We start from the raw sequence: 72,089 nt of genomic DNA on the forward strand, positions 1-72,089 counted from the left end.
GTATACGAGTCGCCGCCTCCACCTGTTGCTGTCCAGCCCAATTAAACTTCACTTTGAAGCTAAGAGTCGCAGCCTTCGCGTGGAGGGTTTGGGTCATGGGCACTTGAAGTACCTCCCGGAGGTCTCGGACAACTTGCATTGACTCAGTAAAAATGTTGAAAGGTTGTGATTGGTCTGGCCTCATCAGCTCTACAGTCGTCAAGGTGTCGCAAATCGCTTTGAGCTCAGCAAGTGTTGACGGGGGCCTCTGAGGGGCGTGGTAAAGGTAGGTTTGACAAAATTGCAAGGCTGGGTTTACGACGGCTCTGATAATAATGCTTCCTGAAATACTGGCGTCGACGTAAAAGGTATCTTGGCCAGCATTGGATAAGAATTGCGGCGCAACACGGCTTGACCGACCCATAGGCTTGCAGTCAGTAATTAATATACGGGTCCCAGAAGGGGGTTCTGTAGAGGCATCTCCCGGCGTGTTCATTTGGAGGCCCATATACCACCTTAAAGCAGCCACAGATGTGTACACCTGTGGTTTAATAGATCATCCCTGCCGCCCCTGGTGAACCAACTCATCTATCGTGTTAAAACCACCTTTTTCCTTTAGTTAGAGATGGGCTGGTAATAGTCTTCATCGCTTCTCTATTGATGGCCAATAGACGATCCAACTCCGCCTTGTCATGTATTGAAACTAAGTTGCTGCAGGATTGCACGTACGAGAAGCCGAGCCATCTTTTTGTGAGCTCCTCCCGATTTCATGGAAATCCGGAGAACTAGATATAGCCGTTGAAGGGTGCGCCGGCGAGCTTCCCGGAGCCATGCCGTAGCTGAGCCGGAGGCCGCAACGTCCAGGCCAATGATGCGGTGACAAGTAACTTCCGTTACTGACTCGCCATCAAGGCTTAGTAAAATGGGTCGGTTTTGCAGTTATTGTTGAGCCCTTCGATTGCCAACGATAAGTAACGCGGTCTTTTCTCGGGGTAGCATGAGCCCCACGCGTTTGTCCCACGTGTCAACCGTATTTAAAACACTCTGAAGAGCGTGTTCTCGATCTGCAATGTGTGGAAGTTTCGACTAGAGCGTGATGTCATCCGCATAGATGAGTCATTTTAGATCTTTCAATGCCCCTACTAAACGCCTGATGGCTGTGGTGGGGGTGGAGATGATGTTTATTAACGGATGGATCTAGCCTTGCGTAATATGTCGGCAATTGCTCCCCCAATCAACACCTTATGTATTGCACCAAGATGGCAAGCTGGGCGAGTTGGTATTGGTTCATGGTGATAGAAAATAGCCAGCGCAAGAAAGACGAGGACGAGGAAGCCGCGCTGTGTCTGTTACCTTCCTCGTCCTCGCTTCCTTGCGCTGGCTATTTTCTATCAACACCTTATGGCCGCTATGTGCGGGAAATCACCGGGAGTCACTTGATCAGCCCCTTTTTGCCGCTATGCGCGGAAGAGCAGCTGGAGCCACTGAGGCATGTGTCACCTAAAAACAGGAGGATCAGGCTCAAAATGTCTCTCCTGGGGATCCGATGGCCTATAGGAAAAATTATATCATCGAAAGCGGTATACGGAGCGGCCCTCCTTCAAAGTTCTTTGAACAAAACTAACCTCTCCGTCGCATGCTCTCGGAATTCCATAAGACAATGCCCGATGTCACGTATTACACAACACGTTGCGCACAGAGGGGAGGAGATAAGGTTCAACTTATGAAGCCACGCCGGTGTCCGCGCCGAGTTGGTCCGGATGCGGATCAGTAAGGGTACCTCTCTACTCTTCATTCCTTTCGTAACACAACGTTCATGTTGTCGTCGCCAAAAAGATCTGTAGTGTTTTTTAATGATGTTTTTTTTTTCATTTCGACGTTTGTCTGGAGCCACTTTCACAAGACGAGTACAAGGTGTCACTTCACGGGCAACTTGCCCGTGGCTTTATTTCCCAGCACGGCGACAGGGGAAGGAACCCACTCGAAGCGAACGCTATGCCCGTTTTCATTTAGCTGCTGAAGGTGACGTAGGGAGCGTTGACAACATTTATCTTCCCAAAATACACGCTGTAAAAGTGGTGGGGCTGGCTTGGAATCCATAAGAATTACCGCATGCCTCACCCGAAGCAATTTGATTTTTTATAAGGCCGCCCTAATTGCTATACACTCCGCCGTTGTAGGTGATGTCAAATGGTCAGTGCGAGCCACCCAGGGAACGTTTATGTCGGGAGTCACAAAGGCCGCTGCGGTGGTGTTTAATTCTCTGTTGACAGATCCATCCGTAAACACCTGAACACAATCTCCGCAGAACCGGTCCAAGCATATCTAATAGCTCAATTGGAAACCCTACAAAACCGTGTTCACGTCACACCAGTATAACAGAATTAAAAAATCGCGCCGAGCTTGAAGCCTTATCTCATCGTTGTTGTGTATCTTAACACTATTTCAGAAACTTTACTATCATGCGTCTCTTCATAATGATTTAATGAGTCAACCTTCGGCCATCTTCCCGCGCCGTGATCATACACACAAACTCAAACACATCACGTGTCGTTCCCTCGCATTTACTCAAGCATTAATAATCTGCCATCCCCCGTTGTCATCGAACCAAATGTCTCGATATTTACAGATGGTCTAAACAGACATATGCAAACCTAACACCATTCCACTGCCGCATTTGTAAATTTGTAACTTTCATTTTCTTATTACTGCTAATCTTCCTTTCCTTACGCTAGTGAACTTCTCTGTGACGTCTTAATTTTGACATTAATAAATAAATAAATAAAAATAAAATATATAAAAATAGGTAAATAAATAAATAGATAGATAAATTAAAGTTCCCAAGTGGTAACATTCTCGCTCCAGCCACCACTGTAAATCTCTTCGATCGAATGCCCGGAATGCCGAGCTGACACTCCAAACTCTCGAAATACCACGGCGGGTCCAAGTGATGTTGATTCTTCCGCCATTGCGGATAGAGAACGCTAAGAGTGTTGAGTGTTTTGTGTATGCGACACTCCACCCTTAACGGAGACGCCTGAGAAATGTCTTCCCGGCATCGGACTCTCCCAGCCGGACGAGCTGCAAGAGCAGCTGCTGAGACGCCATCAAGCGGAGTGCTGAAAAATTGGATTCGTCAAGGACCTTTTAAGTGCGAATGCACTTCTTAAGCGACCCTGAATCACGCGTCCACCGCCGTCCGTCCGTCCGCACCACATACCCACTTAGGGCGATTGGCCAAGAAGAGTTCCTAATTTCTTTAGCACATACCCACTTAGGGCGATTGGCCAAGTAATCTGAATCACGCGTCCACCGCCGTCCGTCCGTCCGCACCACATACCCACTTAGGGCGATTGGCCAAGAAGAGTTCCTAATTTCTTTAGCACATACCCATTTAGGGCGATTGGCCAAGAATCGGGCGTGAGAAGGGCTAATGCACCCGCTTAAAGGAGTACTGACACGAAATTTCAAAGCTGAGATCCGCTCTAGCAATAAAGTACAACGACAACACAAATAGGTGTCTGTGCATGGCACATACCCACGTGGGGGATTGGCCAGGAATCGGGCGTGAGAAGGGCTAATGCACCCGCTTAAAGGAGTACTGACACGAAATTTCAAAGCTGAGATCCGCTCTAGCAATCAAGTACAACGACAACACAAATAGGTGTCTGTGAATAAATGCATCTTTCTTTCTTTGTAGTTGTGTGTGTGTGTGTGATCTCTCTTTCGCGAACATTACCGAACCGCGCAAATTCAACTCCTGCATTCGCACTTTCACATTCTTCCCCTCGGGGAAATGCGGGGAAATTTTTTCTTTGCCGCCGCCTGGGGAACTTTTAGGGATATCTTAATGCTCTGTCGGTGCTGTGCTTCCGAGAGAGAGAAAACAGGTAGTTGAGAGAGGAACGTCAAGATGAGCGCCGAGTGGAGCCGAAGCATAGATGACGGGTGATTCCCACAGTCGGTTCCACCTATTCGTCGAAGCACATTTAAGCGGAGTATCAAGGACGTGGCAAGAGACTCCACGGCCTGCCTTAAGAATAACTTATGGTCGATCGTGACGCCGAGAAACTTCACGCGATTAGCCAGCCAGATTGGCAAGCCACCTAAGGTTAACTTGAGGCGCGTAGTTTTCCGTTACCTTCCTGGAAACAAAATAAAGCAAGATTTTTTCGCGGACATCGTTAGTTTCACTGAAGAACATGGGCTCTGACGGAATGAATTAGTGCTAGAAATTTCATAGGCAACCGCTTGTGTTCATATCCGAGATCCAGATACATAAGTCGTCTGCATATATTGCTAAGTGCACTGACTTGCAATCGTTTTATAAGGAAGCCATGAAGACAAAACACGTTTGTGTTTAATTAATTTATGTTAAATTAACTAATTACTTAAGTTCAAAAATTTTATTTTCCCGCTAAATCGTGCGGTTTCGTCTTCTGCAATGGCATCACAGGGCCTCGTTTACCGTTAGTGAACCTGGATGGCGCCACCACACCGCGGCAAGCCATTTTCTGCCTTTGGTTTGTTTGCGAACGTATTTGTACCTGGCTTGTTTTGTTCATGGAGACAATCGTTTCTTGAAAAATGGTGCTCGCTCTACAAATACGGTCACGTAAGGCATCGTCGCTTCTGCCAATCGGCCAGTGTCGTCTGAAACAACGGCAAATACCCGCAGTCCTCTGGAACTAAACCAAGCATAGTGCGCGCAGTACCAATAGCAGTATACGCATCGGTACTTCTATGTTTACGTGTGCTTTCGTAACTTCCACTCTTTGTCCCACCAATCTTAACGCTTTAAAAAGAATGTGCTCTAAAATTAAGCGCAAATAACTCTTTCGGCAAGCTTATAAGGTCTGCCTAATTTGCGTTTGCTTTTGCCACCTTCGGACGATCGCCGAGCTGTCTGGTATGACATCATAGGTTCTGTTGCGGGAAATGAGGTAGTGGGTCGCGTGGCCATTCCCTTTTTCCTAATTATGTAGCTTATTTGAGCGAAGTTTACGTTAAAAGTGGTGTCAGTATGATTCGAACGAGGCAATCTTTTGGATGAACCAAACTTGTGTTTTCTCTTCATGGCTCCTGTTAAAGCTGGAAGGAGGGCCGCCATCGCCACATTGAAAAATGTAGGGGACAGACCGCTTCCCTGCGGCACCCCTCGCGAGACTCTTCTAGTGCTACTGATAACGTCTTCAAATCGGACCTGCATGCAGCGACCCGTGAAGAAAGCATACGCGAAGCGGAGAATATTTCCGGTCACTCCCATTTCTTGCAGCTTTGTTATGATGCCGCTTTGTAAGACACTGTCGTAGGCTTTGACGCGTCAAAAAACAAAGCCAGTGTTGAGAGTCTAGGAGACCTCTGGTGCTCGACATGGCTGACAAGGGGAGAACGCTGTCTTTTCGCTGTCTTGTGCTTACAAACGTTGCTGGAAGCCACTCATGCATGCTGGAAGCTTTTTATTACTTTCGAGCCACCACATCAGCCTAGCATTCACAAGCTTTTTCATGAGCTTAGCCACACACGATGTGAGTGAAACGGGCTGGTATGAGGCAATGTTCGCCTTATCCTTTGCGTGCTTTGGAAGCGGTTCTACCCGTGCAAGGTTCCACAAAGTGTGAATATTTGCAGTATATCGAACAAAGGTAAAATACAGGAGCAAGTTCATTTTGTGGTGTCAAGCCAAATTGACAAGCATTTGATTGCTTAACCTATCAGGACCCGCTGCGCATCGTCGGCTCAAACTCTTCAGTGCGGTCAGCAGCTTCCGGAAAGGGCAGGGAACATTCATGACAGACACACGCAATTAATGTAAATAAATGACAGGACAGGCTCCTTGAATCCACAGAAAAGGTGTTAGCAAAATCCTCATCCAAGGCATGAAGTGTCCTGTTTTTCTGTAGGGCTAGAGCGATTAACGGCTTGTGCAACCAGCGGTTTCCGGAGATCCCATTGACAACGCGCTAAATGCCTGTTGCCGGAGTAAAGACGCTTAGAGGATTGCAAAACGCAATCCCTTGCAATCTCAATAATTTATTTGTGCAACGCCTAATCGGCGAATTTAACTGGTGAAAACAAGTCTTAAGGGAAGCGTCACCTTTGTGTCGTGCTAACTGATGTTCAACCTTTTGCCGTGCGGGACACAAGTTCCTAAGCTTGAGGTCCGGTGCGGGGAAGTGGGCCGGTAGCTTGAGCAAAGTAGATGCTGCTGCTTTTCTAGCGAGCATGGCCTCGAAAATATCACAATCAAAAATGCTCACTTTGTCTCTATATCGGTCCCAGTTGAAGACACTTCCGATCCTGCGCTCACTTTGTTGAAAACCAGTCGCACCAATAAAAAGAGGGAAATGTTCGCTACCCATTTTATCTGGCGCAGTGTTACGCTGTATTGATAATCTGAGAAGGGCTGAAACTGCATCAGCTGTGGTTCCGTGTTTTCTAAAACAATTTTAAAGTAAATACAGTCGAGTCCACTTATAACGATACCGTTTATAACAATATATCAGATATAACGATGAACAGCTCTGGCACCGTCAACATTTGTATTCTTTCCATGGTAAAATAAACCGTTTATGACAATGCTCCAGTGCCACGATATCGGATATAACGATTGAATCCGGTTATATTGTGCACCAAAAATGGAACAGTGATGACTCTAATGACGCGGTTGCGCAGCCTACTCAGGTAGTGTCAGCGTTGTACGGAACGGCGTTACAAGGAACGGCGTTCCTGGAACTAGTTCCTTTTTGGAGGAACGGAGGAACGCCACCGTTCCATTAAGGGTTGGTGTAACTGTAACGGTAACTCGTTACGTTTTTGAAGGAACGGCAGGAACGGCGTTCCTGCCGTTACATCGCTTGGATTTGGCTGATTTTGATGCCAAGGCTCGAGTACAAAAATCCACAAAGCGGTACTGCGTTTCTATTCCAATAAGACGGTCAGTTTGCCCGCCCTTCAGCCGTACGTGCTTCCCCGAAGGTCAAAGGCAGAAGAATAACCACGGAGCAGGCCGCAGCTTGTGCTTGCTTTCATGCTGGTTGCTTACGTGGCGTTCGACGGGTGAATAGCGTAGCCGCGAGAATGCTTTTCACCCTTCATAGTTTGTTTGGGGGGGGGGGGGGGTGCAGAATGTGCGTCTGGCCGGCAGAATTGTTCCCTGGCGGGGAAAGAATACAGAGTTTTAGCAGTCCGTCCGTTCTGTCGTATGCGTTGTTACTGGGTTGACCGGGACCCGGCTGGGCACTTGGGCATTCGTCGCGGTAGGGGGATTGGTTCCGCGGGCCTGCCTTCGCCATGTCCGTGCCTCCGCACCCTTCCTACTCGCCCTTCCGCGCGCTCAAGAGCAGACCGGGCCCGGCCAACCCTGTAACAACGTAGCCAACGAAACGGACGGACTGCTAAACGGGATCCGGACATTTCGGTGTCAGACATTTCGGTCAAGGACGTTTCGGTGTGGACATTTCTGTGCACGGACATTTTGGTGCACGACGTCTTGGCCCAGACATTTTGAGTGAGTGGATGTCCCAGGCATTCTTTGAACATTTTAGTTTTAATATTGTAGTTTCGTGACTTGATATGATTTTACGTTCGAGAGTTGTGCTTGCGGCGCCGTTCGTGGAAACGAACGCTAAACCGTGGCGGAGCATTGCCACGTGAAACCCAATTTCTGTAGCAGATGGTAAAAATTAACGTTGTTAATTTGGATCCGTTCAACCATTTTTTGTTATTTTAACATTCATTTGAACAACTCTAATACTTTAAGTGTTACCAAAGTGCTTTGCTTTCACTTCACCCAACGGTGCAAGACGCTGCTGCTTTTAGTCTATTCCTCCACCCCCCCCCCCCCCCCCAGCAAAACTTCCGCGAAAAAACAACAGAAAAACGAGGTCGATTAGGCGCGTGTGCATTTCGTTTGAATTATTCTCTCAATCCATCTCGCCTTCGTTGCATTCGGTGTCAGTTCTACTTAAAACTAACAAACCAACGATCGCACTTACGGTGGCGTTACTTAGGGGAGGGGAAAGCTGAGCCCCGCCGGCAATCATCCCCCTAAGTAGAGAGAGAGGGGTGTCACTTGTGCTTCACTATTGCGTCGACTGGACTTCGAAAACTTCAAGACGGCTGTTGCTGCTCTCGTCACACTAGCCCATTCATTTTTTTTGCTCCTTATAATGGGAGGAAGCGATGTATACCTGGGGTGTCCATGATATGCGCGACTTGATGAGTTAGTTCCCAAGGGGGTGACTGAAGGTGCAGAAAGAGCGATTCCTGGAGTGGGGGCACCGTCAATATGACCGCGACGCGCGGAAGGGCGTAGCCAGCAAACAATAGTGGCCATTGTGTTCTCAGCGGCTTTTTGGGTGGCTTTTTGTGTCACATTATAGAGGTTTCGTGCGCCCATGGTGAATGTAAAGCTTTTTCTCTGTTTTAAACGCGAAGTGAGCTATGTCATTGTTCTGAATGTATCACCCAATTCCTCCACTAAGCCTCCACTAAGCAAAAGCCTCCACTAAGAGGCTAGCACTATGTTCTAAATAAAAAATAAAAAATCACTGCGGTGACGCTTCGGAGACCGTGAACTCCACCACGCCGGTAGGATTTTCAGAGAAAACCGAAAATAATATGGCTGAAAAAGAAATCTGGTCGAGATTCGAGCGTACAGGCGGGAGGTGGGAAGGGGGGGAAGTGGGGTGGGGGGGGGGGGGGCGCTAGAACGAAGGAATAAAATGTGGTAAACGTGGGCTTGTAAACATTAAACGAAGGTTGGTTGTCCCGAACACAATGGGCGGAATTTGTATGCACAACCGGTACACGCTTTATCAGCATTTAGGACATTAGAACCTGCGGCTGTTTGCCAAGAGGCCCGTTTTTCCTCCCCGACAATATCCTAGACCAGTGTTCGCGAGTACATTTTAGCAAGGCATCCAAGCCTACGTAATACTCTTCATAAGGTTTTCTTTTTTCGGGGGGGGGGGGGGGGGGGGGGGGCTAGTTAATGTTTGTTACTTTTTGTATATTGAGAGTGTGCATGTAATTTATGTAATTTGAGGGTGTGTAATTTAAAAAAAAATACAAGAGAGGCGGGAGACCATCGTAATCACGGGTAATTGTCTTTGCTAAAAAAGAGCGAATATAAATTAACAACCTGTCATAAATGAAAAACAAAACGTGTGCTAAAGAATTCAATCGGCTGCATAACAGGTGTCCCCAGGAAGAGGTATTAAACAAAAATGTATAAATGTAGAATTTCTCAAAATACCTGGCGAAGATCGAACATGGCATCAATCAAAAAAATAAATTCACTGCTCCAGATTGTGGTCCATAAACCACGTTAAGCGGAAATAAAAATATGACGGCTGTCGCAAACAGGCAAGAACCGCATCATTTGATCGCCGAAATGTCCGTACACCGAAATGTCCGTACACCGAAATGTGCGTGCACCAAAACGCTCGTACACCGATATGTCCGTACACAGATATGTCCGTACACCGAAATTTCAGCACCGAAATATCCTCCACCGAAATGTCCTCGAGCTGTCTGGAGTTTCTCCGGTGCTCCCTGAAAAAATTCGCCTAGGAGCGTTTCTTTTGATTATCTTTATCTCCAGATAATCTGCTGCCGGTGCTGTTAATATTCGTAGAATATACGTAGTTCGGTGTGAGTTTTAAATGTCTCACTTAATTTTGACCCAGGATTATCCTACACTATATTTTAATTTAAAAACCTAATTGTAACGTTAATGTAACGACACGTTCCAATTTTCGAAGTGGAACTGGAACGCGTTCCTTCCGCAATAAAGGAACTTGTAACGAGAACTCGTTTCAAAATTGGCAAGGAACGAGGAACGAGCTTTCGTTCCTATTTTGAAGGAACGTGTACAACACTGGGTAGTGTCTTCCTAGGAGGCCCATTGCGTGACACAGGCCCTTGGGGTACTTTGTCGCGAAGGACATTTACCTCAGCTAGGTGAAGCACCTATAGATGCTCTCGGAAAAGATTTGCGCTAGCGTCACACGCGGCATACAAAGGTGACCTACTGTGGCTTCTTTTCCGCCAATTAGTTGTAGTACGACCTTGCTGGCATGCGAATAAAATGTTTGAGCCCTGTTCCGTCTTTTTATTTCGCAACCCGCTTATAACAATTATCGGTTATAACGATGGGATTTTCTTGGCACTTGGATATTGTTATGAGCGGACTGGACTGTAAATAAACAATCGTTCACAATCCTTTTTACCTGTATGCAGGTTACTTCTTCAAAAAAATTTAAATGGCACTCGGAACGAAAATCACCGTGTAGTTGTCTGAGTTTAATGTGACTCTACTCTATCAAGCAGAGCCACCTTAGCTGTATTAAGTTGATCAAGAAATGTGTAGCTTCTTTGGAGTGGATTCACGGGTACAAGATTTGAAGAGATAAGATATCGATAATATTTTTATTATTCCTGTAGGGACCGGGGGAAGTCTAGCGGCCTTCAGACATTAGGTGTTTTACAAACTGCACAAGGTGGCTAAAGTCCCTGTACCTCTTTATATAAGTATAACGGACACTAGTACACGGCCAAATGTGATCACACATTGGCCGAATGTGGTCCAATATTGGCAGAAACGTAATTGTCGGTAGGAAAAGCGGCCTTCTCTGCTTTATCAGGATGGGTGTGCGGGTTTGAATGGGGGCCATAGTGTCAATCCTTAAACAGCGCTTGGAGACGACAGCGATAGACAGGGGACACACGGCGGTGCGATGTGTCTGCTCTTGCGTGTCTCCTCTGCTATCGTCTTCATTTTCAAGCGCTCTTTAACGAACCACGTGCAGGCACCAACTAGCCCAACTGTCGATTCCACTGTGTCCACAGCGTCTTCCACATATTTGGAATTTTTTGTGGGCATTGTCATTGGGTTGGCAAATTACACAAGCGAATATTCTCTTTCTCGTTTCCTCAGTACAGAGCTGTGATGTTCTGAGAGATTTTGGTATGTAGACTTATACAATTTTCTCACTCAGCAAATCTAAGATGTACGCTCTCATCTATGAACAACTATTTGCTTGTATTTTATCGGTCTCGCGTATATAGAGGTGCCATTTCATTTTCCTTTGAAATAGTTACGAATTTGCCACACCGATATTAGCGTAGGTGCCACAAGCAAATAAAAATGGGTGTGTATGATTTGTGTGCGAGCTGCGACCTACGTTACATGTATGTGAACAACCATTCGAAAAGATCCTACATTTTGACAGTTCATTTGCTGAATCCACAAAAATCCGCTAATAAATTTGCAGAAGCACCCGCATTGCCGCAAGGGTAACGCCTTTTACAGGTGATCAAATACAGATCCAGTGGTGGTAGTTATACAAGTTGTTTCGTGTACCAACTTCCACCAATTAAAAGGTTTAAGGCGGTAAGTTGTTAGTGGGGATATATGGGAGCGTACCGAGATTGAAGTTACCTGCAATAACTACACGACCTTTATGCCCCTAATATACGAAAGTAGGCAGATCTAAAACTGATGAACACACTAAGGGAATGCCACGTTTGAAGGGCGGTAAACGGCACCAAATGCTCTTACACATCAAAATGCTACAGAGGTTGCTTCAATAGCACTGTCACTGACTACAACATGAAAACGATGTTTTCTTTCACAAATATTGCTAGCCTGCCTCCTGCGTCGTATTGAGAAAGTCTGTAGCCATATCTAAAAACTATTTTGTATTTTTTAAGCCATGTTTCACTGACCCCAATTAAATCAAAGACATACGGGTGTCGTAAGATTAGGCAAAATCTTGCATCTCAATTTTTTTGGGGGGGACGAGAGGCACGCGCCGCAGTGTATGACGTACACTAATGCTTTGTTAAACATTAAAACTGCATTGAATAAAGGGTGCTACTATGATGTTAGTCTGATACTTCAGCCGTGCTCTGAAAGTAACCTAGAGAGAGAGAGAGAGAACTTTTATTCTGTTGCGCCCCTTGGGGTAGGCCCAGCAGCCAAGGCGTTGGAGCTTCAGCGGTGGGCCTCAGCCGGTGCACCTTCACCTGGTTTCTTTCACATGGGGAGTGTACGATCATTGAATTCTCATCTTCTCGAATCAAGACGTTACCGTAGCTCAATTAGACAAATTTAGGGCTTTTCTTTGATTTAACCACGCCATTTTTATTCAACACTACCTTTGCAGCTACACAGCGATGCTCGTTAGCACAAACTGCATTGTTGGTGTGGGAGGCAGCGAGGGCGTTATGTAATTTTTTCTTCGTAGCGCCCGTGAGAGGTTGTTTGGAGCTGTCTTGAACATGAACGGATTACCATGATTGGCTCATGTTTACCTTGATATAATACATCGTGTAGAATATCAATGTCCTTGTCGAGGTCATCGCAATAACCACAGCCGCAGATGCCCCATCGTCTTGTAGAAGCACTCCTTGTAGACAACAGGAACGCAACTGACAACAACATTCATTCTTCGCTTGTACAGCTTGAGCTTTACAATCTCCCTTCTCGCCTACTAGGGATCCTAAGCGTGGATTTTCAAATAATTATTATCTGTCGGCTGAAAGCCTTCGTAGTTGTTTCTGTGTTGTTGTCATTCCTTTAGTGCATTAGCGCCACGTAGGCAATCGAATAGCGATAATAGTTGTGGTTATAAGTATAACTAAGTGCACGGTGCCATCTTTTATTTTTCCTTCTTTGCGTGTCGTCTTGCGTGAGCTAAATGTAACAAGCCCTACTTACTATTTCTTTGCAGTTCCTTTCGTGTTTATTCCGAATATTACGATTCAAAAATGAGCTCAGCCGGTTGCGATTGCGGTCATAAGGGAAGCTTTTTTACAAATAACAATGGTAGAGGTGCTCCAACCCTAATAAGATTAAAACCAGTTGATTTATTATTTGTTATTTTGTGGGTCTATATTTCGCCAAAATTTCAGCTACAAAAGACAATCAGAAGTAATAAAAATTTACATTATTACATTTTATTCATTCAATACTACTGGTGTGACGTTACCTGCCAACAAACGGTTGTCTCGTATTCAAGCACAGGCTAATTGTTATTTGCAATAACAATTAGCCTGTGCTTGAATACGAGACAACCGTTTGTTGGCATCAAAACACACATAATTGAAGAATGGACGTTACAATCAATGGTTTATATCAAGTGTTTTTCTTCAACGTTGAGATAACAGACAAAAACTAGCAGTTTAATTATCAATTTATTTGATGCAAGAGCTAAGCAAAAAAAATTGGTGCAGACATTCTTAGGGAATAGCAGTGTTGGCCCGCACAATTGTCGTGTTGAGCAACCACAGCTGGTGCAATTTTCATTTTCATTTGCGTAATGAGTACCTTAGTAGCAATTACGCAACAGATACAGTGTAGTTCTGCAACACGCTCATCTTGGGGACGTGCAGGATGTTTGTGGCATTGAAACCGAATACAAAATCTAGATGCGTAAACTTGGGGTCTGGCACTGTGTAGTCGGCCACCAGGACGTGCCTCAAGCGCTGCTTCAGGTCTTCGTAGTCCTTGGGGTGTGTAAAGATGTCGGCCAAGCCTCTGAAGAGCGCCACAGGAGCTCGGATCTTTTCCAGTGGGTAGACTGGAGGCTTTTCCTGAGTAGGCAAAAAACCGCATTTACTGTTTGATGATTTGGCGTCCACAGAAGTGCCCAAATTGATCTTTCCGGGCCCCATTCCCCGCCACATTATTGGCAAGCGACGAATTTGTCTTGTTTTGCAGACCGTGATATTCCAAACGTTTTTGCAGCCAGCAGGGCCTGAAAATTTATTTTTCATTTCAACTTAAACAGTGCCAGTTCACGAACTTCCGCCTCAAGTTTTTAGTTTGGCGTGCCATCCAGAAAATGAAGGAATGCCAGAAATAAAAAAACACGAATGCCACGTGGAGTGGTTAGAAGAAGCTTTACAGAAACATTATGTTACAGAACTAAGCGCTGCTGTTTACAGTTCAGGTCAACAGTGACATGAAGATCGAAGGCAGAATCGCCATTACTTTTAGGGGGCACAAAACTGCTCAAGAAACGAAGAGACGCAAGTATCGAAAACTCTTGGAGGTTTACAAGTAAATTACAGTGGAACCCCGCTGATACGTCCCCTGAACATAGGACGACCCTCTTCTTACGACGTATCGCCGCGGTCCCTGAAAGCTTCCTATAGAAACAATGCATTGAAAACCCCGATGATACGACGCTCGGGTATACGTGGCCCGCTTCATACGACGGACCCTGGGGTGGATAAACCGGCGTTTTCCCATATTTTACACCACTTCGCCGCCTCATCCCGACATTCTTTATTCTTAACTCCCGTTTGCGTTGCTTGATTTGTAAAGGTCCGGGGGCGGGCCGGATCACTTGCTGAAAAAACGGAAGCAAGCAGGCGGGTACTGGTGAGCGGGAGTTTACCTGCGACGGCCCCATGCGGCAGCAGTACGCACACGGGCCAATCGCGAAAAGTTGATGTTCAGGTGGCAGGCGGACCGTGAATTTGAAGCTCACGTCGAGCCGCCGACGAACGAGAATACATACGACGCAACCCCACGGTGATGGCTGAGCAGCCATTTTCCATGGCCGCTCGATTTAAGTTTGTTCCTTTCACGACGCTCTTTCTCCCTATATATCTGATCTCAGCTTATCAGGGTCTCTCAAAGCCTCGTTGTCACTCCGCTCCTTTCTAAAGTGTCTCAATCCACACTCTTCCACCGCAAGGGTGGAGACACGTGCACGTTGGAACCGCCATTCCGAATCACACGGCGCTTGCCGCAGCAAGTCAGGGTAGCAAGACTGGGCGCTGTAATTTTCGCCGCAACACGGTTGACTCGCGAAGCTTGAATCATATCTATTTTGCATTGCTGGGTCTTCTGGGAAACGAAAGCTGCTATGTGTTGAGCACTTTGACCCAACAGCGACGGCACGGGACCGTTCAAGGGGTGTCTCCGCCATGTACGGCAATGTCATTTTAAATGCAGAGCATTTCTTAGCCTCGCCTGTTCCTGCGTCGGACGGTGTCAACAGTTCCGCGTCCGCAGCAGGAGCGCCTCTCCTTCCCTCCTCTCTCTCAACAGCAGCTGGCGCGCGCATGCGTCATAGTCAGCCCGTTCGCTCCGTCGCGGTCTCGGCGTAACAGGTGCGTGATAGCAGCGCGGCGGGGCGTGGAAGGGCGCGCGCTGCTTGCGCATGCGTGCTCTCCCCCCCGTACTGCTCTCCCTCTACTGCGCGCGCTGCAAATATAGCGGCCAGCGGTCGCTCGTATTTCAGTCACTGCGTTGCTCCTTCCTTCCTTGGTTGACGCTCGTGCCCATGTATACTCGTGTCTGCTACTCCAGCATCACGGAAGAAGCGATGGAAGCAACACTGCCTTCAATCAGTACTGAGGCCCCAATGCTCTGCATTTACTCTTGTTCCCCTCGCGGGAAGGCGCGGGAATATTTTTTTTTCATCTCCGCCTTGTACTATCGTTCGTTTCGGTCGGCCTTAGTGGTTTCACACTCGTTTTTTCCCCTCTCCATTTGGTCAACCACGCCGGCCTTATCTCGGGCGCGCAATCGGCTGGCCGAGTGGGTTATAAATAGCGCCGGACGTGACGGGTGTCGCGTAGCGCGCGGCGCTTGGCTGGCGAGCTAGCTCGGACGCTACTGCGGGGAGGGGGGCGCAACATAGACGTTGCCTTTTTTAAAAGTTGGGATTTCAGCTAAAGGCTCACAAATTACGCGAGAACGCGCTATATATAGTACTTTTTTAAATACGTTTTAAATGCAGAGCATTTCTTAGCCTCGCCTCTTCCTGCGTCGGACGGTGTCAACAGCTCCGCGTCCGCAGCAGGTGCGCCTCTCCTCCTTCCCTCCTCTCTCTCAACAGCAGCTGGCGCGCGCATGCGTCGTAGTCAGCCCATTCGCTCCGTCGCGGTCTCGGCGTAACAGGTGCGTGATAGCAGCGCGGTTGGGCGTGAAAGGGCGCGCGCTGCTTGCGAATGCGCGCTCTCCCCACCGTACTGCTCTCCCTCTACTGCGCGCGCTGCAAAAATAAAGCGGCTAGCGGTCGCTCGTGCTTCAGTCACTGCGTTGCTCCTTCCTTCCTTGGTTGACGCTCGCTCCACCCTAACGCTACTTTACTCTCCTCTCTCTACCCCAAACCAACACCAACGCAACTACAACCCAACTACCCACCCTAACGCGACTTTACGCGGCGTTAACGACCCCCAATGCTCTGCATTTACTCGAGTTCCCCTCGCGGGAAGGCGCGGGAATTTTATTTAGCCTACCTCTTACGTGAGACCGTGTAGTATGCCGGCATTTACCCGCACCCCGGTCGTACGACGCTTTCTCGCGGTCCCTTGAAAGTCGTATTATCAAGGTTCCACTGTATAGAAAACGCAAAATGAGGGAACTAAAAACGATGTTGTCTGTTGGCAAAGAACAGTCACGACCAAAATTGGCAAAGGATTTCAAAAAAACTTTGAAAGATAAACTTACTATTCACAAAAAAAAAAACACTCCGAGCAGCTGCAACGTTTTTATGCTATTTTCTTTAGTGCAGTTGTTCTTGTTTGGAGAAACAAAGGCCTGAGGCTATGAAAGCATGCACAGCATAATGACGTCAGTCACGAAAAAAAAATGACGTTATTGCCCACAGTAGAGACCACGCCATAATCGTAGACATCATAAAAATCAACATAGGTCAGATTTGGTTGGCTACACTGCGATGTTCCAATCAGCCCATAGCTTCTTCACGCTGCTGTCTTCTCGACCGGCGTGAATAAAGAAAGATTTTATAATCATTTTAACAGGTACTCTTGTACCTTACCTTCATTTGGTTTTGTAAACTTGGTGCGTGCTGTTTACTTTTTGCGTTGCTTCGGATTTGTTATGCATGCTTATCCAATATTTCTTGTTCTTTACCGTCCATAATAAATGTTTTCAAGTGCTCATTGGCAAAAGCGAAATTTGCCTGGCGCAGCCAAACATTGTGCACATTTTTCTTGCTTGCATATTAAAAACATATTCTATACACTTTTTGGGTTGTATTATAGTAACAGATTTTGTTGTGGGCGAGTTTTGTGGCTTTCACGAGTCTCTACGTCGTTTCGTAACACAATCTAGATTTTCCTTTTTATACCAAGGTAAAACAGCACTTTTATAGATAAATTTTAGCATCACGTACGGCCTCCTGCTAATTACATTGCAATAGTTGAGTTACTGAAAGAGAGGCTACGAAGAGAAAAGTTGTCATAATTACTAAAGTTTGATTTTGTTTTTCACACACTAATAAAATTTAATTTGTCCTCCATAGGCACCATCCATGGGGGCTTCCATGATGGCTATCGTAGTGGGAACATTCTAGTACACTTACTGCACTTCGATCCTTGTATGCCTTAGAAGACGCCAAAGTTTGTGATTTAGACGACTCATTTGTGGTTTAACGCCACCAACTGCTTCGGCTTGCGAACGGCATGAAAGATTCACAAGCGGGCAGTGAGTGTCCCTGCGCCACCAAACCATTGGTACATCATCTCGGATAGCGGCTGGTGGCAAGATTGTTTCAGTTGCCGCGTTTACTGCTGAGCAGCTTCGTCTTCACGTAGAAGTTTCAATATAAGAAATCGGTATACAGGTGGTCTATGACTGCGTTGACGCACGTGAGAAAGGCGTGTTGGCGATGTTTTGGGTACTTGGCTTTCCAAGAAAAATAACTTCATGCGTATTGTGGAAGGCAGCGGCCCCCGGTCTGTACACGCCTGGGAATGGAGGTTGCTTGTACACTTTAGCAGCAACATGCGAAACGGCCAGAGATAAAACCTTTCTCTAATGCACTCCTGGAAGTTGTGCAACCTACGAAGTTGTGAGGGACCGAGGGAATGCCGAAGATACATTAACTGAACATACACCTAAGTAATTATGCAAGCCCTGGAGGAAACGTCATCGATGGCTGAATCACTGCTGGATGCTGCTCGGAGGCGGAAGCTTCTTTTACGTTTGCCGCCCCTAGGTCCCCTTCAATTTCTCGGCGCCTGTTGCTGGTGGAGCTTCGAAATATACCAAGGCTGCCCCGCGGGTTCAAGGGAGGCCGCAATCCAATCTTACCATCCCACGAATGAGGCTCCTCCCTAATTTCTTCCAAGATGCGAATCGTGCAAAGACCAACCGCTCCCAAAATTCCGGTGAATTGACGTGCATTAGGTTGGGCAGCGGTGCTAGATGTAATCGAATACCTTTCTCAGTTTTCAAATGGAGTGCCGGAAGGAGTGTGCTCGTTCCATTGGGTTATTTCTAGGCACTCAAATTTACTGAAGTTTCTCTAACAACTTCCCTTCTTGAGATTGCTTACAATGGGCCTGCAAATAACTCCCTTTTCAGTGTGCGTTCGCCCAATAAGTGTAGAGCTACGGCCAGCTTCTGATTTTTGAAAAGCCAGCTTTGTCGCTGTGGTCTGGCGGGGATATTTTGTAGAATCATTAACAATGCGTGCGACAGGCTGAAAAACCAAGACTTTCGTGAACTCTTCCCCGAAGTGCTGGAGTTTATAGTGCATTTCTAGCTAAATGTACATTTGGCGCTCAAGGTGTGCTTCTTTATCAGATAATCTCTTCACATTAGACTAGGCTACATTGTTTGCAAGGTTCTCTTCTGTAGTCTTCACGAACACATATCTTCTACAACTCGGCTACTCCTCCCATCTGTCCCTTCTCTTTCGCTTTGTTTTGGTCGCATGTCATTTCCTTCATTAATAGACGACTAAAACAACACTTGGTGAAGAGGTTATGTGCTCATAGCAAGCTTGTTCTTCACAGGTACATAGCGATGGGAATATTTGGGAGAAAACACCTCCATGGAATACGTGCGTGCTACGTCTTTGTCTACCCTCTCACACGGTGGTTAAAAACTCATGCCATTAGCCAAGTATCTGCATGTAGGAGAGCCAAGGTTGTGCACACGATGTTAACGTATCTGGCGTTACTCGGAGGCAGCATCTTCTCTTGCTACTTACATTTATATCTCCCTTCGCTATCCTGGTGGCCCTTCTGGCGGCAATATTAACAAAATTGCTTTCTGCAAAGTTGAAACTGCGGTTAGGAAAGCCTTTCAGGAAATCTTTGGGAGTACCGCTTAAGTCCACTCCAGGCGCCTTCCGAGTAATCTGTGCAAATAAGCGAGCGGTTCAACCCGAAGGACCTGGTCCACACTACTGCTCTCTGAGAGGCCCGACTTCACCGATGTCAGAGCCCGAATTCTCTCCTCTTAGCGCTCGCGGAAACCATGACGTAACGGGTAGTTTTAAAGCTTCACCACAATCAGATGCGCCGATTCCGCGGCTAACTGCTGCGACGTCCCTGTTTTTTTGCTCTCAGAGGAGCACCATACTGCGTGGTGTGGTTTGAATTCACTGTCCTGAAGAAGGCGGCCGTTTTCATGGTGGTATGGCAGTAAAAATGAAATAAATCAATCCGTGAAGTCGCTCTGAAACGACGATTGTGTTTAATATAAGAATAATCGCTTTGCAGCTAGGAACTACGGACGGAAAGAAACGTTTGCATGAAAGTCATTATATATCTTTTGAAAAGAACGTTTGATAAGATTGTTGTTTTTAAACAAGAACACCGAATGAGGAACGCATGTAGGACATACCTGTGAGTAGCGACGGAGGTTTTCAGTTTTGCCGTAATCAAACCTGACCAGGTTTTGCGCGTTGTGTATCTGCAAGAGGAAACCGAAATTTTTGAAAGAAAATGACTACAATCACAGTACTAGAAATTTCGGTGTTTTCGTAACTGAAGGCAACACAGGTGTAAACTAACACTTGCCAACTAAAAATGCAAGTTATGCAACACAATCTCTTTCTGTGTGCGAGATGTTCCACATACTGCTTTCAGAACTCAGAAATAATTACTTTGTGTGCATAAAAGTGGAAGCTATGTGAATTGTCCATTTGATCGGAGCAGCCCGATCGATTTCGTAAGCGTCCGGTGCGAATGTCAGGGCCGGCGTAATATCCTGCGACATCAATTTGACGGACATAGAAAGAAAACAACAAAAGGACCAGAAGGGTATGCTGACGGGCCAGTTGGTACATTGTTAAACTAAGAAAAACAGCGCAAACGACGGGACGAAGAAAGGTAAGACTAAACACAGGCGCTGCCTGTGTTTAGTCTTACCACACAAACACAGCGCCTGTGTTTAGTCTTACCTTTCTTCGTCCCGTCGTTTGCGCTGTTTTTCGTAGTTTAACAAAAGGACAGTGAGCTCCCGATGTTTGTTCGCCTTGCGAAAGTACTTCGAAACCAATGGCTTTGTATTTCTCTAGAACGGCGCGCTTTACCAACAATAGCGCCGATGTGGGGAGAGCCGGAAAGAAATATTCGTGGCTATTACTTCGTGACACTTAGGGGTACGGACAAGCAATTTGTAATAATTAAACAAACGTCACATACCTCCTCGCGGATACCAGGACAAACTTGTCAGAAGGTCTATCTCAAAGCAACGGTTCCAAGTTATGTACTTTTGTTACCAGTGCGTTGATTACCAACAGGCCCACCGCGAGCCCGCCACACAAAACTTGCCTGGGCCCAGTAGTGGCTATTGTTTCCCTGTTTTGTTATGTCGAATATTTTTGACATAGGCTTACGTTTTACAGCTGTAACGCTGATGTCGATATCTGCACGAGGCAGCGGTTCGTTCTACCACTTCAGCTTTCTAACTGCCTCTCCTCAAAGGAGCATAACAGTTTTCGAGATCCTTTTCTAGGTAAGCGCAGCCCTAACGGCTACGGATCTTTTCATGGCTTTTTGGTGTTAGGAACGACTAAGGAATGCAACCGGCAGCCATATTCGAACGTTCATCGATGATACATTTGGACAGCGTCGGCGAACATCGAAAGCTTGCACATTTGGGCATCCAAACTGTACATGGTAGTCTGGAAAGAACGGATACTGTGGTTGAAAGAAATTTGCTCCCACGTAATTATATCTCAGTGTGAAACTCTATAACAATTACAGTAATACCTCGTTAACTCTTACTCGCATATTTCGAAAAATCGGCTAAGTCGAAATTTTCCGCAGTACCGAACCATTTCCTATACATCCCATCCATTTGTTGCCCTTTATTTCGAAGTATTTTCGGGCCAAACGGCGGATATCTCGAAATGTTGACTTAGAAGGGAAAGAAAATTTCATCGCCAAGGACCGTTCACAAGATTCGCGCGATGCTGCCGCGCCTAGGTCCCTCAATTTTTTTTTCTCGTCTCCATTGTCTGGACCGCCGGCCACTCCGGCCTGGCAGGGAATGAGGCGGCCCACGCCGCAGCCCGCGCACTCATTACCCGGGCACTTCCCTCGCCTAGCCTCGACCAAATAACTCCTCCACCCCCAGACCCAGCAGCCCTGACACCTCTCGACCCCACGTACAACTCCATCCTCTCCCACCACACAAACTCCCGACGGCGATACCCGCCCCCCCCCCCCCCCTACCCTTCCCTCACCGCCCAACAGGCCTACATCCTCCGCCGACTACAGACCGAAACATACTTTAACCACATCATTCTATCCCACATTTCCCCTTCTCTCTTTCCACCCGACTGCCCACATTGTCACATCCCTCTCAACACCTACCACCTCGTCTTCTCCTTCCCCCAACACCCACATCCCCACCCCTTTCCTTCCCTTGAGCAGTGGAAGTCCGAGCTGACCAGCTCTGCACCGGAGCGCCAGGTCGCCCTGGTGCGGCGCGCACTGGAGGCAGCCCGGACAAGAGGCCTCCTGGACTTAGGAGGCTAACCACGCCCTTATACCCCTTCCCTTTAAGCTCAATAAACGTTTTGCCATCCATCCATTCAGACGAGCTTACCACAAAGCCGATGTTTTCTCCGAACGGGAGGTCTGAGATTAGAGGCATATCAACTGCATGAAGCAACCCTGTGGCAGGTCATGTCAGGGTAGAGACATGGGCCAAGCGGCAGACGTACAGCGCACTAGACGATAAAGGTGTGTCGTGCGGAGAAAAACCCAGTGGAGAGAGCGGGTCCCTTTCGAGATGAAAAAAATTTAATGGAGCGCAGGCTTCCCGCCAAGAACTCCTATTGCAGCCAGCATGACAGGTAAGTAAATAGCAGCGCCTTTTTTGCAGTAAACTTGACAGTTCATGGCAATTCGCGCTACTTTGCTTATTTTTAAAATCCTCTTATCTCGAAATATTTCTCGGTTTTTACTACTTTAAGTTAACGAGGTAATATTGTATTTACTGTACTCGTTAATGGGATGAAAAGAAGACGACTAGTCTCAAGCAGAAAAGTAGTTAAATTTCTGTAGCTTTACCTTGTCGTGTATTAATACAGTGTGTCGGAATGTCTTGAGCGGCAGCATTTAAATTCCTGGTGTACTCAGTCCACTACTGCTTTGAATGATTTTCCAGTGAACTTTGTTGTTTATTTCGAGATGAGAAGATATTGCTTAACCACCTATACAACATTTTACTGACGTAAACTCGAAGAAATGTTACCTGCATGATGAAATCATGGTGTACATCTCAGTTAGACTGAGAGTATTAACCACTTCCAGCTCCAGTATGCCCGACGACATAAATATTGTCGCTGGGTGGCCTCAGACGGTGGCCGTGTTTGCCATAGGTCAGCGGCGCTCCCAATACCGCCATACTGGTTCCTACATGTTTCTAGATACAGGGTTTTAGAAGCTTTCTGACCGTGCCCTTCTTTTCCTTATGGTAAATGCTTTGTGTTTCTATGTGAATATGTACCGAAGAATGACGCATACTAAAGAGCTGCACTCATCTGTATTAGGAGTCAGTAGGGTTTCTAGCACAAGTGCGGAATATTTATATTCAATCATTTTTCTTAAAACGCCGAAAGCACTTGTGTTGTGGTTGTTTCGCGAACGATACTTAAAATTGTAAGGCTTTATTTTGTTTTAGGCACTAGATAAGCACGTAGAACTACCTTAGAGGGGTCATAAAATTGAGTGGCTCGATATATTTGCAGAGCAAGATAAGTAGGGTTATTGTGACGGCAATTGCCTTAGGTGTGCTGATGACATAAGTACGGCAACGTTCTATATTGATACAGTAACCGAACAATTATCATATGAGGCCTCGTGCTTGAAAGTGAATAGTTCTTACCTGGGTGTAATGTAAGGTTGTCTGACTCGATGAACCAACTGGGAAATTGGCTTCGTATACCGGAATACGGGTCTGCAGTAAACGGACACATTATTATTTTTAAAAATTGACTAACTATGAGTCTTTGTTCTTGCATTGTCACTTACCGTGACGCTTACACAGCACCTCAAAAGCAATACCCACAGCCAATTCGTGCAGTATTTCCTCGCCATAATTTAAGCCGTTTTGAAAAGTACCGCAAAACGTGGCGCAGTTAGACCTTACGCCTATGAAAGTACTGAAAATTTTTTGGCTGAGGCGTAAACTCGTCTACACGCCATAGTTATTCCACTGGCTGTGAACGCAGGCCTGGCATCTCCACTGGCTCGAATACGAGTAAGCGAGGGCATCACGCTCTGATTGGCTCGGACGCGTCATGTGGCTGCGAACAAAATAGAGAGTTTTAGCTGACCGTTTCTGACGGCCCGCTCCGCTCCGATAGCAAGAGGGAGCGCCATTGCGTATGCGTGGCAAGCTAGCGCGGTACTGGCGATACCGGAGCGGGGCCCGCTCCGCTAATCGGGGCCTCTTAGCGGGTCGTCGCGGCAGCTTACGCTACCGTGGGGAATTTTAACATGGCTACCCCCGCGCTGCGAGCGCGCTACGACGAACTTTGTTTCTTCGATTGAAACACGACCGACGAAGCCGCGAAAGCGCCTCCGAATAGGCAATGGTGCCACACACCTTAAACATGTTTAGAACGGAAGCGAAAAACGTCGACCGAAGCACGGGGCTTCTTTTATGCAGCGCCGAGAAATACAGCCTTGGCTTGGCTATTCCAAAGCTTATCGGCTTGTTTATTGGTATTTAGAAATATTATACCATGTGAGCGACTACATTATACAAAAAAAAGGTTAAATGAGCCCAAGAAACACGGTATTTGGCTTTGTTTTGGCGACCAAATACAAATTCTTATGTTTCCTTTAGGGGGAAGTTTTGATTTACAGGCACACGCGAAACGACCAGTCACGCGAATCATTCCCCGCTGAGGGAGATACGGTTATCGCTTAGCTAAAAGCCTTTCGTCTTGACGCTCCGGTTGTACTGAGCGGGCCGTCAGGAGCATAACGGAGCGTCAAAAACAGTCAGCTAAAACTCTCTAATGATGCGGCGGCTTGCCATCCACGTTACGTGTGCAGCGGTCCGACGATAGGGCCGAAAGCGATTCCATTTAAATGTAAACATTCTTGCTACGCTGCACATTGAGGGCAACAGACCGTCCGTCCTTTTTGTGTGCTGTGGAACTGATGTGCAAATGACTGTACAGCTGTGAGACATTTCGTTTATTCGTTAACATCCAGTGTCATCCGATGTTTTCACTGTTTCCTGCTTTTTAACTATTGTGTATGCCCCACTTTCGCCCATCAACTTTCCGTACCGCTTGGTCAGCTGTCTGGTCTTCCGTCTCCACCGCGTGTCCCTGCTACTCATATATATGTACCTAAACACCCTCGCTGTCCATTTTGCGTTCTCCATGTTGTCCGAAGTCGTCCCTCACATTTTATGTTGCTTTGCGCCTTCATTGCCGGATAAGGCGCGCAGCCCATTTCATCTTGTACCACTTTGTTCGTAGTATTGCTGTAGATCCGTAGGAGCAGTCTGCCTACAGCCCTCTGATTTACCTCCAGGCCCGCTTCGGTCTCTGGTTACATGCACAGTGTCGAATTTCTGAAATTTAATGCTGGTACCATGACCCCTTGCCAAACTCCCCTTCCAATCTATAATTTGTAGCAGCCCCACTTTGATCTATGCTTCATTATAGCCGCGTTCCGTCTTCCTTTCATATTAAGGTGAGCCTCACGCGCATCCCCGTAATCTTCGCTGTCGGTACGCCACACTCATAAATATTTATAGTATTTCACCCCTCGTATTTCTACTTGTTGCACTGATACTGTTTTGTGCTCCGTGTCGTCATTAAAGACCACGACCCAGATTTTTCTCTGCTGAAGGATAGCCCTAGGTGCGTCACTTCACAGCATATATACACCAAGCCCTGCATACTGTGGTACCGGGGTTCTTGCACCCGGCCGCGGTTCCCCAGAAAGACACCGAGCCCCCTCGATCACACCTTTACTGGGAGTCCCGCTCCGCCAAGGTACACTGCTCAGCCGATCCGGCTGCACACACGTCGCCCAGCCGAGTCCGCCATGTTCCGCCCTAGCTCGTCCCGCGCCACCTCTTCATCCTCAGCCGGCACATGTCCATCCCGTGGGATTGTCCCCCGCCACTATTGCCGGATTACCACACTCTCCCCCCCTCCGAAGAAAAGGCCGACGCTGGCTGCCCTCGGCTGCAGTCGTCGGCACTCTCGAGGGACTCCAACGGCTCAGCCCGGATGGCAGTAGACCGGTGCCACAGGTGGCCCCCTAAGACCCGGGGGTCCTTGCAGAAGGTCCAAACGTGGCAAGGTCCTGTCCGCGGGCCATGCTCCACGGGTCGCGTCGGCACTCTCGAGGGACTCCCACGGCTCAGCCCGGATGGCAGTAGACCGGTGCCACAGGTGGCCTCCTAAGACCCGGGGGTCCTTGCAGAAGGTCTAAACGTGGCAAGGTCCTGTCCGCGGGCCATGCTCCGCGGGTCGCGTCGGCACTCTCGAGGGACTCCCACGGCTCAGCCCGGATGGCATTAGACCGGTGCCACAGGTGACCTCCTAAGACCCGGGGGTCCTTGCAGAAGGTCTAAACGTGGCAAGGTCCTGTCCGCGGGCCTTGCTCCGCGGGGGTGGTGTCCGGCGCAGTCGTCAGCAGCTGTCCGCCTCGAGCTCCTGCCTCATCTTGGCGAACTCCTCCTTGGTCATGGAGCCATCGCCCTCGCCGAGCTTCTGGAGCTTCTCCCGCGAGGCGTCGAAGTCCGGCCGCGGAGGGGCCGGGGGAATGATCATCCCGGCGTAGTCCTCGCTCTCCTCCAGGGCGTCATGGAGCCAGATGAACTCCTCGTGCTGCCGAAGCACAGAGAACTCCGGCCTCTGGAAGTCCGACAGCGTCGTCTTGGTGTGGACAATGAACTTGACCTTGTCCCTCTAGCTGAGGGCATCCGAGATGTCCACCACCAGAGACTGGTCCGCCAGGTCGATCGTGTCTGACCACATCTTCAGCGAGCTGTCGGTCACATTTGCCGCGGAACACCAAAACGAGGAAGAAGACCACAATGCCCTTCCTAGGAACCACGGCCGGCCCCACGTTCAGGGCGCCAAATGTGGTACCGGGGTTCTTGCACCCGGCCGCGGTTCCCCAGAAAGACACCGAGCCCCCTCGATCACACCTTTACTGGGAGTCCCGCTCCGCCAAGGTACACTGCTCAGCCGATCCGGCTGCACACACGTCGCCCAGCCGAGTCCGCCATGTTCCGCCCTAGCTCGTCCCGCGCCACCTCTTCATCCTCAGCCGGCACATGTCCATCCCGTGGGATTGTCCCCCGCCACTATTGCCGGATTACCACAATACATATCCGGTTGTACGCCATAAACAGTGTGTCGCCTGCATACATTAATCCTAGAACCCGTTGCTCCACCACCTGCCCATTTTTAATGTATGATAAGTCGAACCCCAGCGTACCGCTCTCTGGATATTTTTCTAGCCAGAGAGAAAGAGAGAGAGGAAATCATAGGTTTCGAACCATTGTAGGTGTATGCAGGCCTACTGCATGTTATCCCGCCCCACGCTATTTGCACTTGGTTCTCCAGGTATTGCTCCTTCAGTAAGTTAAGAAATTGTGCCCCCAGTCCCTCGCCCACCAGGATATTGCGTAGCCGCTCCCTGTCTTCATTATCATACGCCGCTTTAATGTCCAGAAAATCTAACCACAAAGACCGGTGTTGCATCTTCACCACCTCTATGCTTTGGCTCATTACAAATAAATTGTCATCTAGTCATTTGTCGTTTCAAAACTCATTTTGGAGTTCCCTTAGTATCCTATTTTCTTATAACCACTGCTGTAGTTAAAACTTCAATGCCGGCATGCCTAACCTGTACAACACTGACGTAACGGTGACTGGCGTGTGCACACTCGGCTTAGTGCGGTCTCCGTCGCTCTTGTGCATTACGTTCGTCATGCTCATTTGCCACGTGTCCGGTATTGCCTTCTTTTCTATCCCAGTGCTGATGGCTTGCAGTAGCTGTCCCTTGCTTTTTCGCGCTAATTAGTTAATCAACTCCATCGGTATCCCATCTGTGCCTACGGCGGTACTTTTGTGGACCTTTGTTTTATGAACGTTTATTTTGCCACAGGGCATATATATGGGATTATGAGGTGATAATGATTAGATGAAAATGAAAATGTTCGCTTCGCAGATGAAGTCAAGGAGTGAACGATGATGGCGCCCATGTATCCATGCGGCGTATGCGGAGGCGTCGTCTACGCGTAGGCCCGTCACCGCAAGGTGTCGCAGTCTCGTCGGCCTCAAGGCGAGGCAGGACCACAGCAAGTGGTGAAGGTCGGCAATCACGTCGCTGCGGTGGCACACTGGGCAACCAGGGTTTGTAAAGGAGCCTCGGTATTGAGGCCAGTGGCGGGTCACGGCGGGAGTTAAGGCCACCCCCCCCCCCCCACCCGAATCCTCCTGAGCGCAACCTCCTCTGCACGGGTAAGACCCGGGGGGAGGGTGGCAGCACACGGTGGAATGAGAGCACGTGTGCGGCGCCGGAGGTGTTCTTTTCTCGTCACCAGGAGAGTAGCATCATCCAGCTCTAACGGGGAAGTCGGAGATGGAACGGATGCTGCCAGTCGGGCTGCTACGTCTGCCTTGCAGTGTTCTGTGAGTAGGTCACGTGGAACCCATTCAATCAGGATCTTGTGAGCAATTCCTGCCGCAAGTTGATGAATACTCTGAGCCAGCACAGGGCTACGACTAACTACCCGTAGTAGGCGGACTGCTTGTAGAGCATCGGTGCGAACTACGATGCGCGCCCCAGGCTGCAAAGTGATTCCGGTTACAGCAATCATAGCCTCTCTAATGGCTACAAGTTCTGCACAGAACGATGATGGAGGTTCCGGGACCTTAAATCTGGACATCTTGCTGAGGGCTGGATGGCTAGTGCAATGAAGGGCAGTTGAAATCACAGTCTCTTGTATACTGGCGTCAGTGTATAATATGATAGAGCCGGGTGGAAGGAGGCTATCCGTGTCGGCGATGCGTTGTCGGCGAAGTGTATGTCTCACTCCCCCGGTTTTCATTCCGCTAAAGCAAAGAGGCGCTCCTCCGGGGCTCCTCTTTGCCACTTCGGACCCCTCTTTCACAACGATTATTCCAACTGTTATTCCCCTCGCCATCACCGACGCCTCTCTCACGAGTTGCGCAGTCGGCTGACAGCGGCCGTAGCGCCATTGTCGGATGATTGCAGGGAATCAACAGCAGCGCGAATGGGTGTAAAAAAGCCGAAAGTTGCCGCCGCCGCCGCCGCCGCCGCCGCCGAGGATGTAGCCGCGGCCGTTGCCGTCTCGAATGCCTCCCCTCCCACGAACTGTTGGTCCCTGCCGGTTGAAAGGAGCTTGCCCCGTTGTAATGCCGGCGTGAGCATAAACATTTTTTTTTACTTGACAGCCATTCTGAGCGACACTTACGCGTCAGCAGTCCTTGTTGACCAGCTGGTCATAGTTCGTGTGGTGGAAGAACAATAATACATCTTATTCTGGACGCATATGAAGTCTTTCTATCTCTCTTCGCCGGGGTATTTCACGTTTAATTATACGCCCACGCCCGGTTGCTGGCTTAGGCGTCCACGGGTTGGGGGTGGAGCGAGGGGAACGCACGCACAGCAGGCCGTGATGCCGCTACCGATGGCGTACCCGTTGCAGAGGTGGCAGAATTAACCGTGGAAATCATAGGCCTCGCAGCATCCTGTCAGCTTTCCAGCGCAATCGAGCGGTTTAGGTCAGGGTTGGTGTTTTGTAAAGACAATAAGATGAATACGACATCGCAGCGAATAGGTCACCGACGTGTGTGTCTGCCAGAATAAAGGTCCTGGTCTTCGAGGTGTTACCTCACTATGGGATGGACGTATGTCGTTCGCTTGGAGGAAGAAGAGCGGAAACTGAAGCTGCGCCAGCCCAAAGAGAAGCGTAAATGGGCGCGATAACAACGGAAAGGCGGTGTCACCGCCATTGCCACCTCAAGCTTTAGCTGGCTTAGTAGCGGCGAAGCCCTCCCGGATGAACAGCAACTGGCCCGCTTGAAACGCAGACGTGGGCCAACGTCATTTGTTCAGCGTAAAGGGATTTCAGAGCGACATGTTCGCAACTGCCTTTCACTGTTAAGAAACCGCTGATGACCGGTTGCCAGTTTATGTGTTTACTCGTTTAGGGAGATAGGAGGGGGAGATTTTAGTGAGATGGAAGTTCATGCGCAGCTAAAGGTTTCATGCCGTTACCGTTGACATGCCCGTTGGGTTTGCGTGAGATTGAAACGAGGCCATCAAAAAACCCATTGGGCCCATCCTGTGTCCTCAGTGGTAGAGCGGATTGCGTTGGAGTGTAACACAAACAGTAAGGTGCCTACGACGCCGGAGGGAGAGACACAGGTCTCCGTTTGTCTACAAGGATAAAGCTCGTGTCTTTCCAAATCGCGTTCATGTAATTGGCTAGGAAGAATGATCAGTCGTAACTTACAAATAAACGTGCTGTGTTTTGTGAACTCCGTGGAGGACGTGCAGCTTTGCAGGACGTCCTTCTTCACAGAGTGCCCGGAACTAATTTTTTTCATTTTGTTCTTTGCTCTCCTTACCCACCCATAGGTACGACACTCCTAAAGCAACCTACCCCCAACTATCTCTTTTGCGCACACATGTTCTTTACAATCTTCTTTCACTCTTCTCCAATTAGCCCCCTGCCGTATAAGCATACCAACTCCTTCGCCTTTCCTCCACCCAGCCTCTACTCTAATTACTCTACTCTACTTTCTCTGCTTGCTTTGACTTATTTGTGCTGCACTGCTTGGTAAGTATTGTGGACATGGACGGTGGCCTGGCCCGTAAAATGTTTCCTAGTGTGGTGCGGAGTGTAGGTTGGGATAGTCGGATCTACAAAGGTCGTACAACCTGGAATCTTACAGGGTGTGCGCATTTCTTGCAGAAGGAGGGCAAGGGGCTTTTGTATACATCGAGGAGTTCCATGTGGTACTTCACAGTTTTGGGGAAGATTTGGGGAATTGAAGGTCAATATAGCGCGGTCTGACTTTTCTATTTTGCACCTTTAGGACTTCGGGTTGTTCACAACGCACCCGGCTCAGGATGGTCTCGTTACTATCAGCCGGGTCGATCTAAATGACGCCGCGCACGGCTTTTTTGAGGGTATTATACTGATTACAAGTTCTATCGTTTCGGTCTTTCCGTTCTGGCGGAGGAAGAACTGGTCAATTTTGGTCAGCCTGTTTGCGTGCACCTCATCATAAACAGCAATGTGAGCACTGTGAGAAAAAGTGACAGCGGCCATTTCTGCGAGCTCCGCACTTCTAGCAGTTTGTCCTAATATGGAAGCGATCGCATGTCGTAGGATTGTCCTAATGCGTGTTTTTACCAACGGCCTCAACTGCAACGCGTATCTGAACCGACTCACCCTGTCATCTCGTGTTGGAAAGAAACCAGAACCAAGCAAAAGTAGCGTTGTCAGGCATGGCACTTTGAAAACGAAGACGCTTTGTAGTGCGGAGCTCAATGCGATACGGATGAAATAAAACTTTTTTACCTTGATGTGTTACTGTTGAGAGAGTATTTAACGTACGGACACTGCACGTTCTTTCTTCTGCTTTATTTCAGAGGAACGACCTCTTTTTGGGAGTTTGGTTTCTGATACGGACGTTATATAGCCACATGGCGAATAACATCCACTTGAAAGTTAACAGACAACTTGAGATGCCGCTTTTCCTGATTAGCGAACCCTTTAAATAATTATTTCTCAATAAGAGTAATGAGGAGGTAGAGAGGGCAAGTACCACTTACACTGTTCAGCTGCTTGGGGTTTACTCCAAACACAAGCGCGATAGGCTTCCAGCACAGAGTTCTAACGGGGGAGTCGCAGAATGTGGCAATCAACCATTTGACGAGTGGGTTTGACACAAACATGCCTCCTCGGGTCAAAAGGTCGGTCACGCCCTGCAGTAAAGAAAGTTTTCATCAGTCGAATGATATTTATATTACGAAGTATTTGACGCCGTAAACGCAATCTGCAATACTGCCGCTTAAAGATTTCTCTCTTTGTTTTGATTTGTGGCTGAAAAGGTTATCTCTAGCACAGAATCTCATCGTGTGATTTGCTCACACGCCTTGCAGTTTCTACTTTATTTTTGTTGCTGCTTTCCTACAAGGCACAACCTTATGTATTTTACTCCGTCAACTGATACAAAACCGGTCAGGAGCCGCGACACCTGTCGAAGTACGTCATCACAGCGCGCGAAAAACGTGAAGTCCAAGAAAGAGAGAAAATCTTTTGAAGAAGTTCGCAAGTAATCTTACGGACGCATACAGCAGTGGTATTTGGCGTTGGTACTATGTGGCCTCTTATTCCATGTGTTGGATTCGCATACCTAGTACGTTCCGAAAGCCTGGGAGATTTAGGAAGAAGTTCAAAGTGACGAAGGTCCTCCAAAACGTAGCCCCTCTTAACAGAACAGAAAGGAAAGGCATGAATATGATGTCGGGCTAATGAGAAAAGGATAATAATAAAGCGAAGCCCTATACGGCTAGACCAAAAGAAAATCCGGCGTTTCCAGGTAGACAGACACCTCCTTGGAGCGCCCCCTCCCACGTTCGCGTTCTCAAAAACCCTGGTTTGAGATGAATGAGAGGTAAGAGGAGGGAGAAAAAATACCGCATGATATAGCCGAACGTCTTCGCTTGTCATGCAAAAGCATTGCTTTATAAGAGCTGCAATGGTTGCTGGATAGTTGGTTAATGGTTTTTCAATAAGCAATACTTGCGTGGCTGAAGGACGGGAGACAGGAGGGGGCCAAGAACATGCCCTCAGTTTTGCAACTGAATACTGCGGTCAAGTTTTACAAGCTGCCACCTACGATTGAAAAATCATGCACTCCTCCGTCTAACGACTCAGATGGTTTATCGCAAAGCTTTCTCTTGTGGGTTTCTTGGTTGGCTTCTGGATTTAAAATTTGACTAGATGAGCTTTCGATTTGACCAGAACGCAGTTTCTTCTTTATCACAGCATCCTTTCTTTTTAGCTTTCCCATTCGATTTCGCATGAAGAAAGCTTCCCGTTCAACCATGGGCGCCGTTAGACGAAGGGCTGGATGCTTTTTCTGTTTTAAATTTGGACTTCCATGCACCACTCTCCAAATACTAGCTGCTTCCAGCGTGTCGGAAATGCGTCTGTGCTGGAGAACTCGGGCTGATGCACACCTGTTTTAAACAAGTCCCGTGTTTTTTGGATTCTTCGCATAACATTACACGATTTGTTTAGGTACTCGGCAGAGAATAGTTAAGCAATAAAAATACAGGCTGACGTTAACACTGCCATATTTTTAACTATAGGTGGCAGCCTTTCGTGGCAGACTTTAGTGGTAAAATGGGAAGTTGAGGGGCGATGGTTTTTAACTTGAGCTGTTGGGTAGTTGAATAATTTTGGCTCTTGATAAAATGACCACTACAAATGTTTAATTTATTTGTTCCTTAAGGGCCCGAAGGCATTACATAAGGGGAGTTTTGCCCCTGTTCTCAGATTCCTATGCTGTCACTCATGAAAACCGAAGGCACAAAGCTCACAGTTACAGAAAAAGTGTAAGCTGTCGCGCCGTTGCCACTGCCATAAGGTATTCGATTTCGTACGTGACTTTCTCTTCAAAGCACACGTATCGAGGTATCCCATCGGTAAGGCTGTGGTTGAAACCGTAGTCACTGAAACCCGTAAAGATAAGTTAAAGCAGTATAAATGAATACTAATAGTTTTATTCCTACTCAGATCGGGTAGAGCCAGGCGCAGAACGCTGCGAAAAGCGCTCATGTCAATGTAGCCTATACGCAACCTTAGAAACGTCCGACAAGTTTACGTAGCCGTTCGTGCATCTAAGAACCCAACACATCTCTCTAGACCTCGTTTCGCCGCACATATCTGCTCACAACACCCTCTTAACATTCAAAGCACCGAAACAAGCACGGCAAATACAACGTAAGGCTGCGTAGTCAAATACACCGGCTCATTCCACTAACGAGGGGAACACCGAGTGGTGGCGCCACCCGTCCAGATGCCCTGTTCCTATGGGGTTTACGTTGTGAAAGCGGATGTGTTTTCTTCTCTTGTGGCTCACCTTTATCAATCTGGCAAAAGGAGCTGCAAACCGCGCAGGGGACGTGAAGTGTGTCGTGTTTCCGATAGCACCATATCCCAACAGAATGTTCACCTGGAATTAGAGAGTGCATATTAATTATGCCGACGGGAGCTATAGCTCACAATTACAGTGTCTGTTACATGAAATACTCCTATGTTTGTAGACCGTTCTCCCGTTTCCTAATCCGGAAAGCGACTTTTCTTGGAAACGTCTGATTGCCTTATTTTTCTTGACAAGAACTGTAATTTATCTACAATTCTCCAACTACACCGGAATCTCAACGTAAGATTCAGCTAGGAATGGACGCGCGAATACCTACGAGACAGTTTACTTTAGGGGTAAATACACAACAGCCTTTAAAGCTTAATCGACGCCCTTAGAGGCAGTAAAGCCCACCTGTTAAACGGCCTTCGGTGTGCAGACGGCTTCTGCATGATTAAGAGAGATTCTATCAGAGTTTCACCACGTCCACTGCCCCCAGTAGGTATTCCCGGTGTAGTGACCAATAGTGTCCTACATAAGAGGCTGTTGCACCGTATATAAAGAAACGCGGCCTTTCTCATTTGACCTGAGGGAACAGGGAAGGTGAAAATTAAAAAAAAAGGTGATTTTTGATAGAGTTAGAACTCATGCCCTTATCTGTACAGTGGGACATGTGTCCTGCTTTCGTGCGCGGTTAATGTAACCCTAAAATAGCCTTTTTGGGTAGCTAGGTGGGAACCAAACACACCTCATTTTACACGTACGCGTGATCAGTACTTCCACTGTGTTGATAAAAAGAGATAAAAGTGCTGATTTGCTCTAGGTTCAACGGAAGAATGACCGCTTTTCTGGCAACACAAAAAAAAGCTGCGTAGTTTTCTGTTATTAGTCAAATAAATCTTGAGACACGGTCGGAATCTCCCGTGGCGCGCGTAATTTGCTCCTCCATCGGCATGCGTTTATTGTTTACTATGACACTGAATTTTTTACCCTAATCAAATGGCGAAAACAAATGAAAAATGAAGGAAGCTCACACCCACGCGTAAGACTTGGAGTTAGCGAAGCTGTACGCAACCTACACAACCATAACTACTTTTTCAGGCCCACGATTGCAGCCGATTTGCTTCTTATTCGCTGCCGCAACGACGTTTACTCCACCAGTGTTGGTATGAGTGTGAGCGTCCTTCATTTTTTGAAAGTGATAATCATTCCGCATCCCCTTGGAGGGGCGTACGCTATTACGTGTGTTTCTCGTTCCGATCAAGTGTTGTCCTGGTTACAGCGAACCCTGGGGTCTTTCTCGTTTCGAACAAGTGTTGCGACGATTATGGCGAACGCTGGATTTTTTGGCAAATCTTGGCCAACCTTCCTAAGTAGGTATGCTTGGCTTGACAAACGTGCGGAGGGGACGCTGGGCGGTCGCAGCCACGCACGCCCTCGAGTTCGCTAAAAATTTCTTGAAATTTTTAACTGCGGACACAAACCTCTAACGATTTATTAAACAGCTTCGCTCTTAAAATGCTTCGAACGTGAAACTTTAATTATCGCAGAAATCTATTCCCCGTGACATGGCGTCCTGAAAGGCACCCCGATGCTGGACCCAGCCGGACTCTAACGGGCGACGAATTTACTTCGCAGAAAAGGCTAAACGCTCATTACAAAAGAGACGCGCAAAGCTTGACAGTAGACCAACAAAAGAAGTAATAACTGTGAACGTGACTACATTTCTTAGGATACTGAACACATTGGTGCACACATTGGTGTACATTCTTAGAATGAAAATTTGTACTAAAGAGCTTTTTTCACAGCCGAGCTGTTTCGGACGACACAAATCGGTCCGGCGTAGAAAGAAAACCCGTACCGCACGTGCATGAGTGCCTTGCGGCGACCGCCTGGCGTCTTTCAGGCTTACGCGTGTGCTCAAACCACATAAGGTGCTCCCGGTTTCGCAGTCGTCATCGTGTAGAGACCGGCGTCATTCAGGCTTGCGACTGGGAATACGCCACATGATGAGCTACCGCTTTCGTTGTCGTCGTGTAGAGACCGGCGCGCCACGGGTCCGCCGAGCCGAAGACGATGAGTACGAATCTGTCACGCCATCCTTTCACAATCCACATGTGAGACGGTTGTTGAGGAACTGGGCCCCAGGCCATGGCACCGCTCAGAACGCCTTTTATTCCCACCTTCGTCCTCCCCTCGCTAATGATGGTGATAGTTCTATGCTCTTCCTCGTCCTCTTTCCTTAACATACTCCCGCCCGCGACAATGGTTCTTGTGCAGACATTCAGAAAAACTGTGGAGGAAACACCACTAAAATAAATGAGGGCCAGTTCAGCATTCAGTTATCGTTTCGTCCGGTCGGTCTCAGCTCGTCCGTCACTTCCTTCTCCAACGATGCTTTGAGCTGTGGTGTCGCTTCCTAGTAACCGCTCTGTTGAACACGGGCAACGGAAGCCCATCAAAGCTCTGTCCGGCGCTATCGGCTAAATAGTGGGCTATCCTGGGGCCATGTTCCTTGCAACACCAGGTTGACTGGGGTACCCGGTGTCTCGGTCGCCATCCTTGTCGCCTCCCGGTCGGTTCCTGGTTATTCGGTCGCCGTTTCCTTCGGTAAAAGTAAGCAGCAGCCGGCATCCCACTCCTTCGAGGGAATGGGTGCCCCTTTCGTTGTTTGGATTCAGCTGTAGTTACCGTCTGAACCTCAAGTCGGCCGGTCCTACGTTGTCTTCTGTCCCTGGGATTAAGCTTTTCTGTCCTGCGACGATTTGACACGGTGTTCACGAGGGAACCTTTCTCATCCAGTGGAGCCAGAGCTGAATGCTCCTTCACACAGTCGACGGGTTCTGTTCCTAGTTTGTCGGCCTGTTCATTTCCCTGTGGTATGAACTCGCTCTGCGGCTGCAGCGTGAGACAAGCAGATTTTGCGACGCATACCGAAGACTCAGTGGCTGCCTCCAGGGTCGCTGCTGTCAGCAATTCGTTGGCAGGGACAAAGGGTTCCTCAAAGGCTACTGAAGGGGCAAGTGGAACGCTGCGTGTCATTGGGAGGGATCCACCTTTAGTGACGATTTCAGGGGGTCTACACGAATTCTTGCCTTTACAGTCTTGCGGGGTTGTGCACACGTAGCCATTTTTTGATAACGTGTCTCGAAGCAGGAAAATAATTCGAAAAATCATTCCGAGGTATAAATCAGATTCTTCATATTCCTTTGTGTAATCATCAATATCCAATAGGTTTCTGACCTGATTGTCGAGCTGTACGAGGGTGATCTGTTTTTGCTGTGCGGATTCGTAGAGGGTTTTCAGCGTACCTGGTTTCACAGGGCGCTGCTCCAATGTGTGGTCTGCCGCTTTGACTAGGTCGGAAATCTGTACTCGGAGGGTATCTCTGAGCCGTAGCAGTTGGCCCGCGTCCTCTGCGTCGTCTCCGGGTTCAGTGTAGGTGGTGGGGAGCGTCGAGCAGCCGGCCATGGCGGGCGCTGCCCAAGGGCAAGGCCTCCAAGATGAAGGGATCACAAAGTATCCCAACCAGGATTTTCCCAGGCCTTGCAAGCCTTGAAGGTGCGCTGCGCCGTCATGTAGTCCACTGGGCCGTTCCTCCCGGGTTTCACGGCACCAAATGTTGAGGAACTGGGCCCCAGGCCATGGCACCGCTCAGAACGCCTTTTATTCCCACCTTCGTCCCCCCCTCGCTAATGATGGTGATAGTTCTATGCTCTTCCTCGTCCTCTTTCCTTAACAACGGTTACCGCACCAGCTGACGAAGAAGTGGAGGTCGACCGAGGCGAGGCCGCGCAACAAGAGTATTTGCCCTACGCGGCTCTGCCATCAGAAGACGACGACGAAAGGGATGACGAGGATTGCTACAGAGTCTGACGACGATAGCAACTGGTATTTGCTTTCCTATGCATGCCGTTCAAAACGGCTTTGCACGGCTGGGGTGCGGCTGCTCCCTCGCTCATGGGGTCCGCGGTCAGTGTGGGAAGAAGCTAGGCCGACTCCCAGCTGTGCTGTTTCTCCAGCCTTGCATCACTACTGCAAGCTGCGCCAATTATTTCTTCAAAGCTGATTTCCTTAAAACAACATTTTTAGCAATATCTCACCCGTTTCCTCTGGTGCCTTAAAAGCTAGATGCATCATTTTCCCCTACCTCTAAGAAACCACAAAAGAGAATTTGCTGAACTAGAATGATGTAATATTGCAGTCAATTTGATTTGAGCGGCGGTTTATTGTCCATTTTGCTTGGCAGTTGGGAAGGTTCACTAAAATTAAAGCAAAGAATACCTCTACTATTCATAACAATAATTCTAGTTCAGTAAAGAGTAAACAAACACCTGAATGCAATGGTAATAACATCCGTTATCAAACCACAGCAGATACTGAAGAAACGGTTTCATGCATAGGCTAAAATACATGGCAAGTATAGGACCTATGCTGTCCCTAAACAAGGCCACTGGTTGAGCAACCCAATGGGATCTACAGAGACGCATTCGGGCTTGGTGGAGGAGTCAAGAAGCCTCTTTTGTTGAAGCAACCGCAAGGGCTAATGAGGCCCAATAACATAGCCCTGACTTCGAGGACGGGGTTTTGTGTTAATAACTTATTTCACATTCCTATTTGGAAGTAAAAATTTCTTTTTGGGGTGTATTTCTGAAATTAGCTCCGATACGTCGTGTGTTTTTAATAATATTTCGACCGAATGAGAATGTGCAATTAACTTCCAATTTTTTTCATCAGCTTTTCATGTTGTATATCAGGCGCAATGAGGCGTTAAATTTTTGTGCGCAAAATTATGATGTTAATTAAACCTTTCCACGAGAATTACTTCAAGGAAATGGTTATCCCAAGTATAAACAGTAATTGTCGGAACACTTAAGGTTTAGCTCGATAAACGCATTGCATTAACATTAAAGCGCTACCCTCCACGGTGGCTCAGTGGCTAAGGTGTTGTGCTGCTGAGCACGGGTACGCGGGTTCGATTCCCGGCCGCGGCGGCCGCTTTTATAATGGAGGCGAGAAGCATTCCATGTGGTAAAAATTCATCCGGAGCCCTCCACTACGGCGTGCCTCATCGTCTGCGTTGCGTCGGCGCGTTACACCCTAGAATCAATAAAGCGCTTTAAAAATGAACATTATCATTTCACTATCAAGAATTTTCGCAGCCATAACTGAGTGCCTCAACCTGCCTTGTTCCCACGGTCATCACGCTGTTAAAAGCACACGTCTGTGCGCAGAAATACATCACGATAGTTGTACGTGCCTTATTAATGAAATGTTCATGGTTTTTAAAAATTGCGGTGTGCCCAATACAGTGCTTGCCGTGGGTCAGAAAAAAACGCACTTCATGTTCGTTTTTAACTTCAGTTAGGATTGCCAAAACTACACCAAAAGTATTTTCTTCCTCAATTAGAACGTCCGGCGCTAATATTGAAGCCAAAAAGTTAAAAGTTTACGACAAAAAAAAAAAAACGCGAGCGTTCCTGGCTTAACATAATGTGAAAAATTTTCAGAAGTAGAAAACCAAACATTGTGAATTGACATCGAGCTATTTTCCCAAATAAATTGAGTGTTTAGTCTTCTTCAAACGTGCGGGTTCTTGAATAGAGATCGCTCACGGGTTTCTCCCCCACTTGCCTTGTCGTTGTATTCCGGTCGCATGGAAAGAAAAACGAGAGATGATGTGAATCCTTGTGAAAACGAGAGTAGAGCAACCTTGCTGAATCCCGTCACGTTGATGACGTGATCCACAGCGGCCGCCAAGTCGTACCTTCCAATTTCGTCGAAACTGTAAGACGTGTAGATAATGGCGCAAAAAGGTTCGCTCATTGCGCCATACAATATGAAATAGTAGCACAATGCAGTTATGAATGACAAAATAAGAGCCGCAGCTGTAATGCGATAGCGTGGGTTACGCGAAAATTCATGGTTCCGCTCCTGAGTTCGACAACCTTATCTGCAATTCAACCCAGCCTCTGCGTACACCTACTAGCCAGTGCAAGTCGGTTGTGGCACTAAGAGAGATAGAGAGAGACAAAACTTTATTAAAGGAGCCATGAAGACAAAATATAAGTTTGTGTTATTCGAAAGATTTCGTGTTTTATAGTGCCCCCAGCACTTGTCCGAATGCATACGACGCTTTGTTCACTGAGAATTTAATCAATTTAAGTTAAAAGTTTGATTTTCCCGCTAAATCGTGTGTTTTTGTGGTCCTTAATGACATCACAGACCGCGCTGCAGCCTAGGGTTCCTTGATTCACGCGTCCGCCGTACAGGGTGGAGACACGTATACGCCTCGAGCGCTGCCTTTAGGGGCGCCACTGAAATCCCCCTAGCGGCCCGTTTCGGAAGCCGTCGCGGGAGTCGCCGGCCCGCTCATCACTGACGCCGTTGCTTTTGCGGCATGTTCGCGATTGATATTTTCCGATTGTATGCACTGGAAATACATATTTATGTGAAACGGTCACTCTGTTCGCAAATGTGGTGTATTTACGAGAGTGTAAATGCTTCTGACGCAATCTCACTGCGGTACATTCGGTCGGCAGTAGCGCCAGGTATGTGTCACAGGCCGGCGTCACGAAACCGGCATATATGCATATAGCTGGAGTTGATCTGTGGCACAAGCAGTTCCCTTGGCTTTTTTTCTTCTTTCCCTGCAGCTGCTGACACGTCCCCTTGCCGTTCTTTGTACAAAGCGGTTGTGTCTTTAGGTTCTTCTTTACGGCCAACATGCTCATGGTCAGTCTGAGAGAGACTCAGTCGTTGTTTTGACTTTGCGATATGGTTTGGGACTGAACGTACACACGGAACGTTTTGGAGCACTACTTCGTACAACGGGTTCTCCATACAAACAGCAAGCACCTGCCCCTTAAAGAGAGAAAAATCGACGTACACCCTAGCCTCTGGTAGGTTCTTCGGAGACAGGTCTAGTAAGCGTATGGCACGGGTGCTACCAGTCAGTTTGCAGTCAGGAACCAGTGACCGTTTCACTACTACTGTATTACTGTACTGCACTATTCACTATTACTGTACTGCATACGTTTATATTAAGGGTAGCGTGTGCTCTACTGCCAAACAAAGGGACTTACGCTAGTTCGAACTCCGGCTAGTTAGATCAGATTTCCTATCCCCTCGAATTTCAAATTAACGAGCTTCGACTGTAGTTATGCTCGCTTGTTTCATACAAGTGCAACGAGGCAAAGAAACAAAATACGTGCTAAACTTCTTTAACCTCGATATACAGTTCTCGATATATTTGCAAAGGAAAGCGGAAGGGTAAATATATACTTTAAATATTTCCGCGTGAATGATTCTGGAATTGACTCCAGCTGTTTCGCGTAGTGGGTAATTTCATTACTAGAGGAAATGTCCTAGTTCAAAAATGCAATACATAAAACAGCCTTACGGTAGCTTGTAAATTTCGCATGCAAAAACTTGCCTCCACTCCCAAAACCTTGGGTCGTCCGTTTTGAGCGTCTTGTGATGGTTTGACTGCGGCGCCCCTCTTGTGTTCAAAAGCCACACGTCGTAACCAGCATCGGCCAGAAGAAAACCTGAAGTAGGGTATATATGAGGTAAGACAATTTCTTGCAGCTTGTAATCGGACACAGCTGAGTTCTTATACGCCCTGCTAAAGACCACCGCCATTCGAACATACGTGAACTGTTAATGAGATGACTCAAATTTCCAGTCTCTCCTGCCTTGAATTAATACACAAAAATGAGGTCAAAATTTTCACACCGTGGAGGGGAGTAATAAATATAGCGATCATAACTGTAAAAGCAATAAACAGCTCCGATCACTTGCATTGACAGTTATGCTCTTGTTAACGCCCGCTGTTTTTTGCACTATTGACCCAGGAGCCAATTTAGAGAGAGGTTACAGAGCACTGCTTGCAAGCAGCAATTAGAGGTAGTCTTAATTGACTCCTTCGTCGCTTAGCTTCTGCCTTAAAGTTGCCGCGTATTCGTTCTGTCCTGAAGAACCTTCTCTGTTTTGTTAGCATGCAGTATTTTTAAATAAAGTTAAGACCAGCGCACTTCTTTAGAATATCAGGTCATGTAAATGCAGAAATGCCGTTTTTGTCTTGACTAGTACCGTTGTAACTTGGGAGCTTGGGTGTCTTGAGTGTTGTGCTAACGACTTGGGTCTGCAGGACAGAAAGTTGGCGTTGAGGGAAAAGTACACCTTCAATGATTTCTTTTATATATTGAATGGGCGGATAATCAGCTGGGAGCTGCAATGTAGGAATCAAATTAACATTACTTTGTAAGTATGCAAATGCTGGCAAGGATTTCGTTATTTATTTTGATACCTTTTTGTGTACTGATTTCGATACTCATTTGTTTATTTATTTTGATACCCATACAGAAAAATGACATCGTTCGGCAGATACCGGTTACTACTCGACCACGTCTTTAGTAGCTACAACATTTTTCGCGGAATTAGCGACTATGAGTTTCACATCAGCGAAACGGTACAGATTTCAGCCTAAAGCAGAAATAGTGCATCAGTTAATCAGTGTTCGAAAAATAACTCACGACAATACGACTGAACTGCGCAAATCCATTTTGTTTACTATGATCACAAAAACAGCAAGTTCTGTGCTTCCCCCTAATTTCGTCCTATCCGACGTGGCCAATTTATAAATGGGCCCTACAGAGCGCGCATGATAAGACATGTAGCCATGCATGTAAGAGAATGGCAAACTGTAATGCGTGTCGCGATTGAACATATCTTCAGAAAACCGGGTTATTGGTAATTTCTTGCCTGGGCTCTGAGAAGGGAAGTTCGCAACCCAGCATCCAGCGTTGAAAAAAATCCCGTGCACAAGAAGCACTGGCGTGTTGCCCCCTTCGGTGTTGGCCGCTTCCGCCCCTGGTATCCGGTCCAATTCCAAAATGTAGCCGTCTTCGGTGGTTACCTTGTGAATCTCAACAGGGTGACCAAATCTGCTCATGAGTCCGGCCTACACAAAAGACACAGAGGAATGTTTTAGACGGTTTGCAGCGTATAATACTATTTAGAAATGTTATCTAGTTACGGCGGGGTAGACATTTGAGATGTATTCATTCGAAACTGTTTTTTTTTTCATAACTACTGTGTTCAATGCTTGCCACCACCTTTACGTGAGACATCAGACAACACTTATTTATTAAAACGCCGCTACGTGATAAAGGGAGCTTAATAAGCACATTTGAGGAGTGTGTTTGTAGTGAAGCATCTGTAATATTTAATGTGATATATGCATGGTTGAAGCGGAATACCACATAATGCGGCAATACAACAGGTTTAAGGTCAGAGAGCACGCAAAAGTGTTGAAGAGATTTCTGGTATAGATACTTTAGTGTCAATGTCGGTTACGCTGTTGGCACGGCATCCTCTGGTGCCCATGTGCAACGCGCTCCCATCGAACGACTGCCGCGGTGGCTCAGTGGCTATGGCGTTGTGCTGGTCCCCAAGGACGTGGGTTCAAATTTTTGTCAGCGGCGGCCGCTATTCATATGGGGGCGAAAAGCGAAAATGCCCGTATGGTTGAGATTTCGGCGCACGTTAGAGATCTCCGTGGTACCGTGTAGTAGAAGGTAAGGTGTGTCGTGCGGAGGGGGGGGGGGGGGGCACCAATGGAGAGCGCGGATCCCTTTTGCGACGAAAAAATTATATGCAGTTCAAACGTTCCCCTGGGAATTCGCGTTTTAGCCAGCGCCACCTATAAGGTTTTAATTTGAATGAAACAGGTATTTTATGGCTTTTATAAAACTTTATATCATGAAACAAAGAAATAATATTATTTAGTGCAATAAAAGGACTAATTTAACAAACAAAACTTCTTTAACCAACTGCTAAGCAGAGGCCGCCAGAGGCGCTGCTCACAACAGGATTTCCCCAGCAGACATTTTTGTCGCAAAAGGGACCCCACCAATCGGCCTCGAACGACGCGTCTCTCTCGTCTAGTACACCGTATACCCAGGTGGTCCCAATTATTCCGGAGGCATCCACTAGATCGTCCCTCATCACCCGTGTAGCGAACGCGCGTTAAAACTCATAATCAATAAGGAATGCGAATACCCTTACTGTACCACCATCGTTCATCGCGGATATAAACTGTCTTATATTTACAGCGCTCCTCCGTCATAACAGGGTGATTGACACGACTTAGAACTCCCAGAACAAGTACTCTTCGTATCGCAACATGTTTAATGTTCCATATAATCTGTTCATAAAGGTAACCGAAAAGTGAGCATACTGGTTAGTCAGTCGAGAAGGTTGAGGCACGCCATTGTCAGGTGCCAGTAGCCCGATAGCAGAAGCTGCAGCTGCGGCTTCGCTGTGGTTTGAGTACTCGGTTTGGGTTCACACAGCTCTTTTTCCTTGCCGAATTTCCGCAGTTGACTATGTCCGCTAAAATCATTTCTTTGTGCTTCTAGCGACGCTCTTCGTGGCTGATCTCTCACTCGCGTAAACTGCTGTAGAAAATCACTATTTTGAAAAAAGAAAAGGTTACCGCTTCTTAATTGTCGGCTCCTATTGTGTATTGTTTTATTGTTTATGTTAGCTTTTTTGTGTCTTAGGTGTTTAATTAGGCCTATACGCTGGTATAAAAAACAAGAAAAAAGCTTTGCAGTTTAGTTCCAGCGTCGCGTTCACGTGCTCTTAGCGTTACCTCAATGTTTTTGTTTTCAATTGGCTTCACGTAGCTTATTTCACTGCCGCCGTAAAACCCGTACCGTCCGTAGCCGTCGGGCTTCAGGGTAGCCCGGTGGCTAGGTTGTTGGTTCAATCCCTGCCCCGGACTTTCCTAGCCACATTTTTTTTATCCTTGCTACTGATCCCAGTTCCTTTATCTCTTACTTTTCATAGTTTGTATCTCTCTCTCTCTCTCTCCTCCCTCTTGCTCCCCCTTGCCGGTTTTTCATTGCTTTGCGGTTCCGGTTCCGCCTCCTTCTGCCACGCCAAGTTGGCACTGCTGCGCCCGAGTGCTTCCTTTTGTGTGTGGTGCCGGGACATAAGTGGACCCTGTGAGTGCTCAAGCCTTTTGGGACGTCATGCCGCCAGAGAAGCGTCCGTAGGAGCACCCAAAGGGGCCCCCTCGCCTGGCGACGCCAGTAATGTGAGCCCGAGGCCGTCATTGCTTTTCCCACAACGAGTTAATTTCTCTATGAAATAGGTTTAATATAATGGAATTACCGACTAAATTACTTAATTAACCTTCCCGATAGCTTTTTTTTTTGTTTTAGCTTCTGTCCGTACCGCCGCCGTGTGTTTTTCTGCCTTTTTTGCGTTTTTGGGCATGTTTTAACATGCCCTACCCATGTGGCGCCATCTATGAGGCGGAAGCAGAAGCTCGCGGCGATGGCGGGAGATTCAAACTACTGTATTTTATTTTGCTAATGGCCCTTTTTTGCGTTTCCGAATTAATTTTCGTGTCCTTTTGGGCCGTCCCGTGCACAATCCGGGCCGGCCAACTGGTTTTTCTTTCATTTTAGTGTGATTCTTGCAACTTTTTTTTCTAACGTTTCCCTTTGTTTTGAACCATGGGTGGGAGGGGTAATGTCGGCCTCGGGACCACTGAGGGTGCAGGGTTTAAGCCGCAGGTGCTCGGGGCGCATGCGCACAGGCGTGGGTTCACTGGTTTCATTCTAATTTTGGGAATTAATGCCTCGGGCTGGGCCTCGAGGGCGCCTTTGTCTTGTGTTTGGGGGGGCGTTGCCGCCGCCCTCTCGGGGTTTTCGGACCCCAGGCTGGCCGCGGCGGGGCTCCCCGACGGTTGCGCGGCGCCCTCTTGGCCGCGGACGGGGCTCAGCTTGAAACATTGGTTCATCGTCGCTCATTGCTGAAACATCAGGGTTCCGTGTGGGATTAGTGCCCCAGCCCTCTTTTCCGAGGGTTGGATCCCGGTACGGTTTTCATTTGCGCCTGCTCAAAGCTTTACAAATCGTCCACAAACACGCTCATTAGGTAGCAGCCGAGACCACCACTCCACGAAGGTGGGTACGGTCGGTAGTTGAAATCCCGGCGGCGCCCTTTTTTTTTGTCTAGTGGTGGGGTGGGGGGCCCCCTGCCCTTAAAATTTGTTGAGTGAATCTCTAGGGCGCTTACCGAATTAGGTATTCCTCTGTCTTCCGCGCTACTCTATTGTACTTGGTGGTGCTCTGTCTCGTGTTCACCGTCTTTTCTGTTGGAGTTGGTGGTTCAGGTGGTCAGTATGGCAGACCCAATTTATTATCTTTCTTACCCGCTTAGCGATTTGGCTTGCGACCTGCGCCAGCTTGTTGCCCGCTCCAGGTCGGCCTTGCTAGACAACATTCAGGAGGGTCTTGAACGTGACGTAAAATAGAAATGCAGTCGCTGTGGGCACTCCGACAACAGAGTTCTGATGATGGCTGGGCATTTCGCTAGGTGCCATAACGACATAAACGAGAGGCCAGCGAGACGCCAGTTCTCAAGGAAAGCCTAAGGCAGGCGACAACAGGATGACGAGAACGATCAAGCTTCTGCATGTACCCCCCAAATCTCAAATGCTCCCGATGTGACACCAGAGTTTCTTCTTGTCTAAACCTGGCCGATCACGACGAGAAAGAGCATGGACTGGTCGTGGAGTGGTGCTGTGGACAATGCCAACAGTTTAAGTACACGTCTATGTCAGCGATATCCTCCCATGTCACGATATCCGCTCGGCGGGCCGGGAGCAGAACCCTTGGAGAGGATGGTCGTAAGAAGACCTCCTACCCTTCTACATCCGGAAACGAGGAGGCTTGTCCTGAAGGGGAACACGTAGTTCACGAGCCGGCCTCCTCTGTCCAGCCTGCCCTACCATCATCGCCTACGCCAAAAATGCAGACGGGGGAGTCGACCAGGAGCGAGCTGGTGGCTCTGGCCAAGCTGCGAATTCAGTTAGGCCCGCGGGTGCCAGCCATGTGGAGCTACGGCTACACATGAAGTCCCGCGAAACCACGTCCATCTCGAGGGCAATGCAGAGCGATCGTTACAGGAAAGTACTGAAGGAAGTTCGGGAGGACATGACAACCAAGGAGACGCCTACAGATGAGTATATCCATGGCCACGAGGGGTGCCCAGACGCAGTTGGAAGGGCCGCAGCTGATGCTTCTCCCGGCATTGCAGACGCTCCGGTTCCCGTTCAATCCCGGCCTTGTACTCCACCCAGCACTCACCCGTCCCATCCCCCCAAACTGCCGGAGCCACAGTACGTTATCACGGAGTAGGGGGGCCCCCTTGAACAAGAGGGCTCGGACTGTCAACAAGGGCAGCATCCTACCCCGGCCCTCCAACGGCATGACAGCGAGCCCAGAATGTATGCTGCATCTCCTCCGCAGGCCCGGCAGGTAGGCCCCTGTTGAAAAAGAAGACGCCTCGCCTTCCTCGTGCCCATCATCATCATCATGATCATGTTCGATTAAAGCACGCTTCAGAACAGGTCTCGGCGGCTTGTCCCTTTTCCCACATTTTTGGTGCCGAAAACCCGTTCTCCGAAAAGCTCGCAAGCTGCGCTATTGGTGGGCCCCGTTAAATGATGTAGCCAATCAGCGTACCCGGCTCTGGGAGAAAACGCCGTCGCGCGGCGCTCCTGCACCGGCGGCACGGCACGGACGAATGTAGATCGTCGCCATCGGTTACACGAGCTTAGCCGAGTTTGTACATATAGGGCGTCGTTTACAAGGTATACGAATAACGCTGAAAAAAATTCCCCCGCATTTCCCCGAGGGGGAGAATGTGAAAGTGCGAATGCACGGTTGTCGGCCCGCTTGCGGCGCTTGCGCTCGGCACCCGCAGCCCACCGCCTCGCCGCCTTCTCTTCCATCTCTTCCATCGGGTTTGTAGTATCACGTGTACACCACGCAGTTATCAAGCCGCTATAACGCCGCTGAGTTGCCAACGCACGCCACTGACGACGTAGTTTGAATGCGTTAAAGATATAAGGCGCGTCACTAACGCTGATATCACGTCGCGTCCGTGGCTTGGTCGGTAGAGCGCCGCGCTGCGGCCGCAAAGTCCGCGGATCGAAACCTGGCGCCGGATGCTGTTTCTTTATAGAGGAGTACTGCGGACGCCGACGCCGCCGCCGACGCCGGCGGTGGATGGTTTGGGGTCGCTTACTTAAAACACGGAGCATCTCTGCAGGCACAAACGCCCGCTACACGCGCGACCGCGGCAAGCATCTGCCTGCACGGTAAGCCCACTGTGCGGTGTATGCACCATAGGCATACACCGCGGCAGCTAAAAGTTGTCACCGTCCGCCGGAGCGGGACTATTGCTGAAAATCAGTTTGCAGATACGTGAAAGGGGGTGATACTGCAGTGAACCATTGCGCGGGGGAGAGTCGTCGTCGCGGTCTCGCAAAGCAGTGTCTGGAAGCCTTTTCCCCGACCTCGGTGGGACGAGATCAATTTCACCGCGACAGCGCCGCATGCCGAAACGCTAGCGAGCCGCTATACACCTCGAGCTTTGCGATCGCTGCGCCGCCTGCCGACGCTTCTCCACTGCGTTGACGGGATTAGCGCTGCGCGGCTGATAGGGGCTCATGCAGTGTTTTGGTTCTCTTTCGCTTCTTTTTCGCCTTCCGTGCCCTAAAAAACTTGTTATGGTGACGTCTGTATGTAAATTGTACGTTTAGGGCACTCCAAAAGCCGCTGCGTCTTGGAAGGGTGCTCAAACGCCAACACTAGCTATCCGGGAACGCGGTCCTGCTCCCTGTTACGGGCGTCCACGACGGCCGCAGCATACAACCGCTGTCACCTCCGAATACGTGCGGCACAAGTTAATTTTTTTGCAACCTCGTTTACACCTGATACTGGCACCGTGAGAGGTGTGTTTCGTTTTTGCAGCGCGGACAACGAATGCGGCCTCGTTTCGAATATATACGTCGTAGAAAAATATATTTCGGGGATGTGATTACCCATTACCTGATAATAACTTGTGCCTTTTATAGGAGTATAAGCCACGCGAAAATTTTAAGTATATTCCAAGGCTGTGCGTCGTGAAACATGTGTACTCTTGCATGCCTCATAGCAAGAACCAACAAAAGTTAATAAACCACGAAAAAATAAATGGTCTGCAAGTGCGGAAGAAACAAAATAGCTCGTACGGAAATGAAAAAAAAGTCAGTGCAGCTTCTGAAATGCTAAAGACGTTCGTTTAAACTTCAGACGGGTAGGACTCACGAGACCAACTAGTGAGTGAAATGCACTGCTATTTTGCGAGACATGGGGAGGGAGCGGGAGGGGGACGCTTAACTACCTTTGTGTACCAATGCGGAGCGAAATCAAGGAATGAACGTTTTAGTAATCACACACAGAAGCTACGCGTCCACCTTACTCTAGTTTTTAGACTTCAACAAACAGCTGATCATTCGGCGGGCGCATTTTTTGAGGTATACAAGTTCACAACTGATAAAAGGTGCCGTTAGAAGAGTGGGATATCTGATAAGGCCCTCTGATTTCCGTTTATGCTATATTCTGCAGGTTCCCTGCGTCATGTGACTATATATATGCTTCGAAAAAGCGTTTAGTCGCGGACGCGCATTACTCAAGAAGCCCTTCTCCGCGCTGCTCGCCGGGGATATAAGTAGCATATAAGAATGTTTGCGGGCGCTCAGCTCACGACAAGACGCCCCAGCATTAATTTTTTTGTCGTGCGCTGATCCCGGGTATAATTTCAGATTATCCATCGTACTTATTTCGTAGAATGTTTGTGAAATTTATGTCCATGGTAGTGGTCAATATCTGAGGTATATGATATTGTAAGCATAACTGGTGTGCTGTCTGGTATGAGTGCTCCGTTAGGTTATATAAGCGCACAACACTGATTTACATCGTAGTGTATAGCCATAGCATGACCATTTGAGGAAACTATGCTTATGGAGACACTTTTAGTAAATTTCAGGTTAGAGGAATCACAATCATCTCCATATGCATATCCAGGTTTCGCGACGCCGACCTCTGCTGCACCTGGCTCTTGTGCAGACCGAATGTGCCAGACTAAGATCGCGTCAGACACATGTACGCTCTCGTAAATGTGCCACATTTGTGAACAGAGTGACTTCTCCACATAAATATGTATTTCCAGCGCCTACAAACGGTAAATCTCAGTCGTGAGCGGCCCCGAAAGCAGCGGTGACTGTGGGGAGCGGGCCGGAGACTCCCGCGGCTGCTTTCGAAACGAGCTTCTAGGGGGATTTCAGTGGCGCCCCTACAGGCCGCGCTCGAGGCGTATAGTAGTCGGTGGCAGTAGTCGGTGGCAATCTTCAATTATTATCGTAAACGAGCATGTTGAGTTTGGAAGCCCCCTATCTTGCCTTCGAACGCTCGTTTCCGCTCGTTTCCGCCGACGCGAGCAGTGCGAGGAGCCGTTCGATGCGGGCCGGCCACCGACCGACCCCGCTGAGCGGTAGCGGATGTAGTAGGCGGAGCTTGGCCGTCGTCTGCTACAAGAAGCGTGACGTACCGCCGAGCGGAGCCAATGGCTGCGCGCTTCTCGACGCAACCCTGTTTCTCTTGGTGTCACCTACCAGGTCTTGCGCCTGGTCGGTGGCGTCTCCGCTTCCACAGTGCTTTGGAGGCGCGGTGAAAGAGGCAATGCGCCAGGCGTTGTTGCGGGCCCTTTTTAATGAACGATAACTCGGCTAATACTGAACGCTTTTAAACCATTTTTGCGGCAGGACGTTCTTTGTATAGTACTCCAACGATAGCGCACGTAAAATCTCAACCTTTGGAACCCTGTTTAGGGCCCCTTTAAGGGATCAATATCGGCCGAAGTATTTAGCCTAAAGGCCCAACCACATGCAGCGTATTTTCGGCGTCGCGCGAGCGTCAGCGTCGTTCGGCGTCAACGCGCGGGCCCGCAGGAGAGGGTGAGTAACCGCATGGGACCGGCGAAATCACGGCCGGCATGCGCGCTCGGCGCTTCTTTTGGCGTCGAGCACGACATTGAACAGTCGCCGGTATTTGTCGCGCAGGGACTTCTATCTTTTCTGCACGGTTTCTACGGCACAAACACACGAAAACAGTGACGACTTGTTACAATAACTATGCGCACAGGCTGCAGCGCAGGTGACAAGTGCCTTACCTCCGTCCGCAACACCAGGCTTCACGGCTGCTGCCACTTCATACCACAACGTCTGTTTACGGGATTTGTTCGTGTTATCTTTGTGTTTAGCCTGCCATAGAGCGGGGCGGGCTGCGACTGCAGTTAATAATGCCCCAGCGTCGATGTTCGGCATGCCGGCCACCATTAAAACAGCGAGTCGGACTGGCACAACCGGAAACTGGCACCAGCGCCGCTTCCGCCGCTCGCGCCGATATCTGGCCAGCGTAGATATCGGCGTCCCCCAGCGTCAGCCCGCGTCGCCATGCATTTTGGCGCGCGCGCTGACGCTCGTCGACGCCGAACGACGCTGACGCTCGCGCGACGACGAAAATACGCTGCATGTGGTTGGGCCTTAAAGCTTAAAATCAAAGCACAGCAAGCACTATTCATGCAGTGCGAAATCGCAGTCGCAGCCAGTCACACACATTTTTCCGAGCACGAGGTCGCGGGTTCGATTCCCGGCCGCGGCGGTCGCTTTTCTGATGGAGGCGAAAAGCAAAAACCCCCGTGTGTACGAGATTTCGGCGCACGTTAAAGATCCCCAGGTGGTCAAAATTAATCCGGAGCCCTCCACTACGGCGCGCCTCATCGCCTGCGTTGCGTCGGTGCGTTAAACCCTACAATCAATCAATCAAATCACATTTTTGCGAGCGCTTTCTGGAAACAGCGGAGTTGATGGCAATCAACTATTGTGGGGGATTCGCGGAACCTTACTGCTCTAGCGCTATTTAAGAAATCGCACTTTATCAGCCAGGAAATCTGTAAGCCAGCTAGTAAACACCGATTTATGGCACACGCAGGGTGGGCGTCCATGTAGTATACAGGTTGTTCGGCACAAGTGCAGCGTTCGTGCGGTGGTGCAGTGGTCTCTAGCGTCGTGCCCATTCGATCAACGTTGCGGGTTCGATTCCTCGTCGAAGTATTTTTTTTTCGGAAGGTTCTATCAATTACGGAAGGACGTGCTTTTTGAAACGGAGTGTTTGTTTTGTTACGGCCTTTCCGTACTACGGAATATCCGTTCTTAAATTTCTTTCCGTTGTCTAAATTACGGAAATGTGTCCGGCAACATTTTACCAGCAGCTTTCACCGTAAAATTGGCTATTTTTTTTACAGTGTACGACTCCCACCGGGCAAAATGGTTCAACTACGGCATCCCGGGGCTTTGTCTCGGTGGTGCCGTGGTTGCTCCGGTTGCCCGGAACGTACCCATCAGGTATTTGGGGGTCGATTTTTACGTCAACAAACCACCCCGAGTTTCAGTTGATCTCATTCGGCCATAATTAGACCTTATCAGATCTTCTCAGCTGAAACCCTTCCAAAAGCTGCACTGTATCAACACTTTGTTGATCCCAAAATTGCTATACGCGTCCTCCGGCTCTCTTGCTGTTCAACAGGTCGGAAAGAAGATCGACCTCGAGATGAGGCAGGTTGTTAAGAAGCTGCTACACCTGCCCGCCAGCTTTCCGGACATCACGATTCACCTCCCTCATAGAGCAGGCGGCCTGGGGGCGCTAGAGCTGGCGCGTGTTGCGGCGGAATGCCAGCTCAAGGCTTTCGCTAGGCTTAAGCGCCTCAATTCTTCCTCCGTCAACGCCGTCCTGGAGGGGCCTCTGATGGAGTGCGCTGGGGCCCTGAGCGACAGCTCGGGAGTGCCTCACGGTATCTCTGGTAGGGAGGAGCTCCTTGCGGCAATCGACGGGGCTCGGAAGGAGACAGTGGAAAGCCAGGTATTCAAACACCAGTCTCTTTGCTTTCGAGGGGGATCGATCGTTTTGGTAACAGGTGGCTTCGGCCGGGGGCGGGCCACATGGGTGATGGTGATAAGATTAAGTCACTCAGGCTGCGCACCAACCTGTTCCCAACGAGAACCCTCTCCAAATTGCATGCAGCCGACCTTTGAGCTCGTCTCTGTAGGCGTTGCGGCCAGAAGGAGGAGACGGCCTTCGACATACTCCAGGAGTGCACTTTCGTCCAGGCTCCGCGGTGCTCGCGTCACAATTACATTGAATCACACATTATCGCAAAGCTACGGAAATGTCATCCCAGTGCGACCGTCTCGAGCGAACGGCTCATCACGGATATGGATGGTGTCAGGCGTCGGCCTGACATCGTTCCTGACCTCCCCGTACGTTTTGGATGTAGCCGTTGCCTGGGACGCGAACACTGGTTCCCTCGAGCACGTCAACGCCGTTAAGCGAACCAAGTACGCCTCACTCATTTCTGCACTTGGTTCCAAGCCCGTCTCGGTCTTGCGTTTGACTTTCGGCGCTCGCGGGCTCGTGTGTGCTGGAACGAGGAGGGCTGCCAAAGAAATCGGATTAACGGACGGGGATATTGGCTGGGTTGCAGCCCGCACAATGGTGGGCAGTCTCATCTGCTTCAACCGCTTTGTAAAATTGATAACCGTTTAAGTGGGGGTGATACCTTGGTAAACACCTCTCGAAGGCACAGTTGCTTTATTTCTTTTCCAAATCACTTGCACACTTGCACTTTTTATTCCTTCATCTTTTAGTGGGGCCACTTTTGTGGCCCAGCCCTATTGGTCTTTACAGCCACTTTTGGGTCTTTTACCTTCTTTTACATCATTCACCCCATTGTTGAGTTTATTTTACTTAACACGACTTTTACTTTTTTTTGGTTATTGATCAATGGTTTTTGATCCATTTGTTTTAACTTCCTCTGTATCTTGTTATACCTCTCCTATATCGCAGTAACTATATCTTCATGAATCACGTCATTTTTACTGTCTAAAGTGGGGAACGCCTTTTTTTGGCCTCAAATATCCTGACATGACTTTTCTCTACTCTGTGGTAGATCCACACCTCCTTCCGGCCCTGAGAGGCCAGGTTTGGGGAAGAAAGGGTAATTGATTATACCGAGGTCACTTGCCATATGCGGGTTCGGCCAATTCCAAGCCACCACTCCACCTATTTTGTCCCGTCTTGTGTTCTAGTGTTTTTGCATGTTCAGTTGCTTTGGTTGTGTCTGTTTTTTTTCTATTTTGTTTCTAGTTTTTCCACCGCCGGAGTACCACCATGGTGGGTCGGGCAGCTACTGGAGATGAACAAGAATTCCTGCTCAACTGTGGGGGCACTCAACCTGGGTGCCCTCAACCGCCACGGCGTTTCGTGCTCGCGGCATCAACCAGAGCCCGTCTCCCACCGCCACCTTCGGCCGACATTTAAGATCACTCTCAAACCGGAAAATAAAATGTCAATAGCGTAGCCGCAGATGCAACGGCCGTACTTCGTTTCGGATTGCGTGTTGGCGTTCTGGGTAAGGACTGCAGTTTGCATTTTGCCCAGAGAGTATATCTGATTTCTGTTTTGATAATGCGATACAAATGTGTTCAGTACCACTCCATTTTTAATGTGTTATGTTTTGTGGCTTCTAGTTCCGTTGGCTACCCCTCATGTCATCATGAAAGCTGCTACCACTTTGTAATAGTGCCTGAAGCTTCTCATTGGCGGAGAAATATAAGGCTGGTGACCAGCTCGAGCTTCATATCTGTGAGATTCTTATACACGGTGGGTGCATAATTCCTGGTACGCAACCTTCCCCAGATTATGAGGTGCTCTTAAACCGTTATAATACCACATGCGTATTCGAAAAGTTCTCGTGTCCTGTGTTTCTCGCTCATTCGGTTGTTACCGTTTTGCTAATACAAGAAAATGTGAAAGCTCGTGAGGTAAAATTGCATGCATGCGTGAATTTGTTCCATGAATAAGTAAGCGTTAAACACGTCGACCGCCCAACTTCGGCCGCCGTTCTTGTGCTGTTGCCTATTGGGGTGTTTCTTACAACACCCCCACATTACGCAGCACTGTCATCTGGTCATGTTGTAGGAAGCCAAGCGGAGCGTCCGAGCAACGCCACAGCACTGCAAAAACTACCACCCGGAAGTGGAGAGAAGAGTAAAAAAGGCTACGCTGTAAAACAGCACAGTTTTGCTTTCATAAACCACGCCATCCAGCCACAGCTTCCTACTCCACCCGATCTATAAAACAGGACTTCTGTCTTTGCTGGGCCCTCTGCACAACAACTGCTTCCCCATTCTTGTCGATAAGCTGCGGCCTCCTCATCCATGCTCGAGCTGAAGAGGGATGCTTCTCTTACTCTATTGCTCGAGGTTCAAGAAACGTCAGCGTTGATTTACAGGAAACAGGCACCTGAAGCTTGAGTGTATAACACCCTACGCTGCCTCATAGGTTATATCTCAGTTTCTATGATTGACATAAGATTGTTAGGGGCGAAGCTGCTTAGGGGCTCGAGCTGTCGGCGTTTCCTGTCGCCGTCTCATGTCGTCACGGTAAATCAAGTTGTGAAACGATGGTAAAAAAACAAGTGTATAAAACGGAGAAAACCGGTCAAATATGAACTAAGACGATTCAAACTAATTTCAAAAGCAGGAATATTCAAGATATATTGATGTTACAACAGAAATTTGTTAAATTGCGTCTCAGAATTGGCTTGAAATGCCAGGTTTTAACCATTCTTCTTAGCATACTGGGGCGTATGGCATGAGTACATCTTACGGCCAGTCCATCTCATTTCATTGCTTAAATAAGGTTCAACTGAAGAGAGGGCGTGACCGCCTCAGCAAGTGTGCGATTGCTGCTCCCACCGGCGCTTCAACGGCGCACAATCAGGGGGCGCCGTGTGGCAAGAGAGAGACGTGCAATCTTTGAATACACGTATACACTGCATGCTTCGCTCCTCTCAAGGGTTGACGTTAGTGAAGATGGTCCGGGATTTTTCGCCTCCTTGCCGCTCACTCTGAAGCTACAGCTTTATTGTTTTTAGCGCCCACCTTACTGAAGGGCTCGAATAAAGGTGTAAAGTCAGATGATGACGGGGGAAGGTGATCAGATGATCTTGAAAAATTTCGCTTCGCGAATGCAGTCTACAGAGAAACAGTGGGGAAGGCTCTATGTCTACGCAATGCAAGACGGTACGTCACCCACGCAGGGCACGTCGCCGCAATATGCTGTTTCTTCGTTCGACGGGTGGCGAGGAAATGTTGCAGTTCGTGGTATAGTTTGTCTTATTCTGCATCCGAGAGGTGGTAAACTGGAGAATCAGAGTTTTGACTGGAAACTCGGTAGCAAGCCGATGGTCGGGTCGCAGCCTGAGTTAAAGTCACCTACAGCAGAATCCGAGGCGCAATCTTCTCGGCAAAAGTAAGGGAAGGGAGAGGGTGACAGTCAACGGTGAAAGGGGAGCGTGTCTGAGGTGCCGGTGGTCACTTCTTTCTTGTTAGAAGGAGGGTAGCATCACCTAGTTCTAGCGGAGATGTCGGTGAGGGTTCGCATGTTGCTGTTGGAAATGTTATGTCTGCTTTGTACTGAGGCGAGAGTAGGTTCCGTAAAATTCACTGCACTTATTGTAACAAAAGTGTGACGCGAGATGGTGGATGCTCTGGGCCAACATAAGAGTGCCAAAATGACATATGCAAACTTATTGAACTGCATTTGTATGAATAACAATGCGAGCACCAGACAGTCAACGATACCGTTGTCATTAAAAATGAACCTATCGAATCGCTACAAGGTCCGCACAGAACAATGACGACGTTCCAGGAACCTGAAATTGTGGCGTCTTGTTGAGGGCGTAATGTTTGGTAGAATGAATGGCGGTGACAACTACAAGGTCTCGAATGCCGGTGTTGGTATAGTCAAGGCGGAGCCAAGAGGAAGATAGCTATCCACTTCGGCAATGCGTTGTTGAATGGCAGACCCCGAAAAGATGAAGTACCCCTCTGCCCAAGCGGCAACGATAGGGAAACGCGAAGCTTTCCTTAATCAAGTCCAAAACCACATGAACCAACCCACAGGTGAGCACTTGTTCCCTAAGGGGACGCTTTACTTCACTTCGATTGTGCTCTGTAGTGCTTTACTGATACGGGCATTCCTCAGCATTCCCTAGCGTTCCAGAGTCGTCGTTGTTAGAAGGGGGTTAGGTATTCTGTCTACTTTTGCACGTCCGTGCAACCCTCTCCAAATTCAAGCTGCTTCGACCGTGCCGGAATGGCGGAATCAGATAGACGTCGATGCCATAATGCGAGGGACCGAGGTTGGATTCCGATCATGTAAAGCGGTGTAATGTTTTCTCCACTTCACTCCCGATCATTATCATTGTCATAAAAAGTTTGCTTTCCCGCAGTGCGTTTGGGGTGGACTTGAAACAGCACAGGTGAGAAGCTGAAAGTTTTGCTTTAATAATGGTCTGTGGGCGACAGGGAATAGTCGCAAGGAACAGCCAAGCAGGTAGAACCCGCCGCTGCAGTGGCGGTAGCGAATGTGAGGAAAGGCGGAATCATATAATACCCCCTTCAGTTGAGAGAGAGAGAGAGATATAAACTCTTTATTAAAGAGGAAAATGCAGAGAGGTTTGCCGATATCAGTTCGCCGGCATGCTACTCTGCTGGGAAAGGGGGAGAGGGAAAAGGTAGTAGGTGTAGTGAAGAAAAGGAGAGTGGTAGTAGAGAAAAAAAATATGACCCTTCTTCAAGGTATAAAGGTTCTTTAGATGGAGGAACGACTACAATTTCGTGGACACACCAATGTCCTGGAGGAATTGGAATAGCGCGGACAAGATGTTGCGCTGAGCGGAGGGGGAGGGCCATGGTCCAAGTACCAATCTTAATGTAAATGGTCCAGGGTGGAGGAAATCAATTTTATGTTGTAAACGGCATCTTGAGTCGGCATAGGCAGCGTATTCCAATAATATGTGTTCAACAGTTTCAAGTGAAACACAGTTATCGCAATATGAGCTTGATTGAAGAGCTTCGCAACATTAGTGAAGAGGTCCACAAAGCGTATTTTATTGCGAATATTCAACGAGAGGCACTACAATCGTGATGCGGGAAAGGTCAATATTGCTCTCATAGCCCATTTTTACTGCTTCCAGTCGATCTTATTACCCCGCTGTCAAATTTACAGAGCTTGGCAGAGTGGACAAGGCACGATTGTAGCACTGCCCTCAGTAGCTGTTGAGTTGTGTGTGACCGGGCTCCACCAGATTTGGGCGCGGTATGGCGTACCAGTGGTAGTGTTTGGGTGGCTTGGTGTTAACATGAGCAAGCCATTTTTTACTACTGCATCATCAACCGGACTGCATTAATCGCTGCGCTGCCTTGCAGTGGCTGTCTAGTGAGTCGAAGCCGTATGAAAAAAGAAGAAGAATCAAGTTTATGGTGGTCCCAGCGGGTGGCAATGGATGTGTATGGTGTTTTGCTTCATGGAAGTTCGAAACCCCTCCAAAGGAGCAAATGCTGGCCCCATTTCTTAGGGATGATTTCAGGGCAATTGCTTGAATTTCTAGGTCTTAGTGAGGGCTCCGAATGGTGAAGCCACTGCCATAAGCTCAAAAGTTACAATCTTGTAGATACGAAGACGCCATGCCAAATCACTAAAAAACATATGTTACAATTTCGCAGCCAACACGGATCACGGGGGTGCACCACCAACAGGAAAAAAATGACCCAAAAGAATTCATGTGTAGGCGTATAGCAAAAGTCTTGTCTTGAAGAAAATACAGGACAAATGGCGGCACCAGCATGTGCAGGCAGAGAACGCGTCAATCCGGTCCAGAATTGCCGCGTGGCTGATGTTGTCATTTCCTTATTGCATGTGCATTGCGAGGGTGGTCAGTACAGCATAGCTGCGTGTTGATGACATTGTGATGCTGCTAAAACGCTAAGCCCGTCATTTCTACTTAGCGACGCACAAAAGCCGATTTTTGCACACTGCTAATATTCCTGCTGTTCAAACCATCACAACAAGCAAGTGGTCAGCACTAATTCTCTGCATGCTTGGGAAATGTCGCAGTAAGCGATATTTACACAGTTTTTAACATCGAAGCTCCTTAGCAAATGGCATTTTTTCGTGTCCTCAGTTAAAAATACCGAGAAATTGCCGAGCACGCGCACGTGAGAGCGTGCACGCGAGCGCGGGCCTCGCGTTGGCCTCCCGACAGTTAACAAAACCAAGAAAATGCCTCGCGACGACCCCCCAGCGTCCCCTTTGCACGTTTGTCAAGCCAGCATACCCACTTAGGGAGATTGACCAAGATTGCGGCTACCGCCCGGCAGTTAAAAAAAACCAAGAAGATGCCGAGCGCTCATGTGCGCGTGCCTCGCGGTCACTACGTGGTGCCCCCGGCGCAGGTTTATCAAGCCAAGCATCCGCACTTAGAAATTGACCAAGAATGGCAAAAAAATCCAGCGTTCGCCGTAATCGTGGCAACACTTGCGCGGAACAAAAAACACATGTCATAGCGTACGCCCCTTCAAGGTGATGTCCAATGATTAGCACTGACAAAGAAATGGAAGCTCACACATACAGCAACAAAGATGGAGTAAAGGTCAATACAGCACCGAAGAAAAAGCAAATCGGCTACAATCGTGGACTCCAACCGTCATGACGGTCGTGAGGGTTGCGTACAGCTTCGCTACCTTCAAGTCTTACGCGTCAGTGTGAGTTTCCCTCATTTCTTTGGGCACCATCGCTGGCTAGCCATATATGTGATAGAGACGACATACACTGCTTTCAATCTGCCAGAAACGACGGACGCCACTATGCCATTCCTCGACAATTGTGTCGAGGAGCTGTGCGACACATTTTTGTAGTTGTTCTTGTATTGGCTAAATGTCCGTACCCCTACGGTTTCTTCGACAGTGTTTGCGCTGTCAAATTTCATCGCGTATTCTTTGTAGACCTAATTCATGTAAGTAATCACAGCCTTAACGCTGCAGACGTTTATGCTTTACCGCACCTGGCCCCAAGCCCTCGTAAGTTCTTGCCCCTAACAACTTCAAGCGTACTAAATACCCTTCTCGCAATTGGTGCACCAGTACATTACACGGGGCTTCAACATTTAATCAACCCATCTACGTTTGCGTGACCTGCCTTTGTTTTACACGATGGGCCTAAAAGTTTTACCTTTTTAGCGCCCGGAAACATTTGTAGCAGGGCCTTCAGAGGTTCGTCAAACATTTCATCCTGAAGTATTAACATGACCACGGCGACTATTGGACTGAGCGGAATCACTGATACATGCGTGCAGGTTAAGTTTATATGCAGTATCGGCAGCATCTTCCGCGCAGTTAGCGCCATCTTTGGCGCAGTTTCCTTACGTGTACGTCATCGAACATACTACAGGATTTCCCGCTCAATTTAATCCACTCGCCATACAATTTATTTCATGCGTCAGCCAATTTATTCCAAGTGCCATATGATTTATTCCAAACGATATCTAATTTATTTCAGGTGCCAGCGAATTTAATACAAGTGCCAACCAATTTAATCCGGTCGCCAACCAAATTAATCCAGCTGTCAGAAGGTTGTTCTAGAGTGTTTTGTGCGAAATCAGGCGCAGCTTTGCGGACTTTGTTGCTCGTGGTGTGGTGAGAACGTCGTTTTTCTTGATCCATTATGTGCAAAATATCTTATGCGGACAGGTTCATGAACGTTTACTAACACGCACAGACCAGGAGACGGCTGTTGTTGGTGCCGTGTGCTGATCGTCTGCGAGGTCATCAGAAGTGTCGTCTGCCACCGTATTGTAACGCCAGCAGACTTCACAGTATATTGTTACGCGAGCAGACAATATTTCTGACGCGAGCAGACAATATTTCTGAATAATACTCAACCCTGCAGAAAAGCATTCATTGGTTGAAAATCAGGATGCAAAGGTCATTTAAATAATGTGTTTTTATGAAAGAAACTTGTGAAGGCATTGCTACGCGACCAGCAGATGATGTTTTTGACGTGAGTTATAGAACTTATCGACGGCGCTCTCGCAGACGATCAGCTTACAGCACGCAGCACCAGCAGGTCAAAAAGGGCCGCTTTCTTGTTGTGCGCGTGTTCGTAAATGTCTTTTAAGCTGTGCGCATAAGATTTTCTACGTAATGAATCAACAAACATTACGTTTTCACCACGCCACGCCTCACAAAGTCCACAAATCTCCACCTAACTTCGCACAAAACACCCCTCAACAACCTTGAGACAGATGGACTAATGTGGTTGGCACCCGGATTAACTTCGTTGGTACGTGGATTAAAGTCGCTGCTCCTGAGTTAAATAAGATGGCATTGGTATCGAATTGCATGGCACTTGGAATAAATTGGCTGGGCCTCGATTAAATATGATGGCGATCGGAATAAAGATCGAGAGAACCTGTAGTTTACTGTTTGAGCCTGTGCTCGCAGGGCATTTTGTTAAGCGTATCGTTCAGCTGTTGCCGGTGACTGCAAGATTCATTTGGCGCAGCCCGAAATTTGTCCATAAGTACATTTCTTCCCCCCAGGGTTCCACCGGAGATCGGTTGCTGTAGTCACCGGCAACGCCAGTGCTTTTAACAGGGACATGTTCCGAAATTGTGGTACTAACATAGGGGAGGAGAGCGCTTGCTGTAGGGCGACTCCCGGCATTGTTTGGAAAAGAGGTAGTTATATTTTAGGCAAAGCTTCCACTTCCACTATCCGAGAGTGTAACCTCGGCGCGACTGCGCGCAGGTGGAGAAACGTGATCTGGGAAAGCCGGCTTACTGAAGCCAATCTTGTCGCCAAAGCATGTCGGCGTCGCGACGGGGTGGAAACTCTCCCATAAAAAGTGAAAATGAAAAAGCGAACAAACAAAATCAAACACTACCCGAAAACAAGCCCATATCGCCACTGGTGTGGCAGCGTGGACAGTTTCACAAAATAGAACGTGGAAGAGCAATGAAAGCAAACGCATCTCGATAAAGCAAACGAACATCGCTGGTCACGTCGGAGCTGTGCGCGTTTGTGAATGTTTGATGTAGTACGTGACGTAGTGCATGCCAGAAAAGACGTCCAAGCGCATGAGTCCCAACACGAACTTCTTTTTTGAGTTCAATAAAAACGCAGTTACTGCCAAAGTCCCACGCTGTATGAAACAAGATTTTGACCTCAAGCTTATATGCCTTACCCCTCAAATATTTATTAGGCGTGGACTAGGCGTCATTATTAGGCACCATTTTCAATAGCCTACATACGTTTGTCTGTGTTTTTCTTGGGGATAACCGCTTTCAACGCTCAAGAGAAATAAATTTTGCTCGTATCGTTGACATACCTTTTTTCACCTCTCCACGTCCAAAGTCGATTAATTGATTTTTGATTTTTGTGTTTGACGCGCCGATGCAACGCAGGCGACGAGGCGCGCCGTAGTGGAGGGCTGCAGATTAATTTTGAAAACCTCGGGATCTTCTATGTGCGTCCAAATCTCGTACCCACGGGCGTTTATGTTTTTTGCCACCATAAGAAAAGCGGCCGCCGCGGCCAGGAATCAAAGGTCACCCAGTATTGAAAGCTGAATTGGCAAGATACTTTTTTTTCTTTCACTTTTTGCCTGCAGGTCCATGTTGAACCAGCAGGACCAGCGCAGCCTGATCCCGTGGGCCACACGAACAGCGGCTGCGCCCGACTTCCAGAACTGAGCAGGCCACCCACCGTTTTTTTTTTCTTTTTTGCATAATAAACGTTTCACCTACCTACCGATTAGATTACAATGATCGCCGAAAGCCTTTGGGCGTTGTAATGTTTACCTTCCTCGTTTTGGAGTTGATTGCATTAACTTCAGACCTGATTCCTAGTTTCGCTTTATAAAACTACTAATCTTTTTTTAACCAACGCTAAGGTGTACAAGCGAGCTTATGGAGCCACAAAGCTATATCTACGATTTACATTAATTCAGCCGTTCATCAAGCAGTTATGAAGTAGATACTTTATTTCTTCACACTTTTTGCAGTCATAATTCTTTCCAGCTAAGCTTGGCGCTACGAGCTTCACCTGGTTGAGGTTAGAACCCCGTAGCTCATAAATTAGTACCAAAATTTTGCGGTATTTTGCTCTTCATACACAAAAGCCGACAAACGCTTTGGTGTATTATTTGTATAGGGCTGGGTTCACACTATTGTCGCAACTGTCGTAATATCTTTACATAATGACGTCATTTGAAGTCGCATCCAACCAAACGGCGTGAAGCTCCATTTTTTTGTGTTCATAGCACACGATATGGATGTTACGCCGGTAGTCTGAACATAGCCTAAGGCGAGCTTAAGAAGGAAAGACGTCTGATGTATCTTCAGATGTGTTCTTGAAAGCCGCAGTTATGCAATACGTGGCACAAGTTATCAGATTTTATTAGATCAAAAACTCCACTATGCTACACGTTTCAAGGTAATGGGCAAGCGGCCTTCAGTTGCCGGCGAACATGCTGCACCTATATATTACCGCTTCGTGCGCTTTGAGCCCTCCGCCGATGTGTCACGTGACGAAGGTAGGGTGTAAGGGCTACTTCGCCGGCGAGCTGTGCCTGCATCTGGCGCGCCAGCCAAGCTGTCTGTATGTTCCTTTCATTGTAAGTGAAAAGCTTATCCCAATCACACAGTAGATATAGCTAGAATGTAGGATGCAAAATCCAAGCAAAAATAAACTTTAATGGAGCACTAGTTACTTTTGCGTTGTCTTTTGATAACTATGCTTAGAAGCGTTAAATCCGAGCCGTCTTTATCTTTGTTTTCAGCGCTGCGGCGGCCTTTGCATGCACCAGCGAGAAATTATACGCTGGAGTACAAGTCTGCACCAAGAGCAGCGAAGCGTGGAATGAGGGTTGCCTTCCTCACTCTTAAAACGATGGTTGTGGATTTACTAACAGACCACTAGCCAGTTACTTGTAAAAATAACTGGAGTTAGTAACTACATGCTTTTACTAATTGGCCATGCATGACCTAGTAAGAAGCTAGTGTGACAATGCGTATTGTTTGAGCGCGCAGCACGACGTAGAGACACATTCAGCACGAAGGCATCAGAATTCGACAAAAAATAAATGGAACAAGAAAAATAATGTGAAGCATTGGGAGATGGAGAATAACTTCGTAACTTTATGGATATATCTGCTCTTCGTACTTTTACAGCCAGTAGCGGAAAGTACTCTTATAGAGTCGGTGGGCTTGTATAAAAAATTAAATAATTTAGCGATAATTTTGGAAATATGCGTTTTAATGCGAACAAACAAAAATCAGCATATGTACATGCAAAAACGTTTTATTCTTGAAGTTGGCAAAAGTGCTGTGGTTACTTCGCTCAATTAGTCATAGAATTTGTTTTACTGTCAATGAATGTTAGTATCAAACAAGTAGTAGTTACTAAGTGCACGGTCTGGAGCAGTAACGATAGTATTTAGGGTATATACTTAGTGAAAGCACTTACGTACCATTCGGGGGGCTAGTAAAGTTCTTAAGGAGTTGGTGACTGCAACCCGTTACTACGTTCTTACATGCATTTTTGTTAAGTGTGGTGATTTTATGGGAATAGTATAGCCAGTTTCGTTAAAATTATTTATGAGTGACGACTTTTTTTGGTGTGGCGACGATTGCAGCAAGCAAGGAACGTTAATTTCCTTTTCATCCAGTGCGGTGACTGTTCAGAATCAACTACGGGGCTCTCTCAGCTAGCGGAAGCAATAGTTTGAATGGAGGTGCAAACAGTTCTTTCTTCTGTTTATGGAAAAGGGCGGAATGCACAGGGCCAAAAAAGTAAGGTGCCCAAAAAATCAAACACATCTATCAGGCACCATGATCAACCCAGACACTTTGTGGAGTTTCGTATAACAGAGACTTTACTGAAATCACTTTGAAATTTGTATACGTGGCGCTTAAGCATGGGCTTGGGTCAACATTTGTACTTCTTATTTACACTCACGCGTGCGAATGTCCACGTAATCCTTTTGGCGTGTTAGTGATAGATTCTCTCCTGACTTACGCGAAACGTTTACTTCGAATTTTATGCACGCAATGAATAACTCGGGTAAGGTGACACGCAGCTTTCAGCTATAAGAAACCTTTCGACAGAAACTGATCGCTGGATGTTCCGCATTTTGCAGCAAAATACATTTTTCTTGAGTTGTAATTCTTTATTTATTCCGTTTCGGTTAACTACGACGGGAAAAAAAACATGTAAATACAAATTATCAAAATATTTCAACTTCACAACTGCTAAAACATGAGATAGCTTAAAAAAGAGGGAAAGAGAGAGAGAAAGAGACAGGGAAAGACTGACTTGGTGGGAGTAGAGCATTCAGCCTAGAAGCCAGCTCAGCTTGCTAGGGTGCACATGGGTGAAGCCATGCAATCATACAAAAACTGACAGAAACACTGACATGCACGGGATTGCGAACACAACAAATGCATGCAACATTCAAAAAGGCTCCGAAACGGCAAGTCGCGGGTTCGATTCCCGGCCGCGGCGGGCGCTTTTCTGATGGAGGCGAACAGCAAAAACGCCCGTGTGTACGAGATTTCGGCGCACGTTAAAGATCCCCAGGCGGTCAAAATTAATCCGTAGCCCTCCACTACGGCGCGCCTCATCGTCTGCGTTGCGTCGGCGCGTTAAACCCTACAATCAATCAATCAATCAATCAAATCAATCCACAAAGGCAATAACAGAAATAGTTATACGTTCTAATACAACTTATAATTGCAAAGGCATGCAAACAGGCTTAATAAAAACACTGGTATTGCCAGCAATTTTCCGCACATACAAAATAGTGGTGCATGCAATACTTTTGTTCACCTTGTTTAGGGCGCAAACTTGCTCGTTGTGCGTAGCAGAAAATGCATGTGCTCCTCCGCCCGACTTCTCAAGTGGTCAGCCTGGACACATTGATTTACCTGAATTATACTGTAATCACTGTTCATCTTGTGCCATAAAACACAATTGGACTCCCAGCTTCCCCGCAGGACTGTCGTATTTTGGGTGTGCATGCACCCCAGAAGCCTTGTACGACCTTGCGTGTGCGTTCTATAAAAACGGCGCCAGAATGTGCAGACATGTCACCAATATTGTATTGCACATCCCGAACAGTAAGATGTTAGACTACAAAATAGTAGGAGGAGATTCAAATTCACTTCAAAGTACTCGGAGGTTTTTTTTTATTTCATTCCGGTGAAGTCCATGCTCCCTTCCATTATTAGGCAAATATAAGTATGACATTTCCCCAATAACGAATCTGCTAGTTTGAACTCCAATACGTTGAAAGCCAGAGTTCACAGTTTGTACAGCTAGAAAGAAAAAAATGCTTTGGAACGTACCGGATCTAGCTTGGCGTCTCGACTCACGTCAGTTTCTTCCGTCACCATTATCGTTGATGCGGCACGCATCACCACGCTTCCAAGGGCGAAAATTGCGAGCACAGCTCTGGTCATAGTGAGAACCATACCAGCTCTCCAAATTAAAGCGAAGAATCTTTCAAATTTCGGAGGTTCTGCAGAGCTGCTGTTGTTGCTATCCCTGGAAAGGGCCGAACAGGCTGGGTGTTGTAACGGGGGAGACTTTATTTGGTGCTGACTTTAAAGGCGCACATGGCGAAATTTGGCGCTGACATAAAGCAAAAACATTAATCACACGCGTAGCCTTAAACTGGGGGCAGCGTTGTTTGGTGGTAAGTTTGAACGCGTACATCAGGAAATAAAGCATTTAGATGTAATGAGATGTTAACTCACATAAAGTGGGATATGACTGGGACACCTTTATTTGTTGCGGGTTTGAAGGCGTATGCTAGGAAATTACGCACTCAGATGAAGTGGGAGCATTAATCACGTAGCCAAGCTAACATGGGAGTGGCTTTGTTGGCTTGTAGCTTTGAATCCGTCCATTAGAAAATTGCACAGAGGTGGGATGCGAGCATTAATCACATATGTGTAGTATAACTGCGGGGGCTTTATTAGCTTGTGATTTAGAAGAGGCACGTTCAAAAATTGCGTGCTTAGATGAAATGGGAGCAATAATTACATGAGTGCGCTAAAACTGGGCGGCTTTATTTGTCCGTACCTTTAAATAGGCAAGTTAGCAAATTGCATCTTTGAATAAAATGGGGGCAAGAATTACGTGTGTGCTCAAATTAGACGATTTCATTTGGTCATAACTACGAATAGGCACGCCAGAAAATTGCGTGTTTCCATGAAAGAGGAACATTATTAACAGAGATGTACTATTCTTGGGGGAGGTTTCTCTTGTTCCTAATCTGAATGCTCACTTGAGAAAAGCGTTCGGAATAAAAGACAATAAGCGAAAGCCCGTGGCAGCAGTTTTTTGTTTTAACGTATGATAAACCCCTTACGAAATTGCGCCTTCGTACTAAACAAGAACTTAAGTACAACCATGTGGTAAAACCGCGCTTGGCTTTTTTTCGTTTTGACTTTGAATTTTACGTGTTAAGAGAGAACAAAACCATTATTCATGTGGGGACGTGAACACGTCTGGACGCGCTGCAAGAACAAGCCGAGACTTCAATGCAGAATTATGTATTTAGAAACAATCTCAAGGCACTCCAAACGGAGAAAATTTACATCAATTCAAACTTGTGCACTCTAGCCATGTTTGTGTCCACCTCGTATTTAATTAAATTATGTGCAGTTTTACAGTAATATTGTTAGCTTCTAATGTGTCGAATTCTATATCGTGCCCATGCGGGTTAAAAAACGGCCCCTGTGTTACATACGCAGAGAGCAGACCGTAGCCGCACAGATGAATAGACCATTAATTACACATAACATTTTCCGCCTGGTATAGGCCGCACTTACCGCTTCCACGTCCAAAAACCCTTAATAGGATCCCAACGCATCATGCAGTGGCGTCAGAACGTTTTTCACCGGGGGGGATTGTGCTATCATAAACATAATCATCATCATCAATTAAATTGCCACGGGGCAAATTGGCGATGCCTCATTGTGCCATAACCCGGCGTCGAAGACGACGTGGAAAATGCGGGCGTGCAGGCTGAGCGGACTGGACCTTGGCCGCTTGTAAATAGTGTACAGAGGTCAAAACTGTTAACAACAACGCGCGAACGCGTGGCTTGCGATACGTGCAGCGCAGCCTGCTGATGGCCATCGGCGTGACCAGCGAGATTAGGCGACGGCGCTGCGGCGGCGGCTTGGCATTCGAAATGAATTGACGATGCTTCCTTGTTTTTGGGGGCGAGATGCGACACCAAAAGACCCTCACCACTACCGCCGCCGAAGCCTATAGTAAACATTATCTGACGCTGGTAACCAGCGCAGTCTCGTTTGCGCCTTTGCTATGGTTCCCACATTCCCCTTTTGTTATATCAGAACCAAAGGCGGTAATAAGAATGAACTGATTACCAGCGTAAGATAGCGTTTAATGAAGGCTTGGGCGTTGGTCGTGGTGAGGGTCTTTTGGTGTCGAATCTTTTCCCCCCAAAACACGGAAGCATCGGCAATATATTTCACCTGCCAAGCCGCCGCAGCGCCGTCAACTACTCTCGCTAGTCACGCCGGTGGCTATCAGGAGGCTGCGCTGCAGGTACCGAAAGCCACGCGCTCGCGCATTGTTGATAACAGTTTTGACCTGTGTACATTGATCGTTCGTAATCGTTCATTGTTCATGTCCTGCGGCCGCATGGCAACATGATATTATGGTTTAATTTCAAATATCATAATTAATTTTCTTTGCGTACTTCTGCAGCGGCCCTACAGTGGTGCTATAATGACCAGTATGCATGAATAATCACAATCAACCCAAAAACATCAAACCAAATCAAACCCAGTATAATATTCACTGAGCATCACAGATGCTTGAGACCACAGTAAAAAGGCCAGTTAGTGACATCACGGCTACTGTGCCGTGTACACGAGGCATCCCTCGCACCTAAGATTTTACACCTCTTTAGTTATCTATGCAAAAGAACGGTGTAAACCTAAATAAAAAGAAAAATCAATCGAAATGTGCAAAAGAGCACATACTTCGAGCACATTTATATACATGCCTCCTGACTGCGAACGTACTAAAGAACCTACACATTCTTGCTACCAAATAAAGGCCTACGCGATGAATATCGAGAAAACAAGTGAGTGAAATACACTGATCCGTTGAAGAAATAAGTTATGCTAAGCGTTAACATGTACATGTAGAATGCAGCATGTGTGTTGTATAATTGCTGGAGTATGTGCATGCACAACGAATCATTTCTTATAATTTTGTTCCAAATAATTACTTATTGTCTGTTTTACCATGATATCAGGAAAGCTGCAGTGGTGTGATAGAGATGCCTTCACAATTCATAATTTATAGCCGCACTGCTGATATCTCTGATGGCAACTTGTTGAAGCGTGAGGAATCATGTGATTAATGTGCAGCGCCTAGGCAACCACGGTTTCGTAAGAAATCTCAGCTGATTAGCGTGAAGAGTTATTAGTCATACTGCCCAGTGGAGCTGGCTAGTATCATGTTAGTATCAGCCGGTTACAAGGGGCGAAACCAATATACCATCGATCCTTTCAATGATACTGCAGGAATCGAATGTTTGATAGGGGAAATTAGCTTGTCAAATTCGTCGCACGAAGCCCTTTGAACTATATACCTGCTGAAAGCGGGTAACGTCGAAATCACCATTTTTTCAGGATTGTGGGCATCTATAAGGCGAGAAATATCGTCAAACTAGTGACCAGCGCTTCCGGGATTTCGTCTAAATACTGCGTCATCCTTAATCATTCTAAGTTCTTTAAATAAACTCAACTTTCCTGGAGCCGTCCGGGGCTCAGCAGAAGTCTTCAGGTGCCCCTTGATTTGGGGGAGCCATGTTCTCCATTCTGTATATTATGGGCAGCCATCGCTAATCGCTACCTCTGCACCCCCTGTTCCGACGCCCCTGGCTTGACGAACTATGAGACTGACACCTCCTGCACGTCCTTTTAACTAACAGAGTATTCATAGGATTTCGTGCCAATATATATCCTCTAGGTAAAACTGTAGTTCAAGTACCATGCCACCATGGGGGCCGCTATGCGTTCCATTCCTACTTGGGCTGGCTTTCAACACGGCTAGATTTCCTCTTGACGCCGCAATCAAGAAAAACCGTAACATTGTTTGCGTGTCGTGCTCAGAGGTTAAAGGAACGTTCTGGTAAATAGAAGTGTGGGCCCAGAGGTCAACATACAGAAACCAATGCACAAGAAGCGATGATTTACGAGCCGGCCATAACCGCACAAACACTCTGTCTACGCCCCAACCTGCCCGCCGTCTTATTCCAGTTGAGTTTTCACGCCTCAGTGCGCCACCAACTTCTTCCTCCCCGCAGCAGTGTACGTTTTAAGAACTACGCTTCTACGTCGACAAAACCACTTCAAATAGTTATGGACAAAAACAAGTTAATTTCTTGCCTCCAGAGGTCACTTTTGATCTTTGACGTCAAGTAAAAGTTCTATGCATGTCCGCGGTACATGACGGCAGGCTCCTTGACGCGCGGCTTGCGTAGACACTAGTCTGAGATTTCCTTCTTGTATATATTACTGCAGTACTGTATGAAGCTACCTAATGTTAACAACAATTTCTAGAACACATACTCGGAGACGTTTATTGGACGACGCTTACACTGGCTTTTTTTTTGTCGTGCAAGCCCCAATACTCCCCCAGTGTTGTGTACTCATAAGGCCACAAGAACTAAATGGCGCGTGGGCCACCACTTATTGTGGGCCACCACTCACAATCATCGAAACAATAATAGGATTGACACACGCTAAGCGGACGTGTTCGGAGAGCGTGTGAGTCCCTACACTCTCATATTGCGCGAAGTATTTCTCTTGGTGTTAGTGCTGGCTGAAGATAGAGACCGAGACGAATGCCACCGACTGTGCGGATGTGCTTGGTGAGAATACCAGCGACGAATTTAATCATTTATGCAGTATAAACCACCTCTAGAAAATTCTAACAGAGATATCCGGCATTGGCACTTTGTATGCGTTATACAAGAACGAGAGACATCAGTGGTCGAACGGGCTTGGTGAGCGGCCGTAGCACGTGACCTACTGCACTAGGATGGCCGCCCTTGCCCGTTTTCCTTAACACCATCCTTTACCTTCCCTAGTTTTTATAAATAAATGTTTACACACTCACTCACTCACTCACTCACTCACTCACTCACTCACTCACTCACTCACTCACTCACTCACTCACTCACTCACTCACTCACTCACTCACTCAGTCAGTTGTTACCGTGGGTGGCTATATGGTTGGCATTGCGCCACACAAGAAAGGCAGCCCCCCCTCCCCCACTCCAGATTTTGTCCTGGACCACTCAGGACTCACATACACATACATAAAAAATCAAACTCCCTTAAAAAAAGGTGGTTTAACCGCAACGCTTTCTCCGCTGAAACCTGAAAGAAAATCAAAGTCCAAATTTCAAACTGCTTCGACCGTGTCGGAACACCTTCCCGATGATTCCAGTAAGCTTATTTCTAGACACTAGGGTGTCGAATCTGAACCGAACAAAACCGAAAACCGGAACCGAACCGGTAGTTTTGTGTCTCCGTCCCTCGCGACGAGATCGCCCAGAATGCGAACGTCTCTAAGGCTAAACATTCCCAATTAGATAGATCGGCCAAGAAAGCGGCTACCACCCAGCAGTTAACAAAACCAGGAAAATGCCGAGCGCTCGTGTGCGTGCCTCACGGCGACTTGCCAGCGTTCCTGACGCACGTTTTTCAAGTTATGCATACGCACTTTGGAAGATTGGCCAACATTGGCCAAAAGAAGTCCAGTGTCCGCCTTAACCGTGGCAACACTTGCTCGGAACGAGAAAGACTCCAGCGTTTGCCGTTATCGTGGCAAAACTTGCTCGGAAGGAGAAAGACACGTCATAGCGTACTCCCTTCCAAGGTGACGTCCAACGATTGTGACCAAAAAAATGAAGGACGCTAACACTTATATACACAGATGGAGTAAAGGTTGCTGGGGCAGCGAAAAAAAAAGCAAATCGGCTGCAACAGTGGACTTAAACCTTCGTGATGGTCGTGAAGGTTGCGTACAGCTTCGCTACCTTCAAGTCTTGCGGATTAGTGTGAGCTTCCTCCAGTTTCTTCTTGGCGATGCCAACACAGGGATTTGCTGATTCACAATAACTAAAAAAACAAGAGGGAGACGTGAAAGGATAATGATAATAATGAAGCGACAGTTCCGGTGATTGGACAATAAAGATTTCGCAAACTGAATCACAGAGTGGTTAGTTTCCCCGGTTACTTTTGTCGCGTTTATTCACACACGTGCACGCGTATACTGTGGAACTACAGGTATAAAGCTAAAACAAGTTGTTTATAATTCAGTTATTCATTTTACAGCTGACACGGCAGAGCAATAAATGATTTATCTTCTGGCCCGCGACCCGGGACGACAGTGGTGCCGCAGGTATCCGTTCACAGGGTCGTAATTCTCCGGTTACAAAACCATGATTTTTAACCATTCACAAGATACGATGTATTCTGAAGATGGCGCTTACATTTTCTCGTGTGGCACTATACAGGAAATAGACGCAAAAATAATGGACAGCCTTGTCACAGTTTTGGCATGCTTTACCGCAATAAACTGACACTCGAACATACAAATATTCGAGTGTCACAATTCCACAATAAATTTACTATAATGTGCTATGTTTAATACTTATTTCCAACGAACACGTAGCTCCCTTTGTTGTTAAGCAGGCTAATGGTGTTTAATTACGTCTGGAAAATAACAAGTTGGAAACGTATGCCCCAGTTAGCACATTGATG

The 72,089-nt window shown here is 47.7% G+C and overlaps 1 protein-coding gene across 1 annotated transcript; it reads right to left on the reverse strand.

The window, feature by feature from the left end:
• Nucleotides 1-13,326: 13,326 nt before the first annotated feature.
• LOC144168068 (lipase member N-like) lies at nucleotides 13,327-45,213 on the reverse strand. Its single transcript, XM_077697152.1, has 9 exons — nucleotides 45,052-45,213; nucleotides 42,162-42,360; nucleotides 40,831-40,945; nucleotides 39,030-39,180; nucleotides 33,393-33,485; nucleotides 31,075-31,227; nucleotides 23,105-23,176; nucleotides 19,607-19,675; nucleotides 13,327-13,581 (listed from the first exon to the last, which is right to left on the reverse strand). The coding sequence occupies exons 1-9, from the start codon at nucleotides 45,211-45,213 to the stop codon at nucleotides 13,327-13,329; spliced, it is 1,269 nt and encodes a 422-aa protein (XP_077553278.1).
• Nucleotides 45,214-72,089: the final 26,876 nt, after the last annotated feature.

The sequence above is a fragment of the Haemaphysalis longicornis genome, unplaced genomic scaffold, assembly GCF_048455015.1.
Source record: "Haemaphysalis longicornis isolate Haplotype H1 unplaced genomic scaffold, Haemaphysalis longicornis Haplotype H1 scaffold_2, whole genome shotgun sequence".
Taxonomy (NCBI): Eukaryota; Metazoa; Arthropoda; class Arachnida; order Ixodida; family Ixodidae; genus Haemaphysalis; species Haemaphysalis longicornis.

Bases quoted from the DNA above. Each gene is read 5' to 3' on its own strand.
- LOC144168068 (XM_077697152.1), bottom strand. From the start codon at position 45,213: ATGAACCAATGTTTCAAGCTGAGCCCCGTCCGCGGCCAAGAGGGCGCC. The intron at 42,361-45,051 runs GCATTAATTCCC...TCTTTTGTGTAG, and splicing joins CCCTCGAGGCCCAGCCCGAG to GCCGGACTCATGAGCAGATT. The intron at 40,946-42,161 runs GCAAGAAATTAC...ACCCTACTTCAG, and splicing joins CTTCCCTTCTCAGAGCCCAG to GTTTTCTTCTGGCCGATGCT.